The sequence below is a fragment of the Dendrobates tinctorius genome, unplaced genomic scaffold (genome assembly GCF_039654945.1).
Source record: "Dendrobates tinctorius isolate UK_male_01 unplaced genomic scaffold, ASM3965494v1 ptg000024l, whole genome shotgun sequence".
Classification (NCBI taxonomy): domain Eukaryota; kingdom Metazoa; phylum Chordata; class Amphibia; order Anura; family Dendrobatidae; genus Dendrobates; species Dendrobates tinctorius.
In genome coordinates, this window is record NW_027361692.1 from 1143374 (window position 1) to 1215462 (window position 72089).

A 72089-nucleotide genomic window follows, 5' to 3' on the forward strand; every position below is an offset into this window, starting at 1 on the left:
GAGCTGATAGAAAGGCAACAGTGACTCAAATTGCCACCCGTTACAACCAAGGTAGGCAGAAGAGCATCTCTGAACGCACAGTGCGTCGAACTTTGAGGCAGATGGGCTACAGCAGCAGAAGACCACACTGGGTACCACTCCTCTCAGCTAAGAACAGGAAACTGAGGCTACAATTTGCACAAGCTCATCGAAATTGGACAGTAGAAGATTGGAAAAACGTTGCCTGGTCTGATGAGTCTCGATTTCTGCTGCGACATTCGGATGGTAGGGTCAGAATTTGGCGTAAACAACATGAAAGCATGGATCCATCCTGCCTTGTATCAACGGTTCAGGCTGGTGGTGGTGGTGTCATGGTGTGGGGAATTTTTTCTGGGCACTCTTTGGGCCCCTTGGTACCAATTGAGCATCGTTGCAACGCCACAGCCTACCTGAGTATTGTTGCTGACCATGTCCATCCCTTTATGACCACAATGTACCCAACATCTGATGGCTACTTTCAGCAGGATAATGCGCCATGTCATAAAGCTCGAATCATCTCAGATTGGTTTCTTGAACATGACAATGAGTTTACTGTACTCAAATGGCCTCCTCAGTCACCAGATCTCAATCCAATAGAGCATCTTTGGGATGTGGTGGAACGGGAGATTCGCATCAGGGATGTGCAGCCGACAAATCTGCGCCAACTGTGTGATGCCATCATGTCAATATGGTCCAAAATCTCTGAGGAATGCTTCCAGCACCTTGTTGAATCTCTGCCACGAAGAATTGAGGCAGTTCTGAAGGCAAAAGGGGGTCCAACCCCTTACTAGCATGGTGTACCTAATAAAGTGGCCAGTGAGTGTATGTTTATCAACCCCTATAAAATGACCGCCTTCATTAACCCTGCAGCTTTTCATCTTGAGTTACTTCAGGCTCTTAAGATCCACAATGTGTTCCACAGGTCTCTACTCAAGAAATATATTGAACCTCTGGAGTCCTCTCCCCTGCTGCCAGCCCCAATCATTGTTGATGGTAATTTGGACTTCCAGATTTCGAGAATTGCTGATTCTCATCTGCAACATCATTCTCTACTGTACTTGGTGCACTGGAGGGGTTATGGTCCAGAAGAGAGGATGTGATGTTCTGCATCAGAGGTGAATGCCGCTAGGCTGATTCTTTTGCTCCATGCCTCTCACCCTGAGAAACTGAATCCTGAGTGTCTGGAGGATACTCAAAGAAGGGAAGTACTATCATGGGTGCATCAGGTGTGACAGACAGTCATTCTGGATCCGGTAGAAGGTAACTGCACCTGGCTCTGCACGCACATTCTGGATCTTGCATCTCTGCTCTGATGTGACATCCTTCTCCCTCTAGAACCTAGCGGTGATCTCCACCGTGTGCTGCTGATTAACACACCCTTGCTGGAGGTTTAAATACCTTTAGTCGCTTCAGCAAGGTGCTGGTGATAGCTCTATTTACCTCTGTCTGTTGGATGTCCTAGAAGTTGAATAGTTTCTTTTTGGAGCCTCTTGGAGGATTGCTGGCATACTGTTGTGAACTCATTTTCTGGTCTGCCTCTGGTTTCTGGTGAGGGAGCTGGTTGTGCTGACAGAGGAGTTGTGAGTTCCCTTTCCGGGCTCCCTCTGGTGGTGGCAGGAGGTAGTGAAGCTGATCTAATTAACAGAGACCTGCCACCTGATAATGAGGAAGAGTAGTGGACATCTGGAGTCTCAGACTGGATTTAAGACAGCCGACTCCCTATTCCCATGCTGGTGATTTTTTTCCTGCCTCCTGAGGTCTTAGTTTCCAGCTCAGTTCCTGTCTTCTCAAGCTAAGTCGTCTTTGCTAATGTTCACATTTGATTTGGTTTGGTCTATTCAGATTTTTGTGTGGTCAGCCAGCCCCGGCTGGGGCTGTGCTGAATTTCCACTCTTATGTCACTGTATGTGCCAGTTTGCTTTTTGTCCCTTATTAGATTGGCCTCTTTTTGCTCTGCTCTCAGAATATGCCAGAGTGCTGATATAGTGGGAGAAGTATACATTAGTGACTTCAGGGTATTTTTTGCTATCAGAAGTGTTGGACATTTTTGCAGGATTTTTTGGCGTGACTGCAGACAGTATCTTTCCTTTCCTGTCCTTTTTAGCTAGTGTGGGCCCCATCATTTGCTCAGCCTATTTTCCTACCTGTGTTCGTGTTGTCATCTTGTCTCACCGTCAATACATGTGTGGGGGCTGTCTATTCCTTTGGGGTCTGCTCTGGGGCAGTTTTAGATTTTCCCTTTTCTTGCTTTAGGCTTATTTAGTCCTCCGGCTGTGACGAGGCATCTAGAATCATTGTAGGTACGCTCCACGGCTGCTGTTAGATGTGTGGTTAGGATCAGGGGTCTGCAATCCGTGTAGTTACCAACCTCTCTGTTTTTTTGTGACTTGGCTTGGTCTTGTTTTCCTCCTCGGTGACCCATTCATAACACATGCACTCTCTTGTCATCTCAAGTTAAGTGTATTACTTCATTTGTCTTCCTGCTTTGTCTTTAGGTGTAATGGGTGCTGACTAGTGCCCACCCTGTCCCCTCACTATCCAGTGCCTATCACTAGGTGCAGTCAGGGATTAGGTTTCTGCTCGATTATAGATGCGGAACCTATTTAGGGACATAAGGGCAGACAGGGTGTTGTCAGATGTGCCTAGGGGTCTCCACTCCCCCTTTCCAAGTGTTTGGCCTCACGCACCCATTGTTGTGCACCTAGTTTCTCCCTCACCCACCGTGACACATAATTTTATAAATGTGCACAAGTAGCAGAGTCATTACTAAATGACAATAATGAGCCCACAGTGTGTTCACCCAAGTGAACTCTTCAAACTGTTGATCGTCAATTTCCCATAGTTGGACACCTATACATCTGATATTGATGGCATATATTAAAGGATAAGAAATCAGTTTTATAGAGTCAAAAATCCCTTTTATTTTTGGGACCCCTATACATTTCTCCAAAATTGTTTTGTAGGAGCTCAAAGCAAAAACTGCTTCTTTTTTTCTGTATCTTAGTAAACTTTAGATCCATATTTCAAATCTTTTATTAAACTTTTTATAAAGGTTAATTCGAAACTGGAACAGTGTTTATAGATTATCTTGTAACATGTCAAGAGGTTAGAGATAAATAAGTTTTTAGGAATCATTACTATGTATAAGGCATAGGCTCCCAGACAAGATAGTGTTGGTCTTATGTTGTTGTTATAAATTACACATTACTTTAATGTGATTATAGAATCTAAGATTATCTTTCATGGCGACGCCAAAATTAATGTGTTCACCATAGCAGAGCAAAACTAAAATCATACTGTCAATAGGCTTATGTAAATAGGACAGCGTACCATACTTACTGTATAGGGTAGGTAACTATTAAAGGTGAGCAATTACATATTAATTAAATCAAAATTGTGTACAATTTTAAGGAATTGGCTGTAGCAGGTGAATTTGGACAATGTACGATTCACTTTGCTCAAATTGCTTAAATTTGCCATCACCTTTTTACACATTTCATAACAATGCATCAGCCAGAGAAGAATCACATGACATCTGGCATGGCCAGGCTGGAGTACCCATAATACCTTGCAGTTAGACATGAGCGGACCTGTGGATTTCGGGTTCAGCGGGTTCTGCGAAGCTAAAGTTTAAAGTTCAGGTTCGAACTTGACTGCAAACTTGACCCTGAACCAGAAACCAATAGAAGTAACGTGGACCCGAACTTTGATGCGTAAAAATGGTTGAAAAATGGTCATAGTAAGGGCTAGGGGACTGCAAAAGGATGCTAATGGGTGTAAGGGCAGGACAATTGCCCTGTGAAAAAATTTAGATCAGAACATAACTTAAAATAGCTTAGAATAAAAAAAAAAATTATTATCTTGAGCTAGGAGGCAGAGATCTAAGTGGAGCAGGAAGTTGAGTAGAAGATGGAGGTGGCGGAGCAGGTGGAAGAGAAAAGGAGGAACAGGTAGCCAACATAGCTTTTTTATTGATATTTTGGGGGATTCTCTGAAAACAGGCAGTGTAATAATCTGCTGGCCACTCTATATACAGGCCATGTAATACTCTGCAATTTTGGGGGGTTGAAATCAATGAGGAAAGCATAAAATAGGAGATGTGGCTGTGTTGCTGACAGTGGTGATGTAGCTGCCGCTGCAAGGAGCGGGTGGGCATAGTCGATCCGTGGTTGACCAAATAAAACACCTTCCTACGCTGCAAGCAGGTGACAGGACATTCTTTGTAACTTCATAGGCCCGGGTACCGTTGGATGAATGGTGAGGCCAAAACAAGTAGAGGTCGTTTTAGATTGGTTTACTGAAAGTGTCCTCAGTCCCTTTGCTTTGTCTTCCACCCGATCCATTTCTGAAAGCGCAGATTTGGCACCTGTGGCCCATGGGCATCTATCTTCCACCTCACCCCCTTGAAAATCAGTCAAGCAGTCTGAGCCCCAAGTCATGCAGCATTCACTTTTGTTTTTTTATGACTCTGCTGGCTGTGGTTATGTGGGCTATCCACCTGGCCATGCCCCACAATTCAAAAAGATTGAGTGCACTGATGCCCAACCACTTGTTCTGCTGGAAGATGAGTACGTGGGAGGGCTAATGCAGATGGTCAGTGGACTGATGATGCTGATAATAAAACAGGTGACAACTGCTGCAGTGTCCTGCTGTGTGTACACTGGCAAGGAGGGCAGGGTTGAAGACTGGGTGGAACATCATGCGGGAATTACAATTATTATTTATTTTTAGAGGACCATTGATTCCATTGTGCTGTACATGAGGAGAGGTTACATATAAAACCCAAATACAAATTACAATGAACAAATACTAGTAATAGAATGGTACAGAGGAGAGACGACCCTATCCTTATGACCTTACATTCTACAGGATAATGGGGAACAATACAGTAGGTGCAGGAGTTGCAACAGCTCTACTTTTCGTGAGTAGAGTTGAGCAGATTTGTTCAGGTTCCCACTTATTCCTCAAGCTATAGCACTTACTGAATAAGCTGCAGAGGGAACCTGGCTTCCTGGATTGTGCCAGCTGATCAGCTGATCGGCGCAACAGCTGCATGTGTTGCGGCTGTGTAACAGTCTCAGCACATGCATGGAGAGCCCAACAAACAGGCTGTCCATGCATGTGCTGTGATTGTCACACAGATGCAACACATGCAGCTGCGGCGCCGATCAGCTTTTCAGCCTGTGCGATCCAGGAAGCCAGGTTCCCTCTGCAGCTTACTCGGTAAGTGCTATAGCTTGCAGAATAAGAGGTAACCCAAACAAATTCGCTCAACTGGTGAGGTGTAAGTGGGTTAATTGCAGGCTGCAATCCGTTCTGAAGACAAGGGTTTTCAAGTTCCACCTGAAAGTTCCCAAATGTAGGGGATAATCAGAATTTGATGCACCACAGAATTCTACAGGATGAGGGATACTCAGGAGAAGCCTTGCAGGCAATAGGATGAGCAATGTACAGTTGTGGAGGAGAGAAAAAAAGTCTTTGGAAGACCAGAGATTACGCTGTGGGAGATATCGGGAAATTAGTTCAGAGTCATATGGGGGAAAAAGATTATTGATGGCTTTGTAGGTCAGTTTAACTAGCTTGAAGTAGATACATTGTGTAACTGAGAGACAATGAAGGGATTTACAGAGGGGAGAAGTTGAGAAGTAGTGAGGACAGAAGTGGATTAGTAGGGCAGCAGACTTAGGGAGAGACTGGAGAGGTGTGATGATGCAATGGGGATAATGCGGTCCTAGACCCCATATGGAGTCAAGGTCACCCGAGTGATGTGACAAGTTCAGAGGAAAAAGTGGTGATCATGCTGCCCAGCTACAGATAAACAATGGAACAGGGTGCAAAAGCATTGAGGCTGGCCCCAAGCCATTAAGGTGGCTGCTACTTCGCACCTTGGACAACCCCCAGCCTTTTCTCTATCCATGCTAATTTTATTTCTATAGACCAACATATTCCACAGCACTTTACAACTAAGGGGGGACATATGCAGACAAAATAAAAATCAATACAAAGGTAGATAGCTTACGGCACTGCTTGTAAGCTTGCATCATACAAACTATATGTTGCTTCCTACTCCGCTTCCTACACCATCTCCTCATCCTGTCAGAAAGTTCAGACAGTGTGTGTGTACTTTTGGCACCCTCACCCTTCTGCTGTTGACCTGTGTTGGAATAATGCATATTGATCTGTATGTATTGCAACAACTACTACTGTACTGTTTTATATATTGTGCATATTGTGAGATTGTTAACAAATTTCAGTGACAAAAAAAAAATAGACAGGATGCCCCCTCCTTCTCTTCCCTTCTTGTTGTTGTAATGCTCCCATGCTGCAAGCCACATCAGATACCAGACTGATCACATTTCATGCTGTAAGCTGTTCAACCTGGATATGAATAAATCTACATTCTGTGTTGCTGACTCTGGATGTTATGCTGATTAATCCGCTGCTAACAGGTTATGGGCCCAGAGTCCTAGAGTCCCAGATCCCCAGAGCACAGAGAAAAGAAAAGAAAGGAAGACAGCAAAGATGGCCACCAGCAGCAGCAACTCCATGAAGTTTACAGTACCAAGTCTCACTAACCAGAATTATCAATCCTGAAAATTCAAAGTGAAAATGCTGCTGATAAAAGAAGGTACATGGAAATACACACAGGAGCCTAAACCTGACCCAGTATCACAGGAGTGGATAGAGATGGATCAGAAAGCACAAAGTACCATATCACTCAGTATAGATGATCAGTTTGTGCATGTGTGTAAAAGTGAAACTGCAAGAAAAATGTGGGAGCAGCTGCAAAAGGTGCATGAGAGGATACATTTAAGCAATAAACTTTATCTCATGAGAAAATTGTACCAGTCTAAACTACAGAATGGCCAGGATATGCAGGACTACATAACAAGCTTTCTAGAAATTGTAGAACGCCTGAGAGGCATTGGGGAAGATTTGAAGGACTTTCATGTAGCCGCATTACTGCTTAGTGGTCTACCAGAAAACTATGACACGCTTGTAACCGCACTAGATGCGCGCCCAGATGATGAGCTTACATTGGAGTATGTCAGAGGGAAGCTCATAGATGAATATAAGCGGAAAGCGGAAGGTATAAACAGCAGGACATGCGATGCAGAAGCTGCTTTACAGACATAAAATCTAAATGATAACAGAAAGCAGCTAAAAGAAACATGTGAATGTTTTGTTTGCAAGAAATCACGACATTTGAAAGCCAACTGCAGAGTCTGGAAAGCTAGAATGAATCAGCTGAAAAAGCAAAGCAGTCTTCAAAGGGTTAAAAGTGCTGTGTCTGCAGAAAATGATTCTGTGAATACTGAAACTGCATTTACTGTCAGTGTAAATACATCAAAGCATGCATTGTGTATAGACTCTGGAGCAACTAGTCACATGACTAATAACAGGGCCTTCTTTTCTAAGCTTAACCAAAGTAAGTCAGAGAAAGTGATTATGGCTAATGGTCAGTACATGACTGCACAAGGTATAGGAGATGGTTATATTGATTGTCAAATCTCACCAACACAAAGCAAGAAGATCCCAGTAAAAGATGTGCTCTATGTGCCTAGTCTTGAGAGTAAATTACTATCTGTGAAGAAACTCACAAAACAAGGAAATGAAGTTACATTTAAGCATGATAGCTGCATCATCTCAAAAGAGGGCCACACACTAGCAGAAGGAAAAAATCACAAATGAACTTTACCAGCTTAAATGCATAGAGTGTGTGTATACTGCTCAGGAAGAAAGGCACAATAACTGCATTCATGTATGGCATAGGCACCTAGCACACAGAGACCCAGAAGCAATAAGGAAGTTAGTTCAAAAGCAACTAACTGAGGACATTACAATTGATCTATGTAACCAGATAATGAAATATACTAGCTGCATCAAAGGGAAAATGTCTAGAAAAGCTTTTCCTAAGAGAAGTACTACAAGAACAGAACAGACACTAGATTTAATACATACAGATGTCTGTGGTCCAATGAGCACTCAGACTCCTGGGAAGAAGAGATATTTTCTCACATTTATTGATGATCATTCAAGATATACAGTTGTCCATCTGCTTCACAGCAAGAAAGAAGTTCCAGAGAAACTTGAAGTATATCTAGCTGAGGTATATAATAAATTTGGGAGAATGCCAAAGATTCTACATGCAGATAATGGGACTGAATACACAAGTAATGAGACACAGCATTTTAAAGAAAAATGGAATCCTATTTCTGACCACTGTACCGTACAATCCTGAGCAAAATGGTGTCGCGGAAAGAAGGAACCGAACACTCTGTGAAAGTGGAAGAAGTATGTTGTTTGATGCAAATCTGCCCACAGCATATTGGGGTGAAGCAATCATGACAGCTTGCTATCTTCAGAACAGACTACCAGGTAAAGCTACAGAGAAAACTCCGTTTGAGCAATGGAACAGCAGAAAGCCAAAACTACATAATATAAGAATATTCGGAAGTAAAGCGCTTGTACATATTCCCAAAGAAAGGCGAACTAAGTGGGAATCTCCTGCTAAGGAAGGGATCCTGGTAGGCTACAGTGAAACCCAGAAAGGTTATAGGATTCTACACCCAGAAACAAACAAGGTCACAATAAGTAGAGATGTAGTGATTGATGAGAACTTTGTGTCCCCCAAGTTTTGTGACATCACGCCAGTAGTCCAGCTGAAGTCACAATTACAAGACGATAACAAGGAGGATGTAGAGGTCTGTCTGGATTCTTCAACCACTGAAGGAACAACAGAAAAATCAGGTGAATCTGAAATCAGGAGATCTTCAAGATCAAACAGAGGTGTACCAGCTAAACATCTATCCTACATAGTCAAGACACTACCTGAATCAGAGCCGCAGTCATGGGATGAAATGCAAGAACTACCTGTCCATGAAAGAACAAAGTGGATCAATGCTGCTAATGAGGAAATCAAATCGCTTCTTCAACTTCAAACTTGGAAACTCACCAAGCTGCCACAGGGCAAAAAGGCAATCAAGTGCAAGTGGGTCTTCAAAACCAAATATGACTCTGAAGGTAAAGTCCACAGATTTAAAGCAAGGTTGGTGGCAAAAGGATATTCTCAAAAGTATGGCGAAGATTACGATGCTATGTTTGCTCCAGTCGCTAAACAGACCACGTTCAGAGCTTTGTTAGCTGTAGCTGCTGTACAAAAGATGAATGTCAGACATTTGGATATAAAAACTGCCTTTGTAAATGGTGACATTGTGGAGGACTTATACATGACTCAATCTGAAGGTTATGTAAAAGGGGGTGAAGAGAATCTTGTTTGCAAACTACAAAAATCCCTTTATGGTCTTAAGCAATCAGCAAGAGCATGGAATACCAAGATTAATAAGGTCTTGTTGGAAGAAGGTATTAAAAGAGGTCAAGCAGATCCATGCTTATACACAAAATATACAGATGGAAAGTGAATGTATATTCTCTTATATGTGGACGATGTGATTGTAGTTCATCAGGAAGATGCAGAAATTGGAAAAATGGCTGAAATTCTGAACCAGCATTTTGAAATGAAAGACCTTGGAAATGTGACATATTATCTAGGAATCCAAATCCAGAGAGAGGAAGATGGAAGTTTTCTTCTAAACCAAAGTGCAAAAATTAATTTGATTCTGAATCAGTTTGGAATGTCAGAAGCCAAAGGTATATCAACCCCAATGGAACCATCCTACCTGAAGCTGGAAGGAGAAGATGACCTGTTGCCAAACAATGAGAAATATCGTCAGGCAGTGGGGGCACTTCTATACATATCAACTATGACTCGACCGGATATCACAACAACAGTTGGAATCCTTTGCAGATATGTGGAAAAACCACGCCAAAGAGACTGGAATGCTGTTAAGAGACTTCTCCGATATTTAAAAGAAACGCAAGATGTAAATTTAAAGCTGTCTGCAACGGGAGATCTAGAACTCACCGGCTATGTAGATGCAGATTGGGTTGGTGATTCGCATGATCGTAAATCCACAAGCGGATACTTGTTTAAAGTTGGAGAAAGTTTAATCTCCTGGTCTAGTAGGAAACAAGTGTCTGTTGCCTTGTCATCTACAGAAGCGGAGTATGTGTCCGCAGCCTATGCAAGCCAGGAGGTCATTTGGCTAAGACAATTGATGGATGATCTTGGCACACCGTCAACTCAGCCGACGGTGATTTATGAGGACAACCAAGGATGCATTAAACTTGTATGCAGTGAAAAGATCAGTGCTAGAACCAAGCACATTGACGTCACACATAATCATTTACGTGATTTGATAGATCGTGGCATAATTCAGTTCATCTATTGTGAAACTGATAAGATGGCAGCTGACATTATGACAAAGCCATTGCCACGAGCCAGGTTCCAAGAATTGAGGACCACACTGGGACTAAGAGGATAAATAGTTGTTGAGTGGGGGTGTTGGAATAATGCATATTGATCTGTATGTATTGCAACAACTACTACTGTACTGTTTTATATATTGTGCATATTGTGAGATTGTTAACAAAGTTCAGTGACAAAAAAAAACACAGACAGGATGCCCCCTCCTTCTCTTCCATTCTTGTTGTTGTAATGCTCCCATGCTGCAAGCCACAGCAGATACCAGACTGATCACATTTCATGCTGTAAGCTGTTCAGCTGTTCAACCTGGATATGAATAAATCTACATTCAGTATTGCTGACTCTGGATGTTACGCTGATTAATCCGCTGCTAACAACCTGTCTGCAGTACAGCCTCACTTCTGTAGTACAGCCTCATGATTAAGAGTGCTTAGCCACTCGAAACGCGTAGATCGATCGCATGCCTTGTAACTCATGCTGGCTTTTAAACCTCATTTCTATTTGAGTGAATAAAGAATATTTTTCACTACATAATGGAGCTGGACAAAGTTTTTTTCTCATTGCCGTGGATTGTGCGCTCTGACACAGCGGTCTAGTGCTCCGATGTTGGAATGCTATGTCTGGTGAGATGGATCTGTATCCTGATTTAGTGTTTCACACCACAAGGCACTAGGAAGGAGACTGCAAAGCCCTTCTGCTGAGAGAGAATCCTGATCTGCTTCCAGGCTAACCTGCCCCAATACCATCTGTGATCAGGACCCTGGACTGCATATACTCAGTAAAGGTACAGAAACTGCAACTGTGTCTTGTCTGTTCCCTACGCTTCCAGCACTGCTACATCCCCATGCTGGTTTCATCTACACTGCCCTGGGACTACAGCTCCACCTGTGGGGAGCTTTTACATCTTCGCTGCACCCTACCATCAGTCCCAGCGGGTCTGCACGCAGCGTTGGCCTAACACCATACTTGCCAAACACCACGGGTGGCGTTACAAACTATTCTACCATTAACTACATCCCCCTTTGCTTGGGCACCCAGGGCCACGAACGGGGTCACTGCTGCTGTGACACATGCCCTCGACACCGGCCCGGTACCGAGTACCCCACAGCCCTGGGAGGGCGACCCAATTTGGCGTCACGAGCAGGATTACGGAGCCCGGTATCCCCGGGTCCTGTGTGCCCTGGGAGGGCGACCCACAAGCACAATGTGCCATATTTACTTCCGCCACTAGAGCGAGATTGAAAAATGCAGGAATAAAAAGCCTGCTTGCTGGTAGATGCGCTACTAATGGCATTGTCACCTGACAGTGAGGACTCAGTGGAAGCACAAGGCAGAAGAGGATGAAGTTGTAAGGGGGTGAGATATAATGTCTTTCTTGCTTCCCTTCCCCTAATTGCTTTCCAGTTGTTAATTTTTACGAATATATCTTTGATAAATGCCTGCGGTATTGCTACATATAAAATATGTATTATCACTAATCTTTAATGGTATTGCCACATGTATGTGTTACCATTTTGTAGGAAAATGTAATATATTGTCTTGTGTTCATGTAGTATATTATTGCTTAATATAATGTGTTTGTTATACATGTACAGTTAGGGTAAGTTAGTGCATCCTTTTCGGAACATTAGAGGAGGGCATTGTTAGTTTATAGTTCCATAGACATGGGTAAGTGTAGTTCTGTCGAGGGCCACTAAGTGGGGGGCATACTAGTGGGCCTGATAGGTATAGCTGATAGGATGGTTATAGAGGGTTAACTGTAGGAGGGGCTGCCAGATAGTAAGACGAGAGTTGGTTAGGAAGTTAGGTCAGATGAGGCCTGGGCGCCTTAGTGTCCACATGGGCTATAGGCCCAGATAGCTTGGCAGCTCTGTAACGTTTAAGTGCTGCAACTCATGTTACCCATGGCCACTGTGTATAATAGTAGTGGTTCAGTGCAGGAAAGGAGGAATGTGGCGATTTATCGCCTGGGCAGATGCTTTTAGGGCAGGAATCGGTTGGACAGCTGAGATGAAGGAAGTTGGAGCTTCAATGAGATTGGTACAGACGGGCCAGATGCTTTATCAGAGGCAACCAAACTTGGTGACTGATGAGTTCGAGTCTGGGGTGAAACAGACAGAAGGAATTGTCATCATGGCGCGGTCCGGCCAGGAAGGAATTGGGGAGCGGTCTAGGACAGTTCAGTCCGGGCGTGTAATGCACAGAAGCGACAGCCAGAAAGGGAAAGATGAGGAAACAAGCAAATGTCTTGATGTACTGTTATGATTGAGTCACCGTAGGAGGCAAAAACAGAAATGCTAGCTATGTCCAGAAAACAAGAGAAGTTGGCAGCTATCGGATTGCAGACCCCTGAACTTATCAACACAACTAGCAGTAGCCGTGGGGGGTTCCTACGATGCCCTAGACCCCTCGATCACAGCCGGAGAATTAAATAGGCCTAAAGAAAGAAAGGGGAAATCTAAACTGCCCCAGAGCAGACCCCAAAGCAATAGGCAGCCCCCAACATATAATGACGGTGAAGCAAAATGAAAACACTAACACAGACAGAAAGAGAGACTGAGCAAAGACGGGGCCCAAGCTAACTACATAGGAAAGGACAGGAAGGCTGCTGTCTGCAATCCGTGAAAAACCCTATGAAAATAAGAGCCAACAGTCTGACAGTGAAAAAGGCCCTGAAGACGCTAGGCTTCAAAAAGCTATGTCAGTACTCAGGAATATTCTGAAGACAGAGCAACAGGCAAAAGGAGATTCAGCTCACCCCAGCAGGGAATGGCAGAATCCAGAAAAGCAAGGAAAACAAAAACAAAATACAAATGCAAGAGGCAAAGCAAAAAACTTAGCTTTAGGGGAGCAGGAATCAGACTGGTGTCCTAGAATTCCACAGAGAAATCACCCGCAGGGCAGAAGGGCGTCGGCAGCCTTATATCCAGTCCGTGACTCCACTCAGCCAGTCATCCTCATTAGACTCAGGTGCCTGATAATCAGGCTCATTACCTTCCTTTACCAGAATAGGGAGTTCACAAGACCTCAGTGACGAAGGGGAAAATGAACTCACAACAGTACCTCCCCCTTGAGGTGGGGTCACCGAACCCTCAACCACGCCACCAGGGCAATCAGGGTGAGCCAGATGAAAGGCACGCACCAATCTTTTGGCATGAATATCAGAGGCAGAGACCCAGGAATTATCCTCCTGACCATAACCCTTCCACTTAACCAAATACTGGAGTCTCCGTCTAGCCAAACGGGAATCCAGTATTTTCTCTACCTCATATTCCATGTTACCTTCAACCAATACAGGGTCTGGAGGTGCCACCCCAGGAACAACTGGTTCAACAAACCTCTTCAACAAGGACTTATGGAACACATTATGGATTTTAAATGTGACAGGAAGAGCCAAACGAAAAGAGACCGGATTAATAATCTCCAAAATCTAGTAAGGTCCAATAAATCTAGGCTTAAACTTAGGAGAAGCCACCTTCATAGCAATATTTTTTGATGATAACCACACCATATCACTAATCTTAAACTGGGGACCAATGGTCCTATGTCGATTGGAGAACCGCTGGGCCTTTTCCTGGGAGAGAGATAACTTATCCACCACTTGGTCCCAGATCTGGTGCATTCTCTCCACCACAGTATCAACACCTGGGCAGGCAGGAGGCTCCACCTGCCCTGAAGAAAATCGAGGATGAAACCCAAAGTTACAAAAAAAAGGTGACATCAAAGTGGCAGAACTAGCTCTATTATTTAAAGCAAATTCGGCCAAGGGCAAAAATGAAACCCAATCATCCTGATCAGCGGAAATAAAACATCTCAAATACGATTCCAGGGTCTGGTTTGTTCTCTCTGTCTGCCCATTGGTCTGGGGGTGAAAAGCAGAGGAGAAGGACAACTGAATTCCCAGCTTGGAACAGAAAGTCCTCCAAAATCTAGACACAAACTGAACTCCTCTGTCAGATACAATGTTCTCAGGAATACCGTGTAAGCGAACCACCTGTTGCAAAACCAGGGACACCAACTCAGAGGAAGATGGCAACTTAGGGAGTGGTACAAGATGAACCATCTTAGAGAACCTATCACAAATCACCCAAATAACAGTCATTCTTTGAGAGACCGGCATATCAGAGATGAAATCCATTGAAATATGGGTCCATGGCCTCCTGGGGACTGGCAAAGGCATCAACAACCCACTAGAGCGAGAACAAGATTTAGACCGGGAGCAAGTCACACAGGACTGCACAAAATTCCTGACATCATGAGACAAGGTGGGCCACCAAAAAGAGCGACTCACCAGATATCTAGTACCAAAAATACCTGGATGACAAGCCAGTGCAGAGAAATGAACTTCAGACATCACTTTCTTCTTCCACTGGTCAGGAACATACATCTTTCCACTGGGACAACGCTCAGGTTTGTCCTCCTGGAACTCTTGCAGCGCAAGTCTCAAATCGGGCGAGATGGCAGAAAGAACTACCCCTTCGCCTAAGATGGTAGCAGGCTTGGTCACCACAGGAGAATCAGCAAAGAAACTCCTAGAGAGGGCGTCTGCCTTGCCATTCTTAGTTCCAGGAAGAAAAGAGACCACAAAATCAAAACGTGTAAAAAACAAGGCCCACCTAGCCTGTCTAGGGTTCAAGCGTTTAGCCGACTCTAGGTAAATCAAATTCTTGTGGTCAGTGAGGACCACAACTTGATGTTTAGCTCCCTCCAACCAATGTCTCCACTCCTCAAATGCCCATTTTATGGCCAACAGTTCCCGATTCCCCACATCATAGTTACGTTCAGATGGAGAGAACTTTCGGGAAAAGAAAGCACAGGGATTCATTTTAGATGTTACAGGATCCTTTTGGGACAAAACAGCTCCTGCACCAATCTCAGAAGCATCCACCTCTACCTGGAATGGGAGTGAGACATCAGGTTGCCGCAAAACCGGGGCGGAGGTAAATCTTCGCTTCAGCTCCTGAAAGGAAGCAACAGCCTCCGGAGACCAATTCAACACATCAGCACCCTTCTTAGTCAGATCAGTCAATGGCTTGGCAATACTAGAAAATTTTGCTATAAATTTCCGATAAAAATTAGCAAAACCCAAAAACTTCTGGAGGGCCTTCAAAGAAGTGGGCTGAACCCAATCATAAATGGCCTGTACCTTGGCCGGGTCCATTTCAATAGTTGACGGAGACAAAATAAATCCCAAAAATGAAATCCTCTGTACTCCAAAAAGGCATTTCGATCCTTTGACATACAGGGAATCCCTCAAGATCCGGAACACAGTCCGAATATGTTCCACATGAGAATCCCAATCCTTGGAGAAGATCAAAATATCATCCAGATAGATAATCAAAAATTTATCGACAAAGTCTCGGAAAATATCGTTCATGAAGCACTGGAAGACAGAAGGGGCATTAGTGAGCCCAAAAGGCATCACCAGGTACTCAAAATGTCCCTCTGGAGTATTAAACGCCGTCTTCCATTCATCCCCCTGCTTAATGCGGATAAGATTATACGCCCCCCTGAGGTCAAGCTTGGTAAACCAGCAAGCACCTCTAACTCTAGAGAATAGATCCGAAATCAGGGGTAACGGATACTGGTATTTAATAGTAATTTTATTGAGGGCACGATAATCAATACAAGGCCTTAAGGAACCATCCTTTTTGGCCACAAAAAAAAACCCGGCACCTAAGGGTGAAGAGGATGGTCTAATATGACCCTTCTCCAACGCCTCCTTAATATAGGACCGCATAGCCTCATGCTCGGGTACAGATAAATTGACGAGCCAACCCTTGGGAAATTTACACCCCGGGCTTAGTTCAATAGCACAGTCATAACTCCTATGAGGAGGCAAGGACGCAGACTCATTCTCACTAAATACATCATAAAAGTCCGCCAAATAGTCAGGAACATCATGCGACTGAGGAGAGGTGGAAAAAACCGGAGCCTCACTAAAGGCACACCGACAACCCCAACTCACCACAAACACAGATTTCCAATCCAAAACTGGATTATGAATTTGCAACCAGGGAAACCCCAGAACAACGGCATCATGCAGACCATGCAACACCAAAAATCTGCAATTTTCTTGATGGTCTGGGGTGACCCGCATGACCACCTGGGTCCAAAACTGAGGTTTATTTTTAGCCAAAGGAGTAGCATCAATCCCCCTCAAAGGGATAGGCGTCTGCAGAGGTGTCATCGGAAATCCACAACGTTTAGCAAAATCCAAGTCCATTAGGTTTAGCGCTGCTCCCGAATCCACAAAAGCCTTGGCGTAAAATGTGGACAGGGAGCAGATCAGAGTAATTGCCTGAAGAAACTTAGGTTGAACACCACCAACAGAAAACGTGTGTGCAAAACGTTTCTCTCGTTTAGGACAAACAGAAATAATATGCGAGGCATCTCCACAAAAAAAACACAGCTTATTACGCCTTCTGAACTCCTGACGTTGCGCCTTAGACAAAACTCTATCACATTGCATAGGTTCAGACGTCTGTTCAACCGGTGGCAACACCTCTCGTGCAATCCTGCGTTCACGCAAACGCCGACCAACCTGAATGGCTAATGACATAGAATCGTCCAGACCAGAGGGAACAGGAAATCCCACCATAGTATCTTTTACGGCTTCTGACAAACCCTTCCGAAAGAGAGCAGCCAAGGCATTATCATTCCAGGTAGTAAGGACCGCCCACTTTTGGAACTTTTGACAGTACAACTCTGCAGAATCTCGACCCTGGTTCAATGCCAACAGGGTCTTTTCAGCCTGATCAATAGCATTAGGTTCGTCATACAACAACCCCAAAGCTTGAAAGAATGCGTTCACATTAGTCAGAATAGGATCATCTGGTTTCAAAGAAAACGCCCAATCCTTGGGATCGCCACGCAGCAAAGAGATGACGATTTTAACCTGCTGCGAGGAGCTCCCTGACGAGTTAGGCTTCAAGGCAAAAAATAATTTACAATTATTTTTGAAACTCAAAAATTTAGATCGATCCCCAAAAAATACATCAGGTGTAGGGATCTTTGGTTCAACAGTATGCGAATGAGCAAGGTAGGTGGAAATTCCCCGCACTTCCACAGCGAGCTGCTCCACACGATCAGACAATTGCTTTATCTCCATTGAGAGAAAAAAAAAATCCCCCTACGGCCTCAGAGATATAGAAGAAAGAATATACACACACCTTTTTTTTTTTTTTTTTTTTTTTTAAGCACAATTCTTTCCTGCTATTGAGTACCCTAGGATCTGCGGTATGGCGGGTGATTCTGTTATGATTGAGTCACCATAGGAGGCAAAAACAGAAATGCCACTGTATAATAGTAGTGGTTCAGTGCAGGAAAGGAGGAATGTGGCGATTTATCGCCTGGGCAGATGCTTTTAGGGCAGGAATCGGTTGGACAGCTGAGATGAAGGAAGTTGGAGCTTCAATGAGATTGGTACAGACGGGCCAGATGCTTTATCAGAGGCAACCAAACTTGGTGACTGATGAGTTCGAGTCTGGGGTGAAACAGACAGAAGGAATTGTCATCATGGCGCGGTCCGGCCAGGAAGGAATTGGGGAGCGGTCTAGGACAGTTCAGTCCGGGCGTGTACTGCACAGAAGCGACAGCCAGAAAGGGAAAGATGAGGAAACAAGCAAATGTCTTGATGTACTGTTATGATTGAGTCACCGTAGGAGGCAAAAACAGAAATGCTAGCTATGTCCAGAAAACCAGAGAAGTTGGCAGCTATCGGATTGCAGACCCCTGAACTTATCAACACAACTAGCAGTAGCCGTGGGGGGTTCCTACGATGCCCTAGACCCCTCGATCACAGCCGGAGAATTAAATAGGCCTAAAGAAAGAAAGGGGAAATCTAAACTGCCCCAGAGCAGACCCCAAAGCAATAGGCAGCCCCCAACATATAATGACGGTGAAGCAAAATGAAAACACTAACACAGACAGAAAGAGAGACTGAGCAAAGATGGGGCCCAAGCTAACTACATAGGAAAGGACAGGAAGGCTGCTGTCTGCAATCCGTGAAAAACCCTATGAAAATAAGAGCCAACAGTCTGACAGTGAAAAAGGCCCTGAAGACGCTAGGCTTCAAAAAGCTATGTCAGTACTCAGGAATATTCTGAAGACAGAGCAACAGGCAAAAGGAGATTCAGCTCACCCCAGCAGGGAATGGCAGAATCCAGAAAAGCAAGGAAAACAAAAACAAAATACAAATGCAAGAGGCAAAGCAAAAAACTTAGCTTTAGGGGAGCAGGAATCAGACTGGTGTCCTAGAATTCCACAGAGAAATCACCCGCAGGGCAGAAGGGTGTCGGCAGCCTTATATCCAGTCCGTGACTCCACTCAGCCAGTCATCCTCATTAGACTCAGGTGCCTGATAATCAGGCTCATTACCTTCCTTTACCAGAATAGGGAGTTCACAAGACCTCAGTGACGAAGGGGAAAATGAACTCACAACAATGTACCAACTGTGGATGTAACCTGTGAAGTACTCAGTAAAGAGAATGTTATAGTTAACTTGGACTGTGTCTTCATTGTGGGGGTCGCCTGGAAGAGGGACCGTCATCGCTTGGGAAATGCCCAGAGGAAGCTGAATTGGGAGACACAGGTATGCTGAATAGAAGAGTACAGTTTACTGTAGGGGAAGAACTGGACATGGATATAGTAGCTAATCAGGTCACGACTACAGTCCTGTTCTTCCTTTACAAAGTCGCCAAAGCAGCCGGGGAACTGGCACCAACTTGGAAGCGATGGGTAGCATGGCAGAAGTGTGGAAAACCTTACTCAGTATGTAAAAAAATCCACCTCCACCATATGATATGGTCCCTATTTTGGCACAGTACAAACAAATGTTTTTTGATACAATACAAACAGAGGCTTTTTGGCACAGTACACACAGAGGTTTTTTTGGCACAGTTCTTCAAGAGGCTATTTTGTAAAGTAGAAGCAGAGGCTTTTTTCCCCTCATCACACACAGAGGCTTTATGGCACAGTACTCTTTCAGGGTTTTTTGGTAAAGTAGAAACAGAGATTTTTTGCACAGTACTCTCAGAGGCTTCTTGATAAAGTAGAAATAGAGGCTTTTTGGCACATTACACACAGAGGCTTTTTGGCACAGTACTCCCAGAGGCTTTTTGGTAAAGTAGAAACATAGACTTTTTGCCACAGTAGAAGCAGTCTTTTTGCCCACTAATGAGAAAGAGATGGCTGCAGAATAGAAAAGTTTTTTTAGACACACTACTCACAAAAAGAAAGCTGGAAAGTAGAAACAGTTTTTACACACACTATTTACAAAAAAATAGCTACACAGTACAATTATTTATACACACACTACTAGCAAAAAAAAGTGCTGCAGAGAACAGTCATTTTTACATACAATACCAGCAAATAAACAATGCAGAGTACAATCATTTTGTAAACACCATACGTACAAAAAAACCCTGCAGAGTACAATTATTTTTTATAAAAACACTACTCGTATAGACACAGTGGTAAAGTAAAATTAAGAAGTAATCAGACTCCTTGCATATTCTCGCCCCACTACTTGCACCAGTGACCCTATTCCGTCACATCTACAGTCACTTTCCCCTGCTGTCACCATTCATCTAACAAAAATATTCAACCTCTCTCTCTCTTCTGATAGCTTTCCCTCCTCATTTAAGCATGCCATCTTACATCCATTACTTAAAAAATCATCCCTCGACCAAAACTGTGCCGCTAACTATAGACCTGTCTCTAATCTTCCCTTCATCTCTAATCTCCTGGAATGCCTGGTCCACTCCCATCTCATCCACTATCTCTCAGATAACTCTTTTCAACCCTCTTCAATCTGGGTTCTGCTCTTTACACTCTACTGAAACAGCACTCACTAAAGTCTCTAATGATCTACTAACAGCTAAATCTAATGGTCACTACTCCATGCTAATTCTCCTGGCTTTCTCTGCAGCATTCGACACTGTGGATCATCAGCTCCTCCTCACTATGCTGTACTCTATTGGCGTCAAGGACACTATTCTCTCCTGGTTCTCCTCCTATCTGTCTGACCGCTCCTTCACTGTATCTTTTGCTGGCTCCGCCTCCTCTCATCTTCCCCTTACTGTTGGGGTTCTTCAAGGATCAGTCCTAGGGCCTCTTCTATTTGGATACTGCCCCTATTGGACAAACAATCAGTAGATTTGGTTTCCAGTACCATCTCTATGCTGATGACACCCAATAATACACCTCCTCTTCTGACATCATGCCTGCCTTTTTAGAAAACACCAGTGATTGTCTTACCACTGTCTCCAACATCATGTCCTTCCTCTATCTGAAAATGAACCTATCAAAAATTGAACTCCTTTTGTTTCCTCCCTCTACTAACCTACCTATGCCTGACATTGCCATTTCCGTGTGTGGTTCTATCATTACTCCCCAGCAACATGCCTGCTGTCTTGGGGTTATACTCAGTTCAAAGCTTTAATTCACCCCCACATCTGATCACTGGCTTGCTCTTGTTATCTACACCTCAAAACACTTCTAGAATTCGACACTTTCTTATTTTTGACTCTGCAAAAACTCTTACTATTTCTCTTATTCATTCTTGTCTGGACTATTGTAATTCTCTACTAATCGGTCTCCATCTTACCAAACTCTCTCCTCTCCAATCTGTCTTGCATGCTGCAGCCAGGATCATATTCCTCACCAATCGTTACACCGATGCCTCTACCTTGTGCCAGTCATTACACTGGTTAACCATCCACTTCAGAATTCAGGGTAAACTTATTACCCTCACCCACAAAGCACTCCATGGCTCAGCACCACCCAACATTTCCTCCCTCATCTCAGTCTACCACCCTACCTGTGCCCTCCATTCTGCTAATGACCTGAGGATAACATCCTCAATAATCAGAACCTCCCACTCCCGTCTTCAAGATTTTTCATGTGCTGCGCCAATTTTTTGGAATGCACTATCCAGGTTAATTTGATTAATCCCCAATATCCACAGTTTTAAGTGTGCCCTAAAGATGCATTTCTTCAGACTGGCCTACCGTCTCAATACATTAATCTAACCATCCCTGTGTTGCCCATTCAAAATTTTTACCATAACCAGGTACCTCGTATCATGTTCTCACACGCTTTATGCATTTAATAGCCCTCTGTGTTTTTACTGTTACATACTTAGGCTGATAACCAGTTCATGCAGCATTACATGAACACCCAATTCTTACATTATGGCTGGTCCAAACAGTGAAAGCAATTGTTACCATCCACCTTTCATGTCTCCCCTTTTTCTTCATAGATTGTAAGCTTGCGAGCAGAGCCCTCATTCCACTTGGTATCTGTTTTGATCTATGTGTTTATTGCTATGCTGTAATGTCTATTGTCTGTACAAGTCCCCTCTAAAATGTAAAGTGCTGCGGAATATGTTGGTGCTATAGAAATAAAATTATTATTATTATTATTAAAATTATTTGTCTAGTCTACAAAAAGCAATTGCTACTGAGTAGAATAATTTTTGCTCACTGCTCATACAGACACGGCTGCAGAGTACACACAGCGGCTTTTGGCACAGTACTATCACAGACATGCTTGCGATGTACACACAGCGGCTTTTGGTACGGTATTATTATAGACATGGTTGCATCAGTGTATAATTTTTTTTTTAATTGTACATCACTCCTACTGACATGACTGACATTATCACCAACATGAGTGATGAGTACACATAGAGTGTATTTGTAAAACTGAGTACACGCAAAACTTAATACTGTCCATAACTATATCTCCTTCCTGTCCCTATGATAAGCAAAGCAGAAATAAATAACATTGGAACAGGTCCAAGTGGAAGAGGACGTGGATATGGTGGTATAGGTAGAAGAGGCAAAATCCTAATTTTTCAATGTATATTTTCTTTCATAGTTTTTGAAAAAAATTTCTGTTTTTTTTTTTCCTTATGGAAATGATATAGAACAGCCTACAATTATCAAAACTCAAACTAGCAATCAAGAACCAGGATTAAAAGGTTCAAGTGAAGGAAGAGATAGATATGGGTGGTATACGTTGCAGAGGCAATGGAGGAGTGTTTTTTTTGTTTGCTTGTTTTTGTATTGTTTGTATTTTTTCTTTTTTCCAATGTTATTTTTTTAGTTAACTAATTTAAAATAACATCAAATGTACTGAAAATAAAGTAGCAAGCTACAACCATGGGGTGGAGGTACAAATGTAGGAGGATGTAGAGGAGGTGGACATGGCAGTTTAGGTGGAAGAGGCAGAGGAGGAGGTAGACAACACAGTTTTTGGCGTCTTTTATTTATGGATGAGGCACCCAAATGAAACCAATGGCAGATAGAGTTGAAGGCTGGCTGGGAGCAGCTGGTTTAGTTCTCTGTTCATCCAAAGGTACAGACAAATCCTGTGGGATCCACACCTGGCTCATTTTCATGAATGTTAGCTTCCCTACGTTGGATGTGGACAGACAGATGTGCCTGTTTGTGATCACCTGCTACCTGCTAAACACACATTTCGACAGTACACTTGCAGCAGGGCAGACAAGCACCTCCATGTCACAAAGCGCAAGCCCAGGTCATGTATCCAATTTAGAGAACAAGAAGTTAAATGAGGCAGACCCATCATTTAGTATGTGGAGACATGTGGACAGGTACTCTTCCACCATGTTGTTGTAATGTTGCCTCTTGCTAATATCATGCTACTGCAGTGCAGTATAGTGCAACCTCCACTAGGGGGTGCTGATGTGGGAGAGAGGTTGCACACACAGCGTAGCAACACTGAGCAGCAGCACAAGAGCCACCAGGTGGCGAAAGAGTGGTCAGACGAGCCGAGTCAGAAACAGTCAGGAGAAGAAGTACCAGAGGTCACAGCAGTACACGTTGTCAGAAACAAGCCAGGGGATCAACAACGGTCGGAAGCGGATAAGACAAGACAAAAGAAACAGTTGTGGCCAAAAGTATTGACACTCCTGCAAATCTGTCAGATAATACTCAGTTTCTTCCTGAAAATGATTGCAAACACAAATTCTTTGGTATTACTATCTTCATTTAATTTGTCTTAAATGAAAAAACATAAAAGAGAATGAAGCAAAAAGCAAAACATTGATCATTTCACACAAAACTCCAAAAATGGGCCAGACAAAAGTATTGGCACTCTCAGCCTAATACTCGGCTGCACAACCTTTAGCCAAAATAACTGCAACCAACCGCTTCCGGTAACCATCAATGAGTTTCTTACAATGCTCTCCTGGAATTTTAGACCATTCTTCTTTGGCAAACTGCTCCAGGTCCCTGATATTTGAAGGGTGCCTTCTCCAAACTGCCATTTTAGATCTCTCCACAGGTGTTCTATGGGATTCAGGTCTGGACTCATTGCTGGCCACCTTAGAAGTCTCCAGTGCTTTCTCTCAAACCATTTTCTAGTGCTTTTTGAAGTGTGTTTTGGGTCATTGTCCTGCTGGAAGACCCATGACCTCTGAGCGAGACCCAGCTGGGCCCTACATTATGCTGCAAAATTTGTTGGTAGTCTTCAGACTTCATAATGCCATGCACACAGTCAAGCAGTCCACTGCCAGAGGCAACAAAGCAACCCCAAAACATCAGGGAACCTCCGCCATGTTTGACTGTAGGGACCGTGTTCTTTTCTTTGAATGCCTCTTTTTTTCTCCTGTAAACTCTATGTTGATGCCTTTGCCCAAAAAGCTCTACTTTTGTCTCATCTGACCAGAGAACATTCTTCCAAAACGTTTTAGGCTTTTCCAGGTAAGTTTTGGCAATCTCCAGCCTGGCTTTTTTATGTCTCGGGGTAAGAAGTGGGGTCTTCCTGGGTCTCCTACCATACAGTCCCTTTTCATTCAGATGCCGACGGATAGTATGGGTTGACACTGTTGTACCCTCGGACTGCAGGGCAGCTTGAACTTGTTTGGATGTTAGTCGAGGTTCTTTATCCAACATCCGCACAATCTTGCGTTGAAATCTCTTGTCAATTTTTCTTTTCTGTCCACATCTAGGGAGGTTAGCCACAGTGCCATGGGCTTTAAACTTCTTGATGACACTGCGCACGGTAGACACAGGAACATTCTGGTCTTTGGAGATGGACTTGTAACAATTTGGTTTCTCAAGTCCTCAGACAGTTCTTTGGTCTTCTTTCTTTTCTCCATGCTCAATGTGGTACACACAAGGACAAAGGACAGAGGTCGAGTCAACTTTAATCCATGTCAACTGGCTGCAAGAGTGATTTAGTTATTGCCAATACCTGTTAGGTGCCACAGGTAAGTTACAGGTGCTGTTAATTACACAAATTAGAGAAGCATCACATGATTTTTTTCGAACAGTGCCAATACTTTTGTACATCCTCTTTTTTATGTTTGGTGTGGAATTATATCCGATTTGGCTTTAGGACAATTCTTTTTGTGTTTTTTCATTTAAGACAAATTCAATGAAGATAATAATACCAAAGAATTTGTGTTTGCAATCATTTTCAGGAAGAAACTGAGTATTATCTGACAGAATTGCAGGGGTGTCAATACTTTTGGCCACAACTGTACAAAGTGCTGGAGTTAGGGTCTCTAAACCTAATTTATGCTGCTTTCAGGTTGGAAAGCATAAATCTTCATTGACTTAATACATCTTTATAGATTTGAAATAATCCCTTTAAAGCAGGGTTTCCCAACTCCAGTCCTCAAGGCACACCAACAGATCATGTTTTCAGGATTTCCTTTGTATTGCACAGGTGAAGCAATTATCACCTGAGCAATACTAAGGAAATCCTGAAAACATGATCTGTTGGTGTGCCTTGAGGACTGGAGTTGGGAAACCCTGCTTTAAAGTAAATGTGTCTCTTATACACCATATAACTCCACGAATTCTGACAACAGAATGTTCTACCATGAGATAAAATGCAACATTATATGCATAACATTCAATATAAATTATAAGCATCAGGTATATTTTATCTGCAGAAACCACCCACTGACACTTTACACTTTTATAAACTTTTCTGCATTACCAGTTATTTATTCAGCAAAATCGCTATTAATTTTGTGAAGTTTTTGCCGTATTCTAAAAACCTATTTCTTGTAAATCATATCAGTTTTGTCAATATTTCATTTACATTCAAATCATTTAATTTCCCAAACTGATATATTCATTTTAGAAACCGACAGATTTATATCAGAATGTTGCTGACATTCAGCTCCTCTAAGGATTTTATGAATCACAAACTGGATTATAGTTATGCCATATAAACCCTTTTTACATTTTCCCGTAGTTACCATTCCTTCGGTTCCCTTTTGTCAGCCTCCACAGATGTTTAGAAAGCAATGTAATTTTAATGTTACTGGCTTTGAAAAAACAAACACAGCTGCTATTTTTCATGACTTAACTTTCTTGTACTCACGAGTCCATTAATAACACATCAATGCAATTAATCTGTATCCTTACCTTGAGTTGTAGATGTTATATTAGCTTTCGTTTTAAGCAGGTGTTATAAAAGGCTAATTACATGGGTGTACCATTTCTACAAAAGCTAAAATCTGTATATATTTATCAAAGATCATAGACAGACCCCATAATTGTGGCTAAATAGATAACGGTAATGGCACCATATACAAAAATTTTCACCTCCATAAAATCAAGGTTAGATGATGGCTGGTGGAGGTGGCTGGGCACATAATACTGGTACGCCCGCAACTAGTATCATTTAATTTCTATTTTTTACTAGAAAGATAATTCTGTGTAGAAATGAATATGTTGTCATTGTAGATTGCAGAACGTTCACCAGTATAGATATTTAGTGAGCACAATGTGATGTAAAATGATGGACATGCAATTCCTTTTGCCATTGTGGCTTGTGGCTCATCTAAGTTCAACTTCTGCTGCCTATTCTGCTGCTCTGCACCTCACACATGCTGCAACACTCTTGCACAGCCGAAGCTCAACTCTGTGTTGCCGATGCCCACACAGATCTCTTTGTGATTCACAAGCTTACTGATTGTTAATGGAAAACCCAGATAGTTAGACCATTGATCTCTGGGTGGTACAGAGATGAAAAGGAGAAATCAATATTGTTCTTATTACAGAATGCCTTCCAGAATTTAGAAATGAAATGAATGAAATGAGTTCCTTGGTCGGAAACAATATTTTGTGGTATATCATGCAGATGTACAATGTGCATGACAAATAACATACTTAGAGTTTGGGAGTTAGATAATTTAGACAGAGGGAGAAAGTGACACTGTTTGCTGAATTTTTTAACTACACTCATAGAACAGTCTTCTAATCAGTGGATGGCAGAACAGCAATAAAGTCTATGGAGAGATGGCACAAACACTTTTAGTAGTAGTTAAAGACAGAAGTTCAGCAGAACATATTTAGTACATTTTGCCATGGGAACAAATTTTACATGCAAATACATATTCCCCACAATTCCAAACAATGATTGGCTAACAAAAAATCTAAATTACCAGTTAGATATAATTGTTAATTTCAGGGTGACCTGCAAACATTGAATCATATGAATCTTGAAAAAACCTGCAGATGAAACTGAGGGAAAAAATACATTTTGGCAGTATTGTCAGGAGCTAACTTTTGAGATCTACGAATCACCTCAATAATATCTAGGGAAACAGAGGTTAAAACTATACCCTCATGGAGAACAGGAAATTGTTCAGAGTTCTTGGTTTGCGCTGGACAGAAACTTCCTACAAAATTGGTTTTATGTTTTTAATGTCAACTCCAAATGGCACTGCAAAACCAATCCTATAGAAAAAAGCCCATCTAGCTTGCCTAGTTTTAGTTTTAGCTTTTTAACGGCTCTGAGAAATAAGGTTATAGCGCCCCCCCAGCGTTAGAAAATTTCTTGCGTCTCAGCTACCCTAGTGTTGTGATCATCGTTATTCATGGAATAACAGCGACCGCAGGAAAAAAAAAGTCTGATTTCCTATTTATTTCTCTCTCCTCTGATATAATCTAGCATATCAAAGGAGAGAGAAATGGTGTCCCCTGAGCCCCCCCAGTACCTCTGGTGTCCCCCGGTCACTCCAGCTGTGTCCGCTGGCCTCGGTGTCTCCTTCTAGGAAGAAAACGGTGGGCGCATGTGCAGTGCGCCCGCCAAGATCTGCCAGCCAGGCACCCGGCAATAATGGGATATTTTTCCTATTGGTTCATTTTGATCACTGTGATAGACCCTATCACAGTGATCAAAATAAAAAAATGTAAATCAAACACCCCTTTATAACCCCCTTAGTTACGTAAAAATAATAAAATAAAAAAATATTTTTTTTTCCATTTTTCCATTAGGGTTAGGGCAAGGTTTGGGGTTATGGTTGGTGTTATAGCTAGGGTTAGGGGTTATAGCTAGGGTTTAGTTTAGGGTTGGGGCTAGGGTTGGGCTATGGTTAGGGTTAAAGCTAGGTTTAGGCTTGGGCTAGGGTTAGAGCTATGGTTAGGCGCCATGTACGGTGAGGGAAACCAAGTGTAACATAAAGTGAAATGGTGAAGGCGGCCCAGACACTAAGGAAGGGATTTGGAGACCCCTAGTCTAGATCTAATCTCTCTCTAGAACTTCTACTGAGTCCCTATATTGGTTCCTCACCAGTCACGGAACCTGAGGCCCTGAATCTCCCTGGGGCCTAGTCCTGAATAGGGAACGGGAGGGAGATGCACGCTAGGCCGTTTCCGCTAAACTAAAGACGGTAAGGTGAGACAAACAAGGGAACACTTAGCTGAATAGCCAGATGCGGATACCAGAAGAGGGATTCCAGACACCAAACTGGAGAACTCTGAAAAGGTCCAACACTCTAGCAAGCAGAAGTGGAAATTAAGCTATTACCCGCACTGGGTCACAGCTGAGCCACTAACTAAATAGATCCAAACTTCTCAGGGCAGGAGGAGGTCGTCGCTGGGTCATAGAGGCAGATGGTTCAGTCTGTATAGACAGGCGCTCAGATCTTCTGAGGCCTGATGCAGGATGATAGTCTGTTACCTCCGAAGCGCTCGTGATATTAGGATAGGGCTAGGATTAGGGTTGGGACTAGGGTTGGGCTATGGTTGGGATTGGGCTAAGGTTAGGGTTGGGGCTAGGGTTGGGGTTAGGGTGGTATTGGGGTTAGGGTGGTGTTGGGGTTAGGGTAGTGGTTAGGGTTATGGTTAGGGTTATGGTTAGGGTTGGTATTAAGGTTAGGGGTGTGTTGGGGTTAGGGCTTTGTCATTGGTGAAGTTAGAATTGGGTTTTTTCACTGATTAGATACAACAGGGGGTCTCCAAACACAACATGGAGGTCGCCATTGATTCTAGCCAATTTTGCGTTCAGAAAGTCATACGGTGCTCCCTTCCTTCTGAACCCTGCCATTCTGTTGGAAAAATGAGAAATGACTGGTCAAATTTTAACCTTTATAATGTCCTAACAAAATAAATTATGTTTCCAAAACTGTGCTTATGTAAACTATACATGTGGGAAATATTATTTATTAACTATTTTGCGCCATATGACTCTCTGATTTAAGGGCACAAAAATTAAAAGTTTGAAAATTGCAAAATTTTCAAAATTTTTGCCAAATTTCCATTTTTTCATAAATAAATGTAAGTCATATCAAAGAAATTTTACCACTATCATGAAGTTGAGTAAATTGTTCTTCTAGTCTACAAACTTCCGACACCATGTCTCCAAATTTCCATGCAACAAATTTTGTATTTTTTTCTGACAAAGAAAAATGGTCAAAATGAAAAAAAAACAATTTCATAATCATTTAGAAACAACAATACTAATGTTTTAACTCAGGAAGAGTTCAGAAATCAATATTTTGTGGAATAACCATGATTTTTAAAGACAGCTTTCATGCATCTTGGCATGCTTGCCACCAGTCTTTCACACTGCTTCTGGCGCAAAACTTTAAGCAGTTCTTCTTTGCTTGATGGCTTGTGACTATCCATTCCATAGGTTTTCAATGGGGTTCAGGTCTGGAGAATGGGCTGCCCATGACAGGGTTTTGATGTGATGGTCTCTTAATTTTTGCCAGAGCTGTTTGTTGCAGCATTCTAGAATTACTGCCTCATAAATTAACACTGGTCAGAATTTACAAATTTGGCCTGGTCAGGAAGGTGAAAACATTTTTCAAATGTGACCAGTGTCACTTTACGTGTTAAAAACTCTGTAACACTTCAACAGATCTCATTGTACTTTAGGTTAATAGTAAATTTATGTCTATATTTTATGCATTTATTAATAAAAATATCAGAAATTTGTCAAATCACATAAAATAGTCAATAAATGATTTACCTCATGTCTGCTTTACATCATCACCATTTTTAAAATATCCTTTTACTTTTTTAGGATGTAAGAAGGTTCAAAACTGTAGCAGCATTTTTTCAAGACCTATTCAGTTTTGAAGTGACTTTGCGGACCTACATGTTGTAAAATCCCCAAAAGTTAGACCATTTTAAAATCAGAACCACTCATCGTATTCAAACCTTCTGTCAGATCGTGTACAAACCATTCGGATGCTTTTCAGAAATTAATACAAAGTGGCATGGCAGGAAGGAAAAATGTTGTTTTTACCAACTAAATGTCGCTAACTTCTGAACAGGCTGCTAAAGCCAGCAGACTCTAAGGCCATTATTTGGCCATGATTTGCCATGGCAAACATCAGGACCACACAATCATGATCTCAGGGTGCCAATAGGGTCAGAGAGGGAGCCTCCACACTCAATTTAGATGCCGTAGACACTATTGACAACAGCATCTAAGGGATTAAAAGCCATGGTTGGTGCCAACACCAATCATAGCTAATACAGCAAGGTGTCAGCTATAGTGTACAGTCGATAGCTGCTGCATTTTCACCAGTCGGGTAATGCTATTGTCTGATACAAGTGCTTCTCACTAAATTAGAATATCATCAAAAAGATAATGCATTTCATCAATACAAAAAGTGAAACTCATATATTATACACAGTCATTACAGAGTGATCTATTTCAAGTGTTTATTTCTGTTAATGTTGATGATTATGGCTTACAGCCAATGAAAACCAAAAAGTCTTTATCTCAGTAAATAAGAATACTTTTTAACACCAGCTTGAAAAATTATTTTAAAATCCAAAATGTTGGCCTACTGAAATTGTTACAATTGTGTAGGTACTAAGGAATCTGATAGCGTGGGATAAAACAGTCTGAGAACAAAGCTGCAGCAAAAAGATATATTTAAACAAAACAGAAATGCAAACACAGATATTCCTGCAATTGAAACGAGGTGCTAAACACAATATAATAAATCACAAAGCAGAAATGCAAACAGAACTAACACAGATATTCCTGCAGTTGAAATGAGGTGCTCAGCACAATATAGTAAATCACAGCAAATTGCAGAGCGAGATGCAACTACTAATACGAACCAGTCCAGCAAGGATATAACGCAGGAGTGCACAAGATACTTAAACGAGGAACTCCATTAAAGATATCACTGAGCATTCATACAGTACTTAAACATGGTTATCCAGGAAGGGGGTAGTGGAAACGCACAGAGTAATTAAACGAGGGAGTCCAGCAAAAACTTGATCACACATGCGTACGGCACTTGTTTGTGGGAGTCCAATAATACGGAGAGGAAGCATAGACAGGGGAAGGTCTCTAAAAGTACCTTTAAAGGCTGACAAGTCCCGCTCAAGTCCCGCACCACAGCCCAACAGACATGGTCAAGAAGATATAAAGAAGTTACACTTCTTACTGACCGCAGCAGCTTCTGAGGCGAGATGCAGCACCTAAGTATTCCCGTCAATAGGCAATCCCGGTCAGGATCCAGGAGCACACAGAAAATGGAAGGCAGCTGAACAAGGTGAGGCAGACCACTGAGTAATGAGCAGGAGTAGCAGGGAGTTCACCAGCTCAAAGTGCAGGAGCTCAGGAGCCAACAGCACAAAACACTCAGGCAAGGAGGAACACACGACCTGGACTTAAATAACAGACAGAAATGAAGTTCCATGACAGGGCGAGATACAAGACTCCATCTTGGATAAGGGCAAACAGGCTCAAAAGGGAAATCCGGAATCCTTACAGAAGTGTATGTTCAGTAAATGCACTCAATACTTGGTCGTGGCACCTTTTGCATGAATTACTGCATCAATCCAGCGTGGCATGGAGGCGATCAGCCTGTGGCACTGCTGAGGTGTTATGGAAGCCCAGGTTGCATTGATAGACGCCTTTATCTTATCTCATCTGCGTTGTTGGGTCTGGTGTCTCTCGTCTTCCTCTTGACAACATTCCATAGATTTTCTATGGGGTTAAGGTCATGCGAATTGGCTGGCCAATAATGTACAGTGATACTGTTGTTTTTAAACCAGGTATTAGTACTTTAGGCAGTGTGGACAGGTGCCAAGCCCTGCTGGAGAATGAAATTTCCATCTCCAAAAAGCTTTTTGGCAGAGGGTAGCATGAGTGCTCTAAAATTTCCTGGTAGATGACTGCGCTGACTTTGGTCTTGATAAAACACAATGGACCTACACCAGCAGTTGACATGGCTCCCCAAACCATCACTGATTATGGAAACTTCACACTAGACCTCAAGCAGCTTGGATTGTGTGCCTCTCCACTCTTCCTCCAGACTCTTCCAAATGAAATGTAAAATTTCCTTTTATCTGAAAACAACACCTTTGAACCTTGGACCACTGAGCAACAGTCCAGTTCTTTTACTCCTTTGCCTAGGTAAGACACTTCTGGCATTGCCTATTGGTCTTGAGTGGCTTGACACAAAGAATGCAAAACTTGTAGCCCATGTCTTGAATATGTCTGTGTGTAGTAACTCTTCATTCCAGCAGCAGTTCACTCCTTGTGAATCTCTCGAAATTTTTGAATCGCCTTTTCTTACCAATCATTTCTAGGCTGCTTGTGCACTTTTTCTACCACATTTTTTCCTTCCACTCAACTTTCCATTAATATCCTTGCATACAGCACTATTTGAACAGCCAGCTTCTTTTTTTGTGGCGTACCCTCCTAGTGGATTCTGTCAATGACTGTATTCTGGACATCTGTCAAGTCAGCAGTCTTTCCCATGATTGTGGAGCCTAGTGAAACAGAGTAAGAGACCTTTTTAAATGCTTAGGAAGCCTTTGCAGGTGTTTTCTGTTAATAATTCTAATTTACTGAGATAATGACTTTTGGGTTTTTTCATTGGCTGTAAGCCATAATCATCAAAATTAACAGGAATAAACACTTGAAATAGATCACTCTGTTTGAAATGACTCTACATAATATATTAGTTTCACTTTTTGTATTGAAGAACTGAAATAAATTAACTTTTTGATAATATTCTAATTTAGTGAGAAGCACTTGTATATGAGGTCAGTAAAAAAATGTATTGGTGGTCACTAAGGGGTTAAGGCAGATTGACGGGTGTATGAATAGATACAATAATGCTGTATAATTCATGTTTTATTCAAATGCAGTTAAAATATATCCAATTAATTTCAATCTGGCATGGATGCATAATGTTCCTTTTTTAGTTTTCTGTCATGCATATATCTCTGTAACAATTCCTCTCTTACTATTCATATAACACATTTCTGGGTCAAGTACTGTACATATCTCTATGTTATAAATAATGCTGTTTTTTTCTCTGTATAATATATTGCTTTAATATTACAATGCTGTATTTGTTGTAGAAACACTAGTGTTGAGCATTACAATACTGCAAATATCGGGTATCTGCCGATATTCGCTGTATCGGAATTCCGATACCGAGTACCGATATTTTTACAATATCGAATACTGGAATCGGAAGTTCCCATAATGCAATGAGCCAGTGTTGTGGCTGTGATTGGCTGGTGAAATGATGTCATCATGATGCGCGGTCTGTGCCCATCATGATGCGCAGTCTGTGCGGGCCTGCCGGGGGTCTGTGCGGGCTGCCGGGGGTCTGTGCGGGCCTGCCGGGGTCTGTGCGGGCCTGCCGGGGTCTGTGTGGGCTGCCGGGGGTCTGTGCGGGCCTGCCGGGGGTTGTGTGTGTGTGTGCAGGCATCGCCGATGGGGCTACAAGTCCCATCGGGCTATGCCTGCTACAATGACAGTGATTGACACATTAGCCAATGATGGGACAGTAGTAGTCCCATCATCCGGTTAATGTGTTGAATGTAAAAAAAAAAAAATACATACTACATACATACATACTACATACTGCATACATACTACATATATACTACATTCATACAACATACATACATACTGCATGCATACTTCATATATACTACTTTCATACAACATACATACATGTTACATACATACTACATATATGCTACATTCATACAGCATACATACATACTACATACTACATGCATACTACATATATACTACATGTCACGGTCATGTGTGTCTGGACGCAGCGAGTACCGCAAGGCGAACCCATGACACGCGTGACCCTGGACACACCGCCTCCAGTAGGGCAAATTTAAATAATAAAACGTGCAGCTGGATACACCGCCTCCAACTGGCGAATTTAGGTAATACACATTATATATAGAGTAGTCTGGAATCCCCGCCTCCAGTAAGGCAAATTTAAATAATAAAGGGGAAGCCTGGGTAACAATAACAATGGTGGGCCCTGAGATAGTACCTCCTGTACTCCCCTGAGCCAGTGTCCCTGCACTCCTAACGTTCCCTATGCCGGTTCCGCACCGGGCGACGCACGTGTACCTCAAACCCTGACTCGCCCTGCACCTAAACCCTCACTAGGAAATTGGTCGGTGCGGAAACTAATCCCACCACTGCACTAAACACACATAAGGGAAAATGACAATACAGGGGGAACACCACTTAGCGTTTCTCTGTTGCGTACGCTCCTAGCAACAGAGCCCACCACCTGCATGCATCTTCTCCTCCAACCGGATCCATCACCATAACCGGATCCATCACCCTAGTGCAGCCTTGGAGCAGAGTCCACCACCAGTTGCAGCTGCCCAGTAAACAGAGTCCAAAAGATGAGTCCAGCTTCTGCCAAAAAGTCCAGCATGCTTGAGTCCAACTTTTCTGCCAAGAAGTCAAGCACGCTTGAGTCCAGCTTTCAGCAACCAAGTCCAGCATGCTGAGTGCAACTCTCACCATAGTCGCCACTCCACCAAGCCATGCAAGCACTTCCTGCTGACACCATAAACTGCGACTCCACCACGCCATGCCAGCCCTTCTTGCAGACCACATCGTTGGACTCCACCAATCCATGCCAGCACTCCCTGCAGACTCCATAGCTGACTAAACCCCTCTGGCTGTGCTGTCCAGGACTCTCATTCAGCTCCTTCATCACCCAGGCTTGCTTCCCAAAAGACGAACTATCAATATCACCATCGATCATCAAACACACCTGAAACTCTTTTATAGAGCCTCACACCTGATTTGTAATACGTGCACATTAAAACTAAAGTGTAATACCACTCACCACCACCGGGGCAACTTAGAACAAACAACACCACGTGTAATAATTCCAATGGCCATCGGGGGCAATCAACCCACTTTGGCACCAAGCCAAAGGAAAAAAAGTTCACTTTGTCCATTTACATGTCAGATCCACCTTGGATCATGACACTACATGCATACTACATACTACATACATACTACATATATACTACATTCATACAACATACATACATACTACATGCTTACTACATACAACATACATACCACATACATACTACATACAATACATTCATACATTCATACAATACATACATATAGACATACAGTACATATAACATAGAGTATATACTCACCATCACTTGTCACTTTGATCCCCGAAGCCAGTGTCATCTCACTGTAAAAAATATTAAAATAGCAAACAACCAATATACTCCCTGATCCGTAGAAATCCATGAGTGTCCCATAACGATCTCCTGCAGTGCATCACTGAGAGGTTACTATAGTTCACTGGTCTCACTTTATGGCAAAAGCTGCGTGGGAACTTTCTCACACAGCAATGTCAAAAGTGAGACTAGGGACTATTTTTTTACAGTGGCGGAGGAATACAGTGCGGAAGGATACCTACCTCCTGTCATTGCATTCCTGGGGCCCCTAGAGAGCGGTCGCATCAGCTGATGCTGCTGTTCTCCACGGGAGATCGTCGTGAGACACTTGTGGATTTCTGCGGATCAGGGAGTATATTGCTTGTTTGTTATTTTAATATTTTTTACAGATGACACTGGCTTCGGGGATCAAAGTGACAAGTGATGGTGAGTATGTACTCTATGTTGTATGTACTGTATGTCTATATGTATGTATTGTATGAATGTATTGTATGTAGTATGTAGTATTGTAGTATGTATGTAGTATGTATGTTGTATGTATGTAGCATGTTTTATGTATGTTGTATGTATGTATGTAGTATGTACTATGTATGTATGTATGTTGTATGAATGTAGTATATATGTAGTATGTATGTAGCATGTATGTAGTATATATGTAGTATGTATGTATGTTGTATGAATGTAGTATATATGAAGTATGTATGTAGTATGTATGTATGTTGTATGAATGTAATATATATGTAGTATGTATGTAGTATGTATGTTGTATGAATGTAGTATATATGTAGTATGTATGTTGTATGAATGTAGTATATATGTAGTATGTATGTAGTATGTATGTATGTTGTATGAATGTAGTATATATGAAGTATGTATGTAGTATGAATGTAGTATATATGAAGTATGTATGTAGTATGTAGTATGTATGTATGTTGTATGAATGTAGAATATGTAGTATGTATGTAGTATGTATGTATGTATGTATGTATGAATGTAGTATATATGTAGTATGTATGTAGTATGTATGTATGTATATTGTATGAATGTAGTATATATGTAGTATGTATGTAGTATGTATGTTTTGTTTTTTTGCTTTTTTTTACATTCAACACATTAGCCGGATGATTGGACTACTACTGTCCCATCATTGGCTAATGTGTCAATCACTGTCATTGTAGCAGGCATAGCCCGATGGGACTTGTAGTCCCATTGGACGATGCCTGCACACACACACAACCCCCGGCAGGCCCGCACAGACCCCTGGCAGCACGCACAGACCCCCAGCAGGCTCGTACAGACCCCCAGCAGGCCCGCACATATCCCCAGCAGCCCGCACAGAACCCCAGCAGGTCCGCACAGACCCCCGGCAGCCCGCACAGATCCCTGGCAGGCCCGTACAGGCCCCCCGGCAGGACCGCACAGACCCCCGAGAGGCCCGTACAGACCCCGCCCGCACACACAGACACGCACAGTGTCCGCCCACGCACCGCCCACACTCTTCCCCCCTCCTGAACTGGATGTACAAGTAAAGAAAGGGTTTTTTTTAATTCCGATATTTGTGCCCTATTGACTTGCATGGGTTTCCGGTACTTTTGGGTATCGGTCTGATCCAATCCGATCCGATGCTTCACGATATCGGATGGTATCGCTCAACACTAAGAAACACACTATTAATGTCAATCTTCTAGGTACTTGCTTAAAAAAAAGTACTCGTTTCAATTCTTCCAAATTAAATTTTGTTGCATATACCGTATATACTTGTTTATAAGCCGACCTGAGTATAAGCCGAAGCACCTAATTTTGCCACGAAAAACTGGGTAAGCTTATTGACTTGAGTATTAGCCAGGTATGCATTGTCCCCTCATCTTTTTCCTGGTATGCATGACTCCTTATCTCCTATCCTTGTATGCATGGCTCCCCCATTGCTGTCCTGGAATGCATGGCTCCCCAGTACCTGTCCTTGTGTATATGGCTCCTTATCCCCTATCCTTGTATGCATGGCTCCCCTGTCCCCATCCTTGTATGCATGGTTCCTTATCCCCTTTCCTTTCATGTATGGCTCCCTGGTCCCTGTACTTGTATGCATGGCTCCCCCATCGCTTTTCTTGTATGCATTGCTCCTTATCCCCTATTCTTGTATGCATGTTTCCTATTTAAAAAAAAATATCCTACTTACCTTGCCTGCGCGCCCTTGCTGCATTTCATTCCTGCGCCAGCAGCTCTTCCTGCTGAGTGATCACATGACCCCACTCATTAAGGTAATGAATATTCACTCCATGCCTATGGGAGTGGAGAGGTGTGCATATTCATTACTTTAATGAGCAGGGCCACGTGATCGCTCGGCCAGAATTGCTGCTGGCGCCGGAACTAATGAGATGCAGCGGGAGCGCACAGGAAGGTGACTAGGATGTCTTCTGGAAGCCGGGGGCTGTAGGTGTCACTGCGCGCACTATAAGAGAAATGAATATTCATTTATCTTTAGCAGCGGGCACAGTTATAGCCGTAGCCACCGGCTCCTGCCTCCTGTGACCCCCTGCTCCACCACACCCCTTCCCCCACCGACCCTCTGAGACAATTGACTCAAGTATGAGCCGAGGGGGGCATTTTCAGCATAAAAAAATGTACTGAAAAACTCAGCTTATACATGAGTATATACGGTACCTCCTTTGTACAATTCACATAATGAGTTCAGAAATATTTATTTTATGGCTATAATATTATTACAGTATATTCTCAGGTGCTTAGTGCATTTATGCCAGAGCCAGTTTTCATCTGTCTGACCAGGCCATATTTTTCAATTCTGGCATGTCACTTTTTGTGGTATTAACTGTGAAATTTGTCACACATTGTACTTTTTATGTTAATGGTGAATTTTGGTCGAAATGATTTACATTTTTTTAGGAAAATATATGAAATTTGATGAAAATGCAGAAAAATTCAGTTATAGAACTTTTAAGGTCTTAAAACAGATAGTCATGCTACACAAAATTTACCATATATACAGTTTATGTCAACATCATTTTTGAAATGTCCTTTTTTGTTAGAAAAATATTCAGAATTTGAGAGTCCTCAGTGGTTGATACCTTTTAATGGCTAACTGAAAAGATGGTAACACATTGCAAGCTTTCGAAACTACTCAGGTCTCTTCATCACATATTTATACACAACACAGCACAGAAAAAATGCAATAGATAAGACAAGTGACGTGAAGCAGAACTATCATTGTGGGAGAGGGAGAAACATAAATATTGCACCAGTTCATAGATAAGGAGTCTGGATGTTTTATTGTCCTCTGATTGGGGTCTTCTAATGTATTGTGATGCACCCACAAGGTCTTAGGAGCAAATTCCTCAATTGATGTAAAAAGACATACATTTTTTTGTTAGGGTGTTAGCATGGTTAAAAATTTTGTTTTTTTAAGCAAAATTTACAAAACCTATTTTTTTAAGGACCTTTAACATTTAAAGTGACTTTGTCAGAATACCCTGAAACAAGAACGATTTTGAAAGCTACACCCTTCAAGGTATTCAAAACCATATTCAGGAAATTTTCTAACCCTTCAGATGCTTCAAAGAAATTAATGCAAAATGGAATTAAAAATAACAATTTTTCCAATAAAATATGTCTTTATCCCCAAATATTTTATTTTCTCAATTGCAAATAAAAAGGGGTCCGTAAATTTTGCAGTACAATTTCACCTGAGTACATGAACATATAATATGTGTTCTGAAACTCCTGTTTTGGCACATAGCTTGGCACTATTTGGCTTTTGGGGCTCAATTTTATCAGGAATAGATTGCTGAAGCTATTTCACATTTGCAAAGCCCCGAGCTGCCAAAACACCAGAAATATTCTACAAGTTACCACATTTTTGAAACTCAGCCACTCATGGAAATCACCTAAGGATGTAGCTATCTTTTTTCACCCATCTGTGCTTCATAAAAGTTTATACAATTTGATTAGTAAAATTTTTACTTTTCTATAAAAATGTCGCTTTTGCCCCAAATATTTCATTTTCTCTGGTTAATGAGAGAACAACACAATTTTTTGTGAAATTCTCCTATTTACAAGGTACCAAATTTGTGATTGGAAAATTATGTGTAGTCACAAGACAGGGCTCAGAAGGGAAAAACACTTTTTTGATTGTTGGAGCACAAATTGATTGGAATATATTGTGGATACCATTCTCCATTTGCAGAGCTCCTGAAGTACTAAAATAGCAGAAAATCCACACAAGTGAATATTTTGGAAGTGTCCCCATAATGGAATTCATCTAAGGATATTAGTGCTTATTTAGCACCCACAGGTGCTTCACAAAAACTTATAATATTGGGATACAAAAATGAAACATTTAGTTTTTTTAACAAAAACATTATTTAAGCCATAATCTTTTAATTTTTACAAGGATAGCATGAGAAAATGGATGCTAAGAGTTATTGTGCAATTTCTTCTGATTATGCCTGTACTCTGTGGTCAGAAATTAGTGTTTGGAAAGGCTCAGAAAAGTAGGAGCACCATTTTACTTTTGGAATGCAATTTTGTCAGGATTAGATTGTGAACGCCATGACAGAGTTCGTGATCACCTGTCACCATTAGTTCATAAACACCCTGGTTTTCTGAAAGACATTACAGCTGTTATGAACAATACAGCTAGTATACAGTGTTGTGCAGAATACAATTTTTCTCCCCTGTGATATAGTGGATTTGTATTCCAGCATCCCACACATTCTGGCCATAAAAAAGGAACACCATTTAAATAAATACAGCAAATACAATGACAGATTAAAACAATTCATCATAATGACCATTTGCTAACCCATACATTTTTTTTGTTCAAAAATGTATTTTATATGCAAGTAACAGGCACGCCACTGGGCTCGTGGTGGGTGGTGAGAAGATTTTTTTGTGTATTTTGAAAGTAACCCTTTCATGTCTGACATGTTTTGGTATGGTCACTATGTGGATGACATCTTTTTCCTTTGGAGGGGCAGCGTGGCAACTGTACCAAAATTCATCTGACATTTGAACAACAATGAACTAAATCTAAAGTTCACTTCCTGTTCAAATAAAAAAATTAGTTTTTTGGACATTTTGATGGAAGGCGATACACCCCTCAATATTATACAACCTACAATATACCACAAACCTATTAGTGGCAATACAACTTTGCTGGCTAGCACTTGAAATCCTGAACACTTAATCAAGGCAATCCCATATAATGAACTTATACGTGCACATCAGATTTTTTCTATCCAAAAAATGTTCAATGATGAAAGTAATCAAGTCGGAAGTAGATTGAAGGCACATGGATATAATAGTAATGATATTAATAAATCTTTGAAAAGACGTAAAGAAAGTAAATCGATCCAAACTTTTAAATACAAAAAAATAAAAAAAGCAAATACCAGATTTTTATTTTACTTGCAATATATCATATAGTCTGAGGTTTAATCAAATTAATTCCATTATAAAAAAATCTATCCATTTTATATCAGGGAGAGGTTTTTTTAAAAAAAAAAAAAAAAAACATGATCAGGGATATAGAATTAATGGTCCAAACAAGGTTTTTCACTAGTAAACCATTTATCTCCTAATTTATACAAAGATCACAGCAGTAACAGAACAACATGGCTATCATAAAAAGGCTTCTATAAGTGTGGAAAAAGTAAATGTAGCATTTCTCAAAACACACTAAAGAAAAAAAACTATAGAAATTCCTAAAAAAATGAGCAAATAATTAACAACTTCATGAATTGTGTTACAGAACATGTTGTATGCTGCATTAAATGTACAGAATGCAATTTATTATATGAAGATTGAGCTATAAGGAAGTTTAAAATACGCGATTCTGAACACACACATAACACCATAAATGACAGCAATACGCATTCAGAGGCAACCAAGCATTTCTTAGAGAAACAAAATAAAAGTATCAGTAGTTTGGTATGTTATGGGTTGGAAAAGGTGGGAGGTGATTGGTGCAAAAAATTATTAATAAAATAAATGTATTGGATTTTGCTGCTTAACACCAAACAACTAGAGTTGAGCGATACCGTCCGATACTTCAAAATATCGGATCGGAATGGATCGGCCGATCTTTAAAAAAAGTATCGGTATCGCCGATGCCGATACCGGAAGTCCCATTCAAGTCTATGAGACTTCCGGTATCGGAATTGGAAAAACCCTTTCCTGCCCTTGTACAGCCTCTCGGGGGTCTGTACGGGCCTTCCGGGGGTCTCTGCCGGCCTGCCGGGGGTCTGTGCCGGCCTGCCGGTGGGCTGTGCGGACTGCCCGGGGTCTGTGCACCCTGTGGGGGTCTGTAACGGCCTGCCGGGGGGCTGTGCCGGCCTGCCGGGGGGCTGTTCTGATGTCCGGGAGTCTGTGCACCCTGTGGGGGTCTGTACCGGCCTGCCGGGGGGCTGTGCCGGCCTGCCGGGGGGCTGTGCTGATGTCCGGGGGTCTGTGCAGGCATCGTCCGATGGGACTACAAGTCCCATCGGGCGATGCCTGCTACCATGACAGTGATTGACACATTAGCCAATGATGGGACAGTAGTAGTCCCATCATCCGGCTAATGTGTTAAATGTAAAAAATAAAAAAAAAATAAAAAAAAATACTACATACATACATACTACATGCATGCTACATACATACTACATGCTACATACATAGTACATATATACTACATATATACTACATGCATGCTACATACATGCTACATGCTACATACATACTACATACTACATATATACTACATACATGCTACATGCTACATACATACTACATACATACTACATGCTACATACATACTACATACATACTACATATATGCATCATACATACTACATGCTACATACATACTACATACATACTACATATATACTACATGCATGCTACATACATACTGCATGCATGCTACATACATACTACATGCATGCTACATACATACTACATGCTACATACATACTACATATATACTACATGCATGCTACATACATACTACATGCTACATACATACTACATATATACTACATGCATGCTACATACATACTACATGCTACATACATACTACATATATACTACATACATACTACATGCATGCTACATACATACTACATGCTACATACATACCACATATATACTACATACATACTACATGCATGCTACATACATACTACATGCTACATACATACCACATATATACTACATACATACTACATACATGCTACATGCATGCTACATACAATACATTCATACAATACATACATAGACATACAGTACATATAACATAGAGTAACATACTTACCAATACTTGTCACATTGTTCCCCGAAGCCATTGTCATCTACGGAATAAATATTAACATAACAAACCACAAAAATACTCACCCATGATCCAAAGCAGTCCACGAGTGTGTCCCACGATGATCTTGGGTAGAGAACTGCAGCATCAGCTGATGCTGCTGCTCTCTACGGGCGGCAGGAATCCAATGACGGAAGTTAGGTATCCTTCCGCACTGTATTCCTCCGCCACTTAAAAAAAAAAAATCCCTAGTCTCACTTTATGGTAATAGCTGTGTGGGAATTCCCACACAGCTTTTACCATAAAGTGAGACTAGGGATTTTTTTTTTTAAGTGGCGGAGGAATACAGTGCGGAAAGATACCTACCTTCCGTCATTGGATTCCTGCAGCCCGTAGAGAGCGGCAGCATCAGCTGATGCTGCAGTTCTCTACCCAAGATCATCGTGGGACACACTCGTGGACTGCTTCAGATCATGGGTGAGTATTTTTGTGGTTTGTTATGTTAATATTTATTCCGTAGACGACAATGGCTTCGGGGAACAATGTGACAAGTATTGGTAAGTATGTTACTCTATGTTATATGTACTGTATGTCTATGTATGTATTGTATGAATGTATTGTATGTAGCATGCATGTAGTATGTATGTAGCATGTATGTAGTATGTATGTAGTATATATGTGGTATGTATGTAGCATGTAGTATGTATGTAGCATGCATGTAGTATATATGTAGTATGTATGTAGCATGTAGTATGTATGTAGCATGCATGTAGTATATATGCAGTATGTATGTAGCATGTATGTAGCATGCATGTAGTATGTATGTAGCATGCATGCAGTATGTATGTAGCATGCATGTAGTATATATGTAGTATGTATGTAGTATGTATGTAGCATGTAGTATGTATGATGCATATATGTAGTATGTATGTAGTATGTATGTAGCATGTAGTATGTATGTAGTATGTATGTAGCATGTAGCATGTATGTAGTATATATGTAGTATGTATGTAGTAAGTATGTAGCATGTAGCATGCATGTAGTATATATGTAGTATATATGTACTATGCATGTAGCATGTAGTATGTATGTAGCATGCATGTAGTATGTATGTATGTAGTATTTTTTTTTTTTTTTTTTTTTTTACATTTAACACATTAGCCGGATGATGGGACTACTACTGTCCCATCATTGGCTAATGTGTCAATCACTGTCATGGTAGCAGGCATCGCCCGATGGGACTTGTAGTCCCATCGGACGATGCCTGCACAGACTCCCGGACATCAGCACACCCCCCCGGCAGGCCGGCACAGCCCCCCGGCAGGCCGGTACAGACCCCGGGCAGTCCACACAGCCCCCCGGCAGGCCGGCACAGCCCCCCGGCAGGCCGGCAGAGACCCCCGGAAGGCCTGAAATGACGGCGCATCATGATGCGCACACACCGCGCATCATGATGACGTCATTTCGGCTGTCAATCAACTTTGAACTTCCGATTCCGGAATCCGATATGACAAAAGTATCGGAAGTCAGTATCGGAATTCCGATACCGCTAATATCGGCCGATACCCGATACTTGCGGTATCGGAATGCTCAACACTACAAACAACCTAATGGGCTAAATTATAGAAATGATACAATGCATATACACTCACTGGCCACTTTATTAGGTACACCATGCTAGTAAGGGGTTGGACCCCCTTTTGCCTTCAGAACTGCCTCAATTCTTCGTGGCAGAGATTCAACAAGGTGCTGGAAGCATTCCTCAGAGATTTTGGACCATATTGACATGATGGCATCACACAGTTGGCGCAGATTTGTCGGCTGCACATCCCTGATGCGAATCTCCCGTTCCACCACATCCCAAAGATGCTCTATTGGATTGAGATCTGGTGACTGAGGAGGCCATTTGAGTACAGTAAACTCATTGTCATGTTCAAGAAACCAATCTGAGATGATTCGAGCTTTATGACATGGCGCATTATCCTGCTGAAAGTAGCCATCAGATGTTGGGTACATTGTGGTCATAAAGGGATGGACATGGTCAGCAACAATACTCAGGTAGGCTGTGGCGTTGCAACGATGCTCAATTGGTACCAAGGGGCCCAAAGAGTGCCCAGAAAAAATTCCCCACACCATGACACCACCACCACCAGCCTGAACCGTTGATACAAGGCAGGATGGATCCATGCTTTCATGTTGTTTACGCCAAATTCTGACCCTACCATCCGAATGTCGCAGCAGAAATCGAGACTCATCAGACCAGGCAACGTTTTTCCAATCTTCTACTGTCCAATTTCGATGAGCTTGTGCAAATTGTAGCCTCAGTTTCCTGTTCTTAGCTGAGAGGAGTGGTACCCAGTGTGGTCTTCTGCTGCTGTAGCCCATCTGCCTCAAAGTTCGACGCACTGTGCGTTCAGAGATGCTCTTCTGCCTACCTTGGTTGTAACGGGTGGCAATTTGAGTCACTGTTGCCTTTCTATCAGCTCGAACCAGTCTGCCCATTCTCCTCTGACCTCTGGCATCAACATGGCATTTCCGGCCACAGAACTGCCGCTCACTGGATTTTTTTTCTTTTTCGGACCATTCTCTGTAAACCCTAGAGATGGTTGTGCGTGAAAATCCCAGTAGATCAGCAGTTTCTGAAATTCTCAGACCAGCCCTTCTGGCACCAACAATCATGCCACGTTCAAAGGCACTCAAATCACCTTTCTTCCCCATACTGATGCTCGGTTTGAACTGCAGGAGATTGTCTTGACCATGTCTACATGCCTAAATGCACTGAGTTGCCGCCATGTGATTGGCTGATTAGAAATTAAGTCTTAACACACAGTTGGACAGGTGTACCTAATAAAGTGGCCAGTGAGTGTATATTGAAGATAATAATATGTCTACAGTAATGCTTTGTTGAACAGGTGTTCCCTAAATTAATTAGGCACATCATTTGGTTGTTTTACATATGATTGGTTCTCACTGGTTTTAAATATAGTCACAGTCTAAGGTGGATTATCACTACGACTAAGGTAGAACGATTCGATGGAAGGTTAACGGCGCAATGCATTAAGCACCAAGCAGACATATTTCCAATTTTTACTTTGCAACAACAATTGTGTACTTACATCTGGAAAATACCTGTGTAGTCAAAATAGTCACTACAATTTCTTAGAGGGGTGTTACTTTCAAAATGATACCCTCAAAAAATTGGCAGGGTTTCTGCTGATTTGACTACTTAGGCACTCTGTAAATGGTGCATGAAGACTTTCCCAGTCAAATCTGCATTCCAATAGTTAAATAGCACTCCCTCCTTCCGAGCCGTTTAATTTTAATTTCTGGTCACATATAGAGTTTTGCCACGATCAAGAGAAATTGTGAATCAAAATTATGGGGTCCATTTTCACCTATTCCACTGTGTTAAAATGCAAATACGTAGACTACAGCAATATTCTAGTGGTAATTCTTCATCCTCATAAAATTCTTATAAAATTCTGTGATACATCTGTGGTGTCAACATGCTCAATGTCCACAGATAAATTCATGGAGGGATATGGTTTGTAAAATAGGGTCATTTTTAGGCGGTTTCTGCTGTTTTGGCATCTAAGGAGTTCTGCTAATGTGAGATGACACTCACAAGCGATTTCAGCAAAATCTGTACTCAACAGTAGTTTCTGGCTGCATTTGGGGTATTGGTGTAATCAGGAGAAATTGCATTGCAAATTGTGCAGTTCTTTTTCTACTGTTACCCCTTGCCCATATGAAAAAGGTGGGCATAAAGCAACATTTTATTGCAAAAAATGTGATTGAAAAGCAGTTGTGTATTCAAAATGCTTATTACACTCTCACTAATGTATTTAAAATGGGGTTAATTGCGTGGGGATATCCCCAGTTCTGTCACCTCAGGGGTTTTTGCAAATGCGACATGGAGCTCACAATTGCAACAAGAAAAAATAAGGTTTGCTCAATTCACTGCATGTGTTTAGCGTGTTCTCGACTCATTTCTTATCTAGGCACCACTTCACTGCTGGCCTGCAGAATACACAGGATAATTCAAGGGAAAGGAACTGGCACTCCTAGGAGATACATAAAAACAGAATTTTCTTTATTGATATCTTCATTAAAAAAATCACATGAGTTCTTTTGCCTTTTGATGAGGTAATTTGCTGGTAAACTGAACCAACAACAATCAGAACTTCCAGTCACAAATTTATTAAAGTGTAGCTGTCATTTTGGGTGAACTCCAAGCAGAATATTCCTGTATGCCTCACACTCATTCCTTCTCTTCTTCCCTCTTTATAAAATTTTGTGAGCAGAAACTGTCACATAAAACTCATTAAGTTACAATTTGTTGAAACATGTGGTCAGCTAAATCTTCAAATTGTCTACTATATTTATGAAGTTATATTATTGGTTTAGTAATTGTTGAAAAAAAAACATAAAATATTACACGAGTGAATACTTTACAGCGACCTTTGACACTCTCAGTGCTGGAATGAATGTGTCGCATGGATTTATGTCTTTTTACATCAATTAAGGAATTTGCTTTCAAAACCTGGTGGGGGCATCACAACACATTAGGAGACCCCAATCAGAGGACTATAAAACATCCGGACTCCTTATCTATGCACTGGTCCAATATTTATGTTTCTCCCTCTCCCATATTGATAGTTCTGCTTCACGTCACTTGTCTTATCTATTGCATTTTTTCTGTGTTGTAATGTGCATAAATATGTGACTCTTCAGATTTTGTATTAGTCTAGCCTGAAGAAGAGACCTGAGTAGTCTCGAAAGCTTGCAATGTGTTACCATCTTTTCAGTTAGCCATTAAAAGGTATCAACCACTGAGGACTCTCAATTCTGAATATTTTACTTTACAGCACAATTTTACATACAAACTAGCCAAGTTTTTACTCATTTTAAAATATATAGGGTGGTTAGCATAGTAATTTATTAGCCAAGTATTAATCTATTATGCCTTTATTACTTAATTGCAAACTAATAATTTGCTAATATTAAATGTCAAAAATATTTATCATTGACAAATATGAATGACAAGCTATATTAGTTAAGCTTAGCTCAATTAACTCTCCCCTTAATGTGTTTATTCAAGTTTCCCCTTTTCAGATGCATCAGTTTTAAGCTTGCTAACACTAAGTAATTTTTTATTTTTGAAAATGTCTATAAAACAACTGAATATGCAAAAGTTATTAATCCACATTAATACGTTGTCTGCATTGTCTGTATAATAATTGGTTCACATGGTCTACAAGCTTAGCCTCTATTAATAATAGAATGTGTGTGGTATCATTATATTTATGGAACGGTATAGAAAACCAAATGCAGCAAGTTAATTAATGCATGGTTTCATCAACAATAATAATTAGTGACATCGAATTAAAAATAGTACAGAAAATCACTGCACTTGTGATTGCAATTAAATATTTTCGATGGTATGGCAGCAATAAAGTTTAGCATTTGGTCCTTCCTTTTCATTTAGTATTATTTAAGGACCTTCCAAATTGCAGAATAAAACTTTATATCATTTTATGAACATGAGATTTGCTTTAATCTAACAGATTTTATTAACATTTTCAAATAAATAGTACAAAACACAATTAAAAGCAAAACTTCAATAATTCCCAAACAAGACATATAATCCCATTGTTATGTACAGTATAAGGACTCAGCCCACCTAAATTCTTGGCAAACATACACAAATGTATATAACGCAATCAATACATACTGTTACTGAACATACCATGCATTGTTTACATCATGAATCAAAGAACACATAATCTATACATATAAAGCTGAGTGTATGTGTGTGTATGTATCAAGCCACGCCCACTCCACATAGCCCTGCCAACTCCACATATTCACTCTCAATCCACACACATAATGCTCCTTGCAGCCTTTCTGGGATTGATGCTGTGTGTGGATGAATCCCTGTAGCCTGTAATCTGCAATCAAGCACCAGATGACTTTGGTTGAGGGGAGGATGATGCCTGGATAGGGGCTATGGCATGAGTAGGACGCCAGTTATCTGGGTCATGGTGCTGCAGAGCGATCTGTCCACTGACTGTGGTACTGTAGGTGTAGTGCCAGCTCTTCCCACTCCAACCTCACTATATACAAGAAGAGAGGCACTGCGCATGCCTGAGAGTCTCCCCTATTGCAAACATTACACAAGCCTTCCTGGGAAATAGTGCTGTAGTGAATACTCACCCAGAGCACAAGGTAAAAATGGCCTGGATTCCTCACTGCAAGAGGGGATTGTAGCAGGCAGATATAGTCTGTGTTTGTAGGTGCAGGCAGCCCAGCACTGATGTCCTCCCTACCTGGGCCGCAGTATTTGGTCAGTATTTTACCTCAGAATGTAATCAGTATTTTACCTCAGTATTTGGTCAGTCATTTACCTCAGTGTTTGGTATGTATTTTACCTCAGTATTTGGTCAGTATTTTACCTCAGTGTTTTAGTATTTTACCTCAGTGTTTGATCATTATTTATCTCAGTGTTTTTGTTCACTGTTTTACCACAGTATTTGGTCAGTATTTTACCTCAGAATGTAATCAGTATTTTACCTCAGTAATTGGTCAGTGGTTTACCTCAGTATTTGGTATGTATTTCACCTCAGTATTTGGTCAGTATTTTATCTCAGTGTTTTAGTATTTTACCTCAGTGTTTGATCATTATTTTATCTCAGTGTTTTGTTCTGTGTTTTACTTCAGTATTTAGTCAGCATTTAACCTCAGTATTTGGCCAGTGGTTTACCTCAGTTTTGGTCAGTATTTTACCTCAGTGTTTGGTGTGTATTTAACCTCAGTATTTGGTCAGTATTAGGCTGGTTTCACATTCGCGCTTTTTAAGCGCACGCACGGCCGGGGGTAGCTCCGCCCCCGAGCTGGCTCTCTGCCCGGCGTGCCCGCCCCTTCCTTGTAGCGCCGCCTCCTAGTGCACAGCGGCGCCTGCGATCGGCGCACCCTATCTTTAGCATAGGGTGCGCAGATCGTGCGCAGGCCGTGCGCTAGTTGCGCTTTGACCTGCGCTGCGCACTTTTGACGGTGCGCCGTGCGCGCCAAAATCCGAAAAGTTTGATTTTGGTGCGCACGGCGCACCGTCAAAAGTGCGAAGCGCAGGTCAAAGCGCAACTAGCGCACGGCCTGCGCACGATCTGCGCACCCTATGCTAAAGATAGGGTGCGCCGATCGCAGGCGCCGCTGTGCGCTAGGAGGCGGCACTACAAGGAAGGGGCGGGCACGCCGGGCAGAGAGCCGGCTCGGGGGCGGAGCTACCCCCGGCCGTGCGTGCGCTTAAAAAGCGCGAATGTGAAACCAGCCTTATACCTTAGTGTTTGATCATTATTTTATCTCTGTTTGATCAGTAATTTACCTCGGTGTTTGATCAGTATTTTACTTCAGTATTTGGTCAGTATTTTATCTCAGTGTTTGATCAGTATTTTACCTCAACATTTGGTCATTATTTACCTCAGTATTTGGTCATTATTTTACATCAGTGTTTGGTCACTATTTTACCTCAGTGTTTGGTCAGTATTTTACCTCAATGTTTGGTCAATATTTTACCCCAGTATTTCATCAGTATTTTAGCTCAGAGTTTTAGTATTTTAACTCAGTATTTGGTTAGTATTTTATCTCAGTGTTTGATCAGTGTTTTACCTCAGCATTAGGTCAGTATTTTACCTCAGTATTTGGTCAGTATTTTACCTCAGTGTTTGATCAGTATTTTACTTCAGTATTTGGTCAGTAATTTACCTCTGTGTTTTACCTAAGTATTTGGTCAGTATTTTATCTCAGTGCTTTGGTATTTTACCTCAGTATTTGGTCAGTATTTTACCTCAGTATTTGGTCATTGTTTTAACTCAGTGTTTGGTCAGTATTTTACCTCAGTATTTTACCTCAGTATATGGTCAGTGGTTTACCTTAGTGGTTCGTCAGCATTTTACTTCAGTATTTGGTCAGTATTTTACCTTTGTGTTTTACCTAAGTATTTGGTCAGTATTTTATCTCAGTGTTTTGGTATTTTACCTCAGTATTTGGTCAGTATTTTACGTCAGTATTTGGCCAGTGTTTTACTTCAGTGATTGGTCAGTATTTTACTTCAGTATTTGGTCAGTATTTTACCTCAGTATATGGGCAGTGGTTTACCTTAGTGGTTGGTCAGTATTTTACTTCAGTATTTGGTCAGTATTTTACCTGTGTTTTACCTCAGTATTTGGTCAGTATTTTACCTCAGTATTTGGTCAGTGGCTTACCTCAGTGCTTGTTCGGTGTCTTACCTCAGTGTTTGGTCAGTATTTTACTTCAGTATTTGTAAGCCAAAACCATGAGTTTGTGAATAATACAGAAGTGGTGACGGGTTTCTATTATACTTTCCTCTGATTGTTCCACTGGTTTCAGCTTACAAATACTGATGTCAAATACTGAGCAAATACTGAATGTGTGCACGTGGCCTTAAAATTAGAGATCAATACAAAAGGTAAGACTATGCTCTCACAATTAGTGAAGTTTTTTATGCTGCGTATTTCTAAAAAAAATTTTACCTAAGAGGTGCAGAAATGGCACAGAAAATCTGCAACATCAAAAACTCATTGTGGGAACAAAACCTTATAGTTACATATCAATACAAAATGTAAAGTTATGTTTCCACGATGTGCATTTGGTGAGTTTTTTACACTGCATATTTTTAAAAAATGCACGTGACCTATTTTGCTTGATCTGTGCAGAAATAATCCAGATCATATGCCACATCAAGAGCTCATAGTGGGAATATAACCTTATGAAATGATCAGATTGTTCTCTTATAAAGCTACGTTCACACGATGAGCTTTTGGTGAGTTTTTGATGTTACAGATTTTCTGCATGTTTTCTGCACCCATTAGCCACTTAATGACCAGGAGTATTTCAGTTTTTGTGTTTTGTTTTTTGCTCCCCTTCTTCCCAGAGCCATTACTTTTTTATTTTATGGTGAATATGGCCATGTGACTTTCCCATGATGCTACACAAAGAAGCAGTGTGCTTTATGTGTGAATTAAAATACATCTACAGGTGTGTCTCTAATTAACTCAGATATTGCAAAAAAACAGAAAATCAGAAGCTTCTAAACACATGACCTCATCATATGGGCAGTCCAGAATTGTTTAAAGGCATTGTAATCTTATTGTATGTAAACTTTTAACTTTGCAGTAATAAAAATGCTTAAAACATTCTCTCTCTCTCATTATTTTGGCATTTGGCATATATTAATAATTATGGAAATCCTAACTGACCTAAAATGGGAAAGGTTAATTCTGATTTCATGTCAGATATTGAGAAAAACATGCATATGTGCATTTTTATATAGTGTATGCTAACTTCTGGCTTCAACTGTATAATAAATTGTGGAATGAGTGATGAAGCTATTACAGACTTTGCATCATCAACCCTTAATGAATTTTAAGTCTCAATACAACATCCACCCCACCCCATAATTCATTATAAATCTTTGTATAATGTCCTCTAAAACCCTATCTATCTATCTATCTATCTATCTATCTAAAGCTAAGTGTATGTATGTGTGTGGGCGTATGTATCAAGCCACACCATCTCCACATAACCTTGCCCACTCCGCATAGCCACACTCACACCACATGCAAAGCCCCAACCACATGACCCATGTTGATACCGCACACGAGCGGAGACACATTCACCTCGAAAGCCACCCGACAAAACTCACCGGCTGCGACGTCCCAGCCACTGTGAGCTACAATCAGGGCTGCTGCCTTCAGAATATCAGTGAGCGGCATGCATAGGCTATATCTAGCTCCATCATGTCTAGAATGGAATTGCTCCTGTGAGGCATGATGTCAAGGGAAAGGGATGAGCCTCATGGATTACACCGCTGTGCTCATAACAGGAAGTTGTGTGGTGCTGCAGAAGAAGTAGGCTGTGTATACAATGCTTTTTATTGCAATTAGTGCAATTTCTCTCAGGATCAAGTGTTTCCAATTGTATATGGAAGAGGAGTGTGAGGTGCTGTCAGAAGAGGCGACTATAAAGGAGAAAAGCTGTACTGCAGAAAAATGCTGTGTATAAAGGAGGAGAGTGAGGTGTAGGAGGAGGCTATGTAAAAAGAAGGAGCATGAGGTGCCAAAGTCGTATCAGCAGTTGTTAAGGGGTTAATATTGTGTTAAAAAAAAATTTTCCTTAACAAAATGGCGCCGTTGTGTTCTGTGTACGAGTGTGGAAGCGTTGTTATGTACAACAGGGACAATTTATTTTTCTTCTGCGCATTCCCACATTGGTCCTCAGAACACAGTAGGCTGCGCATGTGCAGATTGAAAGCATTGCTTGTCGATAGATGCTATTGCGCATGCACCAGCACTGTTTTGTTGAAGCAAAAATTTTCTTTTTTATTGCAATTAGTGCAATTTCTCTCAGGATCAAATATTTTTTATGTGCAATATAATAATTATAATTTGTTATAACTAACCACAGTTACTGTGCATTGCCGGGCTCTTCAGCTAGTGGTAAATAAAGATTACAATCTATGATTTACCATTGTAGACCTACTGAACACATGGCTGAATATTGAGTCCCACAGATGAATACACCTACACCTTATAAGGAAGCTGCCTTGGAGGAAGCTAAAAGAGAAATGTGCATTGTTGTTTTCTCAGCCCTATTGCTTTGCAGGATTTTGCCCTTTTGACCACTACTGCACTGCATAAATCATCTTCTTAGGAATCATCTATGGAATTTATCTTACCTCTGTACGCTTTATTCTTTAGTTGTCAAACTGCATTTTGTAATTACTCACTTGACCTTTTTTCTGACCTATAGATGCTATTAAATGTCACTGGAAATTTTTTCTTCCTGTGATGCATAGTTTAATACTTTATTTATAATTTTGGGGGCATCAACCACTGGGCCTTTTTAAATTAGGCATAGCGTTTCTACCTATTGATCCCTTTTGCATTACCAGTTCTACTATACCTTGGCTTCTTTATTCTATATATATTTTTTTCTAACAATACCATTTACATCTGATATCATATATACAGTGGCATGTAAACGTTTGGCCACAATTGTTCAAAATTAACAGTTAAGCAAGTTGAATATGAAATGATCTCTAAAAGGCCTACAGATTAAGATGACACATTTCATTTATATTTTAGACAAAAAATATATATATTTTCATCTTTTACATGTTAAAAATTACAAAAAGGAAAATAGGCAGATGTAACAGTTTGATCACCCCTGGAGATTTGAGTGTTCAGATTACTTTGACCAAGTTTTCAGACCTTAATTAGCCTGTTAGGGTTAGGGTTTGTTTACTCTCATCATTAGGAAAGGCCAGGCAAATATCCCAGCTTTTTAAAAATACAGCCTCCTCTAGCCTTGTGCCAAAAAACAGCAGCCATGGGTTTTTCTAAGCAGCTGCCTAGCACTCTGAAAATGAAAATGGTGTACACAAAGCAGGAGAAGGCTATAAGAAGATAGCAAAGCATTTGCAAATTGCCCTTTCCTCAGTTTGAAATGTAATTAAGAAATGGCAGTTAACAGGAGCAGTGAAGGTCAAGATAAGGTCTGGAAGACCAAGAAAAATTTCAGTGAGAGCTGTTCGTAGGATTGCTAGAGAGGCAAATTGGAACCGATGTATGATTGCTAAAGACCTTCAGAAAGATTTAGCAGACTCGAGTTGTGGCACATTGTTCTATTATTCAGAGACACCTGCATAAATATGGCCTTCATGGAAGAGTCTGCAGAAGAAAACCTCTCCTTCATCCTCACCATAAAATTTAGTGACAGAAGTATGCAAAAGAACATCTAAATAAGCCTGATGCATTTTGAAAACAAGTCCTGTGGACCGAGGAGGTTTAAATAGAACTCTTTGGCCACAATGATCAAAAGTATGTGTGGAGAAAAATGGTACAGAATTTCAGGAAAAGAACATCTAGCTAACCATTAAGCATGGGAGTGGATCAATCATGGTTTAGGTTTGTGTTGCAGCCAATGGCACGGGCAACATTTCACGGTTAGAGGGAGAAATTAATTAAATGAAATTCTTGATGCAAACATAACACCATCTGCAAAAAAGCTGACTTTGAAAGAGTAATAAGGTATATTTGTTTTGTTTAAAATACAAAGTAAATGTGTCATCTTTAATAGGGATGAGCTCATCACTACTCGTTACTCGCTCGAACATCAGTGTGCTCGGGATGCTCATTAAGTCAAGATATCATAAATAATAAATGCAGGTTAGAAAGTGCATATGTGCATACTGACATCATAATAATGAATTACTGCAAATTTATGTAAAATAATATGTGATGTGACAGACATCTGCAGGTGTATCTTGTAGTAACATTCAGGTATGATAGCATATACAGTATAGTACTAATAGATGTACTGGAGCAGGCAGTGTACACCAATTACAGCAAGGGTAATGACAATACTGTAGTAAATAAGAGAATAAACTGCTGCTATAGAAAGTATATTCAAGTAATACCTGCTGTTAGATGAGAGCAGTCACCAGCTGACCCTTGAATGCGTCCACCGCATCACAAGTTTCGGCGTCTGAATTTCTAACATGCATTTATTATTTATGATATCTTGACTTGCCTTGCTGCTACTATGTATTTTTATTTTGTATCCTCAGCTGTGTCCCCTGTGTATTGCGTCAGCTTTTTCCTGGTCATTTGTTCCCGCCTGCATCTTATTTTAATGTTCCCTTGTAATCAATAAAGTTGCAATTTTCTTCACTTATTTTGCACTTTTAAATTAGTTTTTTTCATTTTGCTGTCATGACCACAATAGGCAGGAAGAGGCAGTGGAGTGGCCAGAGACACAATGCAGGCAACTGTTTCCCAGAGCACCAACATGTTGCCAAGCCAAGGTTCAGGTATTCCTGAGTCTGGTGCTTTTTAAAGACAGTCCAGTTAACCCATAATAGGCAACATCAGTCATGCCAGCAATAGCAGGGGCAGCACAACTACCAGCCTGACCACAAACAGCATGCTCAGGCAAATGCAAGCAAAGCATCTGAGTACATGGGCCAAATGCCAATGCCCAGAAACAGTGTTTCTGTGAGTGACACAACTGACCCTTCCCCTGTTCTACGAACATGCTAATCCCCTGTCCATCATGTAGGAAAAGATGCCTTCCACCCTGCACCTGTCATTTCACACTTGCAAACACCGTTAGCAACCTCCTTGTCCCAAAGCAGCATTCAGTGGTCCCTACCACATTGCTTAGAATGCAAGCGTAAATACGCAGCCACCCACAGACCCACAGGCCATAATAATAAATTGCCACATTTCCAGACTCCTTCCCTTGAAAGCTTTCGGCAACTTCATAGCTATGGCCATCCCTCGGTACTCGATCCCCAGCCGCCACTATTTTTCCCAGTGTGCCATCCCTGTATTATACAAATATGTGTCCCATAACATCAGCCATGCCCTGACCAAAGCTGTTACTAGGAAAGACCATTTAACCACGGAAACCTGGGTAATTGCTTGTGGCTAGAGATGAGTTAACCTTTCAAGGCTTGGTTTGATTCGCAGGATGTTTAGACATTCTCCAAACATGTTCTCCTAATAGTTTGATGAACGTACCCATCAGCGCTTCACTAGATTCAATGGGAGGTCAAATCAAACGTATACACAACACTTTAAGGGGTGACAAAAAGCTTACCAAACAGCTAAAATTAGGGGTAAATACCATGAAAAGTGGCATCAATTGATCCATAGTAGAAATTTGTAAATGGCAGAGCAGCAGCAGTCAACCATGGGCCATGCATGAGGTATCAGGGTCTGGTCCATCATTTACAGGACGTGGTGATTAAGCATTCTTAGCTGGGTTCCCTGATACCTCATGCAAAACCTCCAATTTATTTTTTATTCCAACCACACAGTTTCATTGAGTACTATACATAGAAAAATATAAGGAAAGTAACAGATAGTTGTCTGATCAATTGACCCACAGTAGAACCTGTTATAATGGCACAGAAGCAGTCAGCCATGGGCCATGCATGAGATGTCAGGCTCTGGCCCAGCATTTACAGCTTGGAACTTAAGTTTCAATGAGGACCTGGTGAACAAGGGAGCGGTGTAAGCCTTCTTAGCTGGGAGACCTGATACCTCATGCACCTTCATTAACAGTTTATCTTGTACCGTGAGCCCACCTTCATCACTGTAAGTCACACTCCCTTGCCACCCACCTGTGTAGTGACAGTCTTGAGCTTCCTCATCTTCTTCTGGGACCACCATCTCCTCCCACAGGCAATTCAAAGTCTGCTCCAGCATATAGATGACCAGAATAGTGATGCTGATGATGTCATCAGCGCTAACCAACTTAGTAGCCATTTCAAAACTGTGCAGAAGGGTGCAGAGGTCCTTCACCTTTGCCTACTCTGCAAACGTGATTTGCACCATGTCCAGACTGCATTGGCCCACGCTATGCAAAAGGACATAGTGCATCAGGGCTCATCACTGCAACATGTGCAGAGTGGAATTCCACCGTGTTGGAACATCGCAAATCAGACTTCTTATGCCCATTGAATAGAATGTGTGAACAGCTCTGCAGAATGACCTATCTGTGGTTCCCCACAATCAGTTGGGCATTTGGAAAATTTGTGATGAGGGGGGAAACAAGGGTCACTGGTGTGACACCTCTGAGGATTGAAGAGTGTATGATATTAAGGTGGAGGAAGAAGAGGAGAAGCCTCTTGATGCAGCGCTTACCATCCACTGGAGCACATTCTCCTTCTGAGCTTCATTTACAAGGCAGACCAGTGTGCGTCTGCCAAAGAAACGGAGTGGAGTAGCCCGACCAGTAACAGATGTTGACAGTGGTCTTTGGATAGGACAAGACAGAGCTTGTTCACTTCAGCTTTCATTAACATTAACACCTAACCCACGTACATGTCAAACACCAAGCCTATTCTCTCTTCCACCATGACCTCCCATTTTCACACTCATGTTGTATGTACCCTTCCCCTCTTTTATCCAGCTGTTTCACAACCCTAGGCCCAGACCTGTCAGTCACCTGTGACTAAATTAATAATCAATATTTATTTCTGAGATAGTGTGGCTAGACCACAGAAATAGCACAAAAGATTTTGATTATGAGATGAGGTCTGGTGCCTGAGCCAGAATATTATCCCAAATAATTTGAATAATTAAATGAGGCCTTGTTCCTGCACCAAACCATTACACAAAACAAATTGGATTATGAAATGATTTCTGGTGCCTGCGCCAGACTATTTTCCAAAACAATTTTGATTATTAAATGATATCTGGTGTCTGCACTAGACTATTATCCCAAACAATTTTAAGTTTGAAATGATGCCTGGTGCCTACATCAGACTATTATCCCAAGTCATTTTGATTATAAAATGATGTCTGGTGTCTGCACTAGACTATTATCTGAAACTATATGGATTATGAAATGAGGTCTGGTGCTTGCACCATACTATTATTCCAAACAATTTTGATTATGAAATGAGTCCTTGTGCATGCACCAGACAATTATCCCAAATAATTTGGATTATGAAATGAGGCCTGGTGTCTACAACACATTGTTAACAGAAATGATTTATATTCTGAAATGTGGGCTAGCGGTGGAACCACAGAATTAGCGCAAAAGATTTTGATTACAAAATTAGGTCCGGTACCTGTACCAGACTATTATCCCAAACTATTTGGATTATGAAATGAGGCCTGGTGCCTGCACCACACTATTATCCCAAACTATTTAGATTATGAAATGAGGCCTGATGCCTACACCAGAGTATTAGCCCAAATGATTTTGATTAGGAAATGTGGTCTTCTGATTTCTCACTGCAACACAGTTTTATCCCAAAATATTTGGATTAGCTAATTGGGCCTCATAGCTGCACCCCAATATTAGGCCTAACAATTTTTAAGTATAAATCTGGCCTTATGATTTGTCACTGAACACAGTTTTGTCTCAAACAATTTGGATTAGCTAATTGGTTCTCCAGGCTGCACGCAAATATTAGGCCTAATGATTTTTAAGTGGAAATCTGGCCTTCTGATTTGCACACAATAGCGAGTGATGTACCTGATTTCTCTGAAACAAAATTTGATCACAAATGATTTGGATTAGCTACTTAGGCCTTGTGGCTGTACCCCAATATTAGGTTTAATGATTTCTAAGTGGACATATGTCCTTCTGATTGTCCCTGAAACACAACTTTATCACAAACTATTTGGATTAGCTAATTGGGCCTTGTGGCTGCACCCCAATATTAGCCCTAACGATTTTTAAGTGTAAATCTGGCCTTCTGTTTTGTCACTGAAACAGTTTTATCACAAACTATTTAGATTAGATAATTGGCCCTCCAAGCTGCACTCCAATATTATGCCTAATGATTTTTAAGTGGAAATCTGGCTTTCTGATTTGCAACTGAAACAGTTTTATCAAAAGTGATTAGGATTAGCTACTTGGGCTTCGTGGGTGGAAACCAATATTAGGCGTAATGATTTTTAAGTGGAAATCTGGATTTCTGATTTGGCACTGAAACAGTTTTATTTCAAACAATTTGGAGTAGAAAATGGTGGGGGTAAACAAGTGAAGCTTCTACGACCAGAGACCTGTGTAAGAAGACTTGGCATGGTGACGGAGGAGGAAGAAGCAGCAGATTTGGTCGATGGGATGGCCCATGGTTGTCGAGGCCCACTAGTCGGTATTTTAGCACCGCAAAATTCAAAGGCTAAGATATGTTGATCGCGCACGTGCCAGTTCATGTATGTAGTTATGTAGTTGTCACTAGAGTTGAGCGACTTTTGTTTTTTTAGGGTCGAGTTTCGTTTCGTGAAACCCGACTTTTCCAAAAGTCGGGTCGAGCAAGAACGGCCGATTATAGGGAAAAGTCGGGGTCGTCCCGAAACGCGAAACCCAATGTAAGTCAATGGGGAATAAAAGTCGGCAGTGAGAGGAGGACAGGAAACACACCTACAGTGCCCATTTGAATGCCAAAAGCATCAATTCTTCTTACTTAAGCTTGTCAACCTTAATTAACTTCATAATACAAGTTACGCACTGAAAAATGGGGGTTATTTGGCTAAAGTTGTGGGGGGTAGGGCTGGCTCCAGGTTTTCATGTGCCCTGGGCGAAAGAGCGCCCCTTTAACACATACCACAACTCATCATGCTCCGATACGGCAGAGAAATAGCGGTATAGTACAATGAAAAATACTTCACTTTTTACATCTCATGACGAGGCCCATATATTTCTCCATACAGAATCATTGGTCCCATATAATGTTTGAAACAGTATATGATGAGCTCCACATAATGCTACAGTATATGTTGGTCCCCATGGATGAAGCTCCACTGTCTTATGGGCCCAAATAATGCTCCAAACATAATGGGCCCCATTTCTAATGCTCTAGTGTATAATGGGCCCTGTAAATGCTGCTCCAGTGTCTGATGTCCACCTTTGGAATGTTCCAGTGTATGGTGGGCCCCATCTATCATTCTCCAGAGTATAGTGCTCCCCAAAAATTGCTATCCCAACATTGAAAACAATCAAATAAGTCTCCTCGCTAGGGAATCCCTGTACTAGTCTGGACTCCTCGTCGTCCCCATCTTCCATCTCACTGCACAGTATTTCAACCTTGCAAGTGCTGTGATCCTGAGCAAGCAGGGGGGGCCCACTCGTTGGCGATGGCACTGGCACAGGGCCCCTGATAGTACGGTGGTGTGTCTGATGGCGGGTGGGCCGAACCTGCACTTTCATCTGCAGCTTCCTCTTTGTCACCGTGTAAGATGGAACTGTATATGGGAAGGGTAACCTGAGTTTCATCAGGGTCAGATTCAGGCCGTGTAGCGTGCGAGGGGAATGCAGTGGTCTGGGTCAATGTACCAGCAGATTCATCGCGCAGTGGCTGGGCATCAGTGCACTTGTGTCGCCCCCAGGAGTACGGTCGCCACAGTGGCATTACCTTCCTCCTAGGAAGTGTGATGTCATGCTTGGGAGCAACGAAGGATCTCTCTAGCAGGTTAACTGATTGGGCGGCGTTATTCCCATGAGTCATGACCCTCCAAACAGCGTTCATGAAGGCAAAGTGTTTGTTTTACGTGGGCAGTATGGTTGCAAAGCTGAACCTTAAAGGAATGTCCAGAAGGGCACCACCAGGAGTGGAGTCTACGGTTAAATTCGACTCCACCTGGGAAACCTCAACCATGCCAGCTACAGAACAGATGCACACATTGCAAGCTTAATTCCGTTAACGAACGAGACTCCGTCATTCCCCGCGGTCCGAGTCCGGCTTACTAGAGGGACACGTGAGGCTCTGGCACATGAGATTGGCCAATAACTGGTGTGTCATGCCCTTACATGTCCGTGGCTGCACGTTAGTGATGGGGATCACTGATTACAATTATTACCCGCGAACGATGATTTCCCAGTAAGTGCAGGTCAACCGCAGTTCTGGAATTAGGCCTAACCGTCATTCCTGAAAAAATGAAAAACTTACGTGTGCAAACCACAGGTGCTGTAGCTTGCTTAACAGCTCGCCAGCCGTTCTCACGCCCAGTATGGATTACATGTGATTGCACAAAGGTGAGAAAGGGTACCGTATCCCCGGATAACATGTATGGATAGCGTACACATTCAAAATATATGTCTATACATCAGGAGGCAAGCTCAGATGGTGTTAGGCCCAGTATGGCTTGCACGTGATTGCACAAAGGTGAGAAAGGGTACCGTATCCCCGGATAACATGTATGGATAGTGTACACATTCAAAATATATGTCTATACTTCAGGAGGCAGGCTCAGACGGTGTTAGGCCCAGTATGGATTGCACGTGATTGCACAAAGGTGAGAAAGGGTACCGTATCCTCGGATAACATGTATGGATAGCGTACACATTCAAAATATATGTCTATACATCAGGAGGCAGGCTCAGACGGTGTTAGGCCCAGTATGGCTTGCACGTGATTGCACAAAGGTGAGAAAGGGTACCGTATCCCCGGATAACATGTATGGATAGCATACGCATTCAAAATATATGTCTATACATCAGGAGGCAGGCTCAGACGGTGTTAGGTCCAGTATGGATTGCACGTGATTGCACAAAGGTGAGAAAGGGTACTGTATCCCCGGATAACATGTATGGATAGCGTACACATTCAAAATATATGTCTATACATCAGGAGGCAGGCTCAGACGGTGTCAGGCACAGTATGGATTTGACGGCCCAGACTACACAGCGGAGGAGCAGGGAGAGGTAAAGATTGCAAATGCTGGGGTTCTGCCCAAGCAAGGGGGGCCCACTCGTGGGCGTCGGTACTGGCACTGGGCCCCTCATAGTACGGCGGTGTGTCTGACGGCGGGTGTGCACCACCACCGTCAGAGACACTTGATTGCACTATGAGGGACCCTGTGCCAGTGCCCGCGCCCAAGAGTCGGCCTACCCACCTGTCCAGGGCAACGGCACTCGCACGGTGTCGTGCGCTAGGTGGTGACCCCGGCCATGGGGGGGGGAGGCAGCACAGTTAGGGAGTTTTAGTAAGTGGCATATGTTGATGTTGGACATTCAGCTGATGCAAAAGGCGAAATAGGTCAAGTCCCAGGAAGAGGTGAACCAAAGCAAGCCATTTTTCTGTCACCCTATGTGTCATCAGGGGAAGGTGGGACAAAATCCTTGGAAACCCATGCATGGTTCATTTTAATGAAGGTTAGATCATCCACATTTTGGGTTGACAGACGGGTCCTTTTTTCTGTCAGGATTGATCCAGCTGCACTGAAGACTCTTTCCGATAGCACACTTGCAGCTGGGCAAGCGAGCTCCTGTAAGGCATATTGTGCCAATTCAGGCCAGGTGTCCAGTTTAGCGGCCCAATAGTCAAAGGGGAATGACCTGTGTGGGAGAACATCGATATGGGAGGAAAAGTAGTTTGTAACCATAGTTGACAACTGCTGTCTCCTGTCACTTTCCATCGATGCAGTATTACCAGTTGTGTGAGCGGTACTTGAAAAATCAGTCCACAACATTGTCATGAAACCCCTGTCTCCAACGCCACTTCTGCTGTGTGCACCATGAACACCTCTGCCAAGCTGCCCCCGGCCCGTACGGCTCGTGTGAGAACCATCACCGCTGCTGTGTGCTGGGAATGCCTCAAGCAACCGATTTACCAGAGTTGCTTGTTTATTAGCCAATATTAGGTCAAGGTTCTCCTGTGGCATGATGTTTTGTAATTTGCCTTTATAGCGTGGATCCAGGATGCTGGCCAACCAGTAGTTATCATCGTTCATCATTTTGGCAATGCGGGGGTCCCTTTTTAGGATCTGCAAGGCATAATCTGACATGTGGGCCAATGTTCCCGGTGTCAATGATGCACTGCGAGTGCTGGGTGGAGGAGCACTTTCTGGCAAATCCACATCCCTCCAGTCACGCAAAAACCCTGTACCAGACCTTGCCACGCCAACATTTTCACTTGCCCCACGAGATGCATCCTCCTCCCCTAAGTAATCATCCCCCATCATCATCCTCCTCCTCCTCTTCTTCCTCCACCTCGTCCAGGAGAGGTCCCTGAGCAGACAATGGCTGAATGTCATCAAGGATTCCCTCCTCCTCTTCCTCCTCATCAACATTGGCTGCAGACGCCTGCTCCTTAAGGTGCGTCAAAGTTTGCATGAACAGACGCATAAGTGGGATGCTCATGCTTAGGATGGCGTCGTCTGCGCTTACCAGCCGTGTGCATTCCTCAAAACACTGAAGGACTTTACAGAGGTCTTTCAGCTTCGACCACTGCACACCTGTCAACTCCATGTCTGCTCTCAAAGTGCCTGGCCGTGTATCCTCCCACAAATGCATTATGGCCTGCCTCTGCTCGCACAGCCGCTCCACCATGTGCAGGGTGGAGTTCCACCTTGTTGCAATGTCGATAATGAGGCGGTGGTTGGGAAGGTGGAGCAATCGCTGCAGCTTCTGCATACGAACGGAGTGTACAGGCGACCGGAGGATGTGCGCGCACAGTCTTCGCACCTTCTGGAGCAGGGCTGTTAACTCTGGATAATTTTTGAGGAAGCACTGCACCACCAGGTTCAAGGTGTGAGCCAAGCAAGGAATGAGGCTGAGTTTTGAAAGGGCTATAGCTGCCACAAAATTACGGCCGTTATCACTAACTACCTTGCCTGCCTCAAGATGTACACTGCCCAGCCATGACTCAGTTTGTCGCTTCAAGTACTCGGCCAGCACCTCGGCGGTGTGTCTGTCGCCCAAACACATCATCTGCAACACAGCCTGCTGACGCTTTCCACTAGCTGCTCGATAGGGGGACACCTCGTGTGCAACAGTGGCAGCTGCAGATGGAGTGCTCGTACGACTGCGCTCTGTGGACGAGCTTTCGCTTCTGGAGGAGGAGGAGGAGGAGGAGGAGGGTCGAACGCCTACAGCCAACTGTTTCCTATACCGTGGGCTAGGCAGCACTGTCCCACTACCGCTGTCCCCTGTGGACCCTGCATCCACCACATTAACCCAGTGCGCAGTGATGGACACGTAACGGCCCTGGCCATGCCGACTGGACCATGCATCAGTTTTGAGGTGCACCTTTCCACTCACTGACTGCTTGAGTGCATGGACAATGCTGTCTTTTACATGATGGTGGAGGGCTGGGATGGCTTTGTGAGAGAAGAAGTGGTGACTGGGTAGGTCATAGCATGGTACTGCATAGGCCATGAGTTCGCGGAAAGCTGCGCTTTCCACCAACCGATAGGGCATCATCTCAAACGAGATTAGTTTGGCAATGTGGGCGTTCAAACCCAGTGTACGCGGATGAGAGACTGAGTACTTTCTTGACCTACTCATAGTGTCTGGGAGGGTGAGCTGGACTTGAGAGCTGCATATGGTGGAAGTAGCGGTGGACAGGGCGGACAGAGAGAGGGTTGATGATGGTGATGGAGTTGGTGTTCTTTCTGATGGCCTAGATTCAGTATTTCGTTGATATAACAGTGGAATTCCCTGACTGCTGTGGCCTTGCAACGACACCTCAACATTTGCTGCTGTGCTAACCGGTGGGCTTACAGTGGGGGAAACAATGTAGTGTTGCTGACTACCTTCTTTGTGATCAGTTGCACATGTGGCACTTGAGGTTTGGTGTTGTGTCCACGCTTGCAAGTGCATGCTGGTTAAATGTCTAAGCATGCAACTGGTATTCAAATTTTTCAGATGTTTCCCTCGGCTAAAGGTCTTTGCGCACTTCTTACAGATAACCTTGGCCTGATCATGAGGATTTTGTTCAAAAAAGTGCCACACTGCACTCTTCCTACTTTGGCAGACATTTTGCGGCCTAGCACGCTGTGATCTTTTGACCCTCTGGACAAGCTGTCCAGCAACTCTTTTGATTTTTGGAACCTGTCTTTGGAGTGCTCCGGGCCTGCCAGATAACAGCTGTTGCGATGTCGATGTCTGCTGTGGATGCTCCTCATCTGAGCTATTGGAAGCAGCACCCTCTTCCCCCAATGGATGCCAATCTGGGTCAACAACTGGGTCATCCATCACCTCCTCTTCAATGTCATGTGCACCTTCCTCTGTGTCACCGTGTATGGTGGTATAGTGTGCGGGAAGGGGCACCTGAGTCTCATCAGGGTCAGAATCTGGCTCTGTACACTGCGAGGACAATGTAGTGCTCTGAGTGAATGTACCAGCAGAATCATCTATCAGCGGCTGTGCATCAGTGCACTCCATGTCAGATTCATCTTGGCCTGGGTAATTCACCATTTCACTTGATAATCCAGGCATGGTATGTGAAAACAGCTCCATGGAGTAATCAGTAGTATGGCCTGCGTCATCCTTCAATCATGGTTGGGGTGAAGGACACAAGGAAAGGTGTGGTTCATGAACATGAGCCTCCAATGATGACTCAGTGCTTTATTTTTTACAACTTCAGAAGAGGAGGCGGTAGAGCTGGAGGCTGAGTCAGCAATGTAAGACAAAACTTTTTCCTGAAGCTTTGGCTTTAAAAGTGGTTTGCCAACTCCTAGAAAACTAAGCCTTCGAGGCCTTGTGGAGCCAGACGATGACGCAGGCTCAACACCTTCTGCATTCGGTCCTATTTTGCTTTTGCCGCTACCATCAGATCCACCACCAACACCATCATTACCAGCTGCCAACCCCCGCCCAAATCCACGGCCTCTTCCACCAGCCTTCCTCATTTTTGGTAGAAATGTAGATAAAATCCAACAAACTATATAGTAATGTAAAACAAGGTACAAGGTGTCTATAGGACAGGGGAGATTTTGAATTTCAGCAGACACTTGTGGACACTGGACACTTTTGGATTGTGTGAGGCCCACTGAATATCACAGCGCTATGTCACTGGCTCGATGTCGCAGGTGTGAAAAATGTCACTAGAGGATAACGGAGATTTTGAATTTCTGCACACACTTGTGGACACTGGAAACTTTTGGATTGTGTGAGGCCCACTGAATATCAGAGCGCTATGTCACAGGCTCGATGGCACAGGTGTGAAAAAAGTGACTACAGGATAAGGGAGATTTTGAATTTCTGCACACACTAGTGGACACTGGACACTTTTGGATTGTGTGAGGCCCACTGAATATCAGAGCGCTATGTCACAGGCTCGATGGCACAGGTGTGAAAAAAGTGACTACAGGATAAGGGAGATTTTGAATTTCTGCACACACTAGTGGACACTGGACACTTTTGGATTGTGTGAGGCCCACTGAATATCAGAGCGCTATGTCACAGGCTCGATGGCACAGGTGTGAAAAAAGTGACTACAGGATAAGGGAGATTTTGAATTTCTGCACACACTAGTGGACACTGGACACTTTTGGATTGTGTGAGGCCCACTGAATATCAGAGCGCTATGTCACAGGCTCGATGGCACAGGTGTGAAAAAAGTGACTACAGGATAAGGGAGATTTTGAATTTCTGCACACACTAGTGGACACTGGACACTTTTGGATTGTGTGAGGCCCACTGAATATCAGAGCGCTATGTCACAGGCTCGATGGCACAGGTGTGAAAAAAGTGACTACAGGATAAGGGAGATTTTGAATTTCTGCACACACTAGTGGACACTGGACACTTTTGGATTGTGTGAGGCCCACTGAATATCAGAGCGCTATGTCACAGGCTCGATGGCACAGGTGTGAAAAAAGTGACTACAGGATAAGGGAGATTTTGAATTTGTGCACACACTAGTGGACACTGGAAACTTTTGGATTGTGTGAGGCCCACTGAATATCAGAGCGCTATGTCACAGGCTCGATGGCACAGGTGTAAAAAAAGTGACTACAGGATAAGGGAGATTTTGAATTTCTGCACACACTAGTGGACACTGGACACTTTTGGATTGTGTGAGGCCCACTGAATATCAGAGCGCTATGTCACAGGCTCGATGGCACAGGTGTGAAAAAAGTGACTACAGGATAAGGGAGATTTTGAATTTCTGCACACACTAGTGGACACTGGACACTTTTGGATTGTGTGAGGCCCACTGAATATCAGAGCGCTATGTCACAGGCTCGATGGCACAGGTGTGAAAAAAGTGACTACAGGATAAGGGAGATTTTGAATTTCTGCACACACTAGTGGACACTGGAAACTTTTGGATTGTGTGAGGCCCACTGAATATCAGAGCGCTATGTCACAGGCTCGATGGCACAGGTGTAAAAAAAGTGACTACAGGAAAAGGGAGATTTTGAATTTCTGCACACACTAGTGGACACTGGACACTTTTGGATTGTGTGAGGCCCACTGAATATCAGAGCGCTATGTCACAGGCTCGATGGCACAGGTGTGAAAAAAGTGACTACAGGATAAGGGAGATTTTGAATTTCTGCACACACTAGTGGACACTGGACACTTTTGGATTGTGTGAGGCCCACTGAATATCAGAGCGCTATGTCACAGGCTCGATGGCACAGGTGTGAAAAAAGTGACTACAGGATAAGGGAGATTTTGAATTTCTGCACACACTAGTGGACACTGGACACTTTTGGATTGTGAGAGGCCCACTGAATATCAGAGCGCTATGTCACAGGCTCAATGGCACAGGTGTGAAAAAGTGACTACAGGATAAGGGAGATTTTGAATTTCTGCACACACTAGTGGACACTGGACACTTTTGGATTGTGTGAGGCCCACTGAATATCAGAGCGCTATGTCACAGGCTCGATGGCACAGGTGTGAAAAAAGTGACTACAGGATCACAGAGATTTTGAATTTCTGCACACACTAGTGGACACTGGACACTTTTGGATTGAGTGAGGCCCACTGAATATCAGAGCGTTATGTCACAGGCTCGATGGCACAGGTGTGAAAAAAGTGACTACAGGATAAGGGAGATTTTGAATTTCTGCACACACTAGTAGACACTGGACACTTTTGGATTGTGTGAGGCCCACTGAATATCAGAGCGCTATGTCACAGGCTCGATGGCACAGGTGTGAAAAAAGTGACTACAGGATAAGGGAGATTTTGAATTTCTGCACACACTAGTGGACACTGGACACTTTTGGATTGTGTGAGGCCCACTGAATATCAGAGCGCTATGTCACAGGCTCGATGGCACAGGTGTGAAAAAAGTGACTACAGGATAAGGGAGATTTTGAATTTCTGCACACACTAGTGGACACTGGACACTTTCGGATTGTGTGAGGCCCAGTGAATATCAGAGTGCTATGTCACAGGCTCGATGGCACAGGTGAGAAAAAAGTGACTACAGGATCACAGAGATTTTGAATTTCTGCACACACTAGTGGACACTGGACACTTTTGGATTGTGTGAGGCCCACTGAATATCAGAGCGCTATGTCACAGGCTCGATGGCACAGGTGTGAAAAAAGTGACTACAGGATAAGGGAGATTTTGAATTTCTGCACACACTAGTGGACACTGGACACTTTTGGATTGTGTGAGGCCCACTGAATATCAGAGCGCTATGTCACAGGCTCAACGGCACAGGTGTGAAAAAAGTGACTTCAGGATCACAGAGATTTTGAATTTCTAGACACACTAGTGGACACTGGACACTTTTGGATTGTGTGAGGCCCACTGAATATCAGAGCGCTATGTCACAGGCTCGATGGCACAGGTGTGAAAAAAGTGACTACAGGATAAGGGAGATTTTGAATTTCTGCACACACTAGTGGACACTGGACACTTTTGGATTGTGTGAGGCCCACTGAATATCAGAGCGCTATGTCACAGGCTCGATGGCACAGGTGTGAAAAAAGTGACTACAGGATAAGGGAGATTTTGAATTTCTGCACACACTAGTGGACACTGGACACTTTTGGATTGTGTGAGGCCCACTGAATATCAGAGCGCTATGTCACAGGCTCGATGGCACAGGTGTGAAAAAAGTGACTACAGGATAAGGGAGATTTTGAATTTCTGCACACACTAGTGGACACTGGACACTTTTGGATTGTGTGAGGCCCACTGAATATCAGAGCGCTATGTCACAGGCTCGATGGCACAGGTGTGAAAAAAGTGACTACAGGATAAGGGAGATTTTGAATTTCTGCACACACTAGTGGACACTGGACACTTTTGGATTGTGTGAGGCCCACTGAATATCAGAGCGCTATGTCACAGGCTCGATGGCACAGGTGTGAAAAAAGTGACTACAGGATAAGGGAGATTTTGAATTTCTGCACATACTAATGGACACTGGACACTTTTGGATTGTGTGAGGCCCAGTGAATATCAGAGCGCTATGTCACAGGCTCAATGGCACAGGTGTGAAAAAAGTGACTACAGGATAAGGGAGATTTTGAATTTCTGCACACACTAGTGGACACTGGACACTTTTGGATTGTGTGAGGCCCACTGAATATCAGAGCGCTATGTCACAGGCTCGATGGCACAGGTGTGAAAAAAGTGACTACAGGATAAGGGAGATTTTGAATTTCTGCACACACTAGTGGACACTGGACACTTTTGGATTGTGTGAGGCCCACTGAATATCAGAGCGCTATGTCACAGGCTCGATGGCACAGGTGTGAAAAAAGTGACTACAGGATAAGGGAGATTTTGAATTTCTGCACACACTAGTGGACACTGGACACTTTTGGATTGTGTGAGGCCCACTGAATATCAGAGCGCTATGTCACAGGCTCGATGGCACAGGTGTGAAAAAAGTGACTACAGGATAAGGGAGATTTTGAATTTCTGCACACACTAGTGGACACTGGACACTTTTGGATTGTGTGAGGCCCACTGAATATCAGAGCGCTATGTCACAGGCTCGATGGCACAGGTGTGAAAAAAGTGACTACAGGATAAGGGAGATTTTGAATTTCTGCACACACTAGTGGACAATGGAAACTTTTGGATTGTGTGAGGCCCACTGAATATCAGAGCGCTATGTCACAGGCTCGATGGCACAGGTGTAAAAAAAGTGACTACAGGATAAGGGAGATTTTGAATTTCTGCACACACTAGTGGACACTGGACACTTTTGGATTGTGTGAGGCCCACTGAATATCAGAGCGCTATGTCACAGGCTCGATGGCACAGGTGTGAAAAAAGTGACTACAGAATAAGGGAGATTTTGAATTTCTGCACACACTAGTGGACACTGGACACTTTTGGATTGTGTGAGGCCCACTGAATATCAGAGCGCTATGTCACAGGCTCGATGGCACAGGTGTGAAAAAAGTGACTACAGGATAAGGGAGATTTTGAATTTCTGCACACACTAGTGGACACTGGAAACTTTTGGATTGTGTGAGGCCCACTGAATATCAGAGCGCTATGTCACAGGCTCGATGGCACAGGTGTAAAAAAAGTGACTACAGGAAAAGGGAGATTTTGAATTTCTGCACACACTAGTGGACACTGGACACTTTTGGATTGTGTGAGGCCCACTGAATATCAGAGCGCTATGTCACAGGCTCGATGGCACAGGTGTGAAAAAAGTGACTACAGGATAAGGGAGATTTTGAATTTCTGCACACACTAGTGGACACTGGAAACTTTTGGATTGTGTGAGGCCCACTGAATATCAGAGCGCTATGTCACAGGCTCGATGGCACAGGTGTGAAAAAAGTGACTACAGGATAAGGGAGATTTTGAATTTCTGCACACACTAGTGGACACTGGACACTTTTGGATTGTGAGAGGCCCACTGAATATCAGAGCGCTATGTCACAGGCTCAATGGCACAGGTGTGAAAAAGTGACTACAGGATAAGGGAGATTTTGAATTTCTGCACACACTAGTGGACACTGGACACTTTTGGATTGTGTGAGGCCCACTGAATATCAGAGCGCTATGTCACAGGCTCGATGGCACAGGTGTGAAAAAAGTGACTACAGGATCACAGAGATTTTGAATTTCTGCACACACTAGTGGACACTGGACACTTTTGGATTGAGTGAGGCCCACTGAATATCAGAGCGTTATGTCACAGGCTCGATGGCACAGGTGTGAAAAAAGTGACTACAGGATAAGGGATATTTTGAATTTCTGCACACACTAGTAGACACTGGACACTTTTGGATTGTGTGAGGCCCACTGAATATCAGAGCGCTATGTCACAGGCTCGATAGCACAGGTGTGAAAAAAGTGACTACAGGATAAGGGAGATTTTGAATTTCTGCACACACTAGTGGACACTGGACACTTTTGGATTGTGTGAGGCCCACTGAATATCAGAGCGCTATGTCACAGGCTCGATGGCACAGGTGTGAAAAAAGTGACTACAGGATAAGGGAGATTTTGAATTTCTGCACACACTAGTGGACACTGGACACTTTCGGATTGTGTGAGGCCCAGTGAATATCAGAGTGCTATGTCACAGGCTCGATGGCACAGGTGAGAAAAAAGTGACTACAGGATCACAGAGATTTTGAATTTCTGCACACACTAGTGGACACTGGACACTTTTGGATTGTGTGAGGCCCACTGAATATCAGAGCGCTATGTCACAGGCTCGATGGCACAGGTGTGAAAAAAGTGACTACAGGATAAGGGAGATTTTGAATTTCTGCACACACTAGTGGACACTGGACACTTTTGGATTGTGTGAGGCCCACTGAATATCAGAGCGCTATGTCACAGGCTCAACGGCACAGGTGTGAAAAAAGTGACTTCAGGATCACAGAGATTTTGAATTTCTAGACACACTAGTGGACACTGGACACTTTTGGATTGTGTGAGGCCCACTGAATATCAGAGCGCTATGTCACAGGCTCGATGGCACAGGTGTGAAAAAAGTGACTACAGGATAAGGGAGATTTTGAATTTCTGCACACACTAGTGGACACTGGACACTTTTGGATTGTGTGAGGCCCACTGAATATCAGAGCGCTATGTCACAGGCTCGATGGCACAGGTGTGAAAAAAGTGACTACAGGATAAGGGAGATTTTGAATTTCTGCACACACTAGTGGACACTGGACACTTTTGGATTGTGTGAGGCCCACTGAATATCAGAGCGCTATGTCACAGGCTCGATGGCACTGGTGTGAAAAAAGTGACTACAGGATAAGGGAGATTTTGAATTTCTGCACACACTAGTGGACACTGGACACTTTTGGATTGTGTGAGGCCCACTGAATATCAGAGCGCTATGTCACAGGCTCGATGGCACAGGTGTGAAAAAAGTGACTACAGGATAAGGGAGATTTTGAATTTCTGCACACACTAGTGGACACTGGACACTTTTGGATTGTGTGAGGCCCACTGAATATCAGAGCGCTAT